Source organism: Garra rufa, chromosome 2 (genome assembly GCF_049309525.1).
Source record: "Garra rufa chromosome 2, GarRuf1.0, whole genome shotgun sequence".
Taxonomy (NCBI): Eukaryota; Metazoa; Chordata; class Actinopteri; order Cypriniformes; family Cyprinidae; genus Garra; species Garra rufa.
In genome coordinates, this window is record NC_133362.1 from 37,906,726 (window position 1) to 37,978,814 (window position 72,089).

At 37.3% G+C, this 72,089-nt stretch overlaps 2 protein-coding genes and 1 non-coding gene across 3 annotated transcripts; 1 reads left to right on the top strand and 2 right to left on the bottom strand.

The window, feature by feature from the left end:
• Positions 1-39,938: 39,938 nt before the first annotated feature.
• Positions 39,939-40,032, bottom strand: trnai-uau (transfer RNA isoleucine (anticodon UAU)). Its single transcript has 2 exons — positions 39,995-40,032; positions 39,939-39,974 (listed from the first exon to the last, which is right to left on the bottom strand). It is a non-coding gene; the product is annotated as a tRNA-Ile (tRNA).
• Positions 40,033-47,143: 7,111 nt separating this feature from the next.
• haao (3-hydroxyanthranilate 3,4-dioxygenase) lies at positions 47,144-55,928 on the top strand. The gene is made up of 10 exons (XM_073835179.1): positions 47,144-47,324; positions 47,425-47,503; positions 51,150-51,233; positions 51,353-51,459; positions 51,703-51,792; positions 52,921-52,964; positions 53,555-53,700; positions 55,175-55,243; positions 55,364-55,446; positions 55,633-55,928. Exons 1-10 carry the CDS (start codon positions 47,236-47,238, stop codon positions 55,706-55,708), a joined length of 867 nt encoding a protein of 288 aa, XP_073691280.1. The 5' UTR covers positions 47,144-47,235; the 3' UTR covers positions 55,709-55,928.
• Positions 55,929-59,707: 3,779 nt separating this feature from the next.
• Positions 59,708-68,656, bottom strand: LOC141326532 (transmembrane protein 229B-like). Its single transcript, XM_073835271.1, has 2 exons — positions 68,526-68,656; positions 59,708-60,492 (listed from the first exon to the last, which is right to left on the bottom strand). The coding sequence occupies exons 1-2, from the start codon at positions 68,572-68,574 to the stop codon at positions 60,020-60,022; spliced, it is 522 nt and encodes a 173-aa protein (XP_073691372.1). The 5' UTR covers positions 68,575-68,656; the 3' UTR covers positions 59,708-60,019.
• Between the last annotated feature and the right edge of the window lie 3,433 nt (positions 68,657-72,089).

A 72,089-nucleotide genomic window follows, 5' to 3' on the forward strand; every position in this document is an offset into this window, starting at 1 on the left:
TAGGACTGCAACCTCCGCACGAAGCACAGCGGCATGTGTGTCTGAATGGACAAAAAGTGAAAAGGACGCCTCTGTACCTGGGCGGACGCCTGGCGAACTGAATCGCATAGCCGAGACGTACCGTCCGAATCAACTACTGTGAGGGGCTGGGAGGCTGAAGCCAGGGGAATCAAGGGAACGTTGACCGACGTGACCGCGGTGGGGCAGCCTGCGGGAGAAAAAGGGAAGGGGACTGATCCCAGAAGGATGAACGTCCTGGAGAAAAGTCTGACTGCCATAAGCAGCGCTTACCTTCTTCCCTGGTTCCCGCGCTGGCGATATCCGGCTCCGAGTCCAGTTCCGAGGAGTGGAAGTGCTGCTTGAGAAAGGAACTCGGGGGCGAGGCCCCAGAGGTGAGGAAACTAGCTCCTTTTTTTTTTTTTTTTTTTTAAAGAGCAATCTCCATCACCTCTGGGCTGCCCGTGTCAGGGACGCTTCGCAGCTTTCCTGCAGTTGTTTTTGGCCGGTCCCTGAGAGGCGGGCGGCGCTGCTCTCCCACGGCCAGCTCGTCGTCGGGCCGCCAGTCTGGCATCATGAGTCTCGGCGGGGGACGGAGCTGTTTCTTGGGGGACGCAGGAGGGCACCTTCGGCGACGAGCAGGCGGAGGTTGAGGCCCTGGTGGCGGATTGGTAGCTTTGCGGCGGGGCGAGATGTGTAAGATGGCCTCTGTCTGCTTCTGAACTGTCGAGAACCGCTGAGCAGTCCTCGACAGTGTCGCCGAATAGGCCGCTCTGGGAGATAGGAGCATCGAGAAAGCGTGCTTTGTCGACATCTGCCATCTGGCCAGAGTCAGCCATAGGTGTCGCTCCTGGACCACAGCTGTGGACATCACCTGACCAAGGGAACGTGCCGCGACCTTCGTCCAGCAAACTCGGTGGTGGCACGGAGCTCCTGCATCACACCTTGGTCAGGACCACTCTTGTGCAGCTGTTTTAACGCCTTGGCTTGCAACACCTGAAGTGCCGCCATGGCGTGCAAGGCAGTGGCAGCCTGTCCAGCGGCACGGTACACCCTGCCCGCGAGTGCGGACGAGCGCTCACACGCCCCGGACGGGAGACGTGGATGATCCCGCCAGGTGTCAGCGCCGCGCGGGCATAAGTGCACCGCAACGCTCGACCTGGGGAATCGCCGCATACCCCCTGACTGCCCCGCCATCAAGGGTGGTGAGGGGAGAGGAGCTGTTTTTTTTTTTTTTTCCAGACGGGACAGCGACCGCGGAGGGGCGCTGAGCCGCTGAGACGTCCGCCTCACCCCCTGACTCTCCCTCTGACGCAGCGTCAGACATCTCATCTTCCTGAGGAGTACCAAAGGAGACACTCAGCCCGGCGTGCGGGGAAGCGCACTGCTCTGGGAACTCAACGGGGCTACGCTGAGGTGCAGAAGGTCGCAGGGCTTTGGATGCCGGCGGCGCATTCTGCACTCTTTTTTTTTTTAATAACTGTGACGTCACCCTCGCGTCTGCGACGGTGGCCGAAAAACATTGACAGCTCAACGACCTGCCGCGGGAGGACGACGAGGGGAGCCTGCTTGTGAACGAGCGGTGGGACTCGCAATGAACGCACGAACCATCTATGAACGCTGCTTCAGTACGCTCTCAGCCCACGCATGCGAGGCAGCGTTCATGTCCGTTCAGCGAAGTGAGGAAACTGCCGCACCCAGAAGCGCACGGCCGGAAAGGCATCTCAAAGGAATGTCTTTCACAGCCGTGAGAAATTCACCACTGTGCACTCAGATGAGGCTGCTCGCTGGTATGCAGAGGCTTCTTAAAGCCGTGAAAACGGCAGCCCGCAGGATCCCACTGGTGGCTGCCAAAATACTCTTTTAGAAATGCTCTTTTAGATCGGCAGCATGCCAGCGGGGGAGAGAGTGGGAACTCATCGCAGGAATTCAATCTGTTGTTCGGCTCGAACACAGAGAGGCTCTGAAGCGAAAATCTGAATGAGTGGTTGCAAGCCACCCTCTTATATACCCGTATGTATGGGGGAATGGCTTGGCATGCAAATACCACTCGCCAATGTTCATTGGCCTTTTGAATAAGGCTCAGAGATGATTGGTCTCTCAGGCGAGTTCCCATATGTAACGTCGTAGTGAAACGACTGAAGGGGAACCCAGTTGAACGGCTCAAACTGATACCAGTTAAACTTAATTCCACTAATTGCACAGAAATGTATGTTTAAAGAAAAGCTGGCAATTTCTTCATTCTCATGTCATTCGAAATCAGTATTATTTTTTATCTTCTGAAATGTAAGAAGTTATGTACTGAAAATCTAAGCTCTTAAATTTCATTCACATTTGAGAAAATTTTAACTTGGTGCTTCAAAAGGGTTCAAAAAACACCTTTGGATCTGATGTGTTATGACATCAACTGTCACTTTGTCACATCTGATGCAAAGCATCCAAGATGTAGGTGACTTTTTTCTGCAGAATAGTTGAGTTATTAGCTGACATGGTCGTAATGGTGCGATAATGTTGTAAATAATAGTCAGTTTCTTGCACAGACTAATCATTTTGCTTCATAAGACTCCAATATAGACTATATTGCCAAAAGTATTGGGACGCCCCATTTTAATAAACAGGTTTGACTACTTTAGTAATTTCCATGAGACAAATCTTAATGTTAAGCATATATTCATATTCTAGGGTATTGTATAATTTTATTTTTGTAGTAACAGTTTGGACAGAACCCTTTTCTATTCTAACATGACAGTGCATCTGTGTATAAAGCAAGGTTCAAAAAGAAATGATTGATTCAGTCAGTGTGGAAGAACTTGACTGTTCTGCATAAAGTAAAGTCCTAATCCCAGTTGAACATCTCTGGTGTGACTGTAAATGCAGACCTTGAGCCAAAAACTCATCACCAATTACCAATGACGTGTACATATGGGTACAGTCATTTTAGACATTTCCAAATCAACAACAGAAATGTAAATGCAATTTTTAAATACAAGAATTATGTTTCCATCTTTGTTGCCACAGTTTTGGAAGTACCTTTTTCTGTTCTAAAGAAGGGGTTTTCCAGTACTTTTGTACATATAGTGAATGTACAAGTCATTGGTGTTTGGTGATGAGTTTTTGGCTCAAGGTCTGCATTTAAAAGTCACACCAGAGGTGTTCAGCTGGGATTACGACTTGGTTTTACCAGATCAGTCAAGTTCTTCCACACTGACTGAATTAATAGTTTCTTTTTTAACCTTGCTTTGTACACAGAGGCATTGTCATGTTAGAATAGAAAAGGGTTCCGTCCCTGTTGCTATTAAATTGGAAGCACACAATACCCTAGAATATAATTATATGCTAAAACATTAAGATTTGTACTCATGAAAATGACTAAAGTAGTCAAACCTGTTCATTAGAAGGTGTCCCAATACTTTTGGCAATATACTGTAGTGTATCAACGGGAGCCACAGGTATTAATTTGTTCTCTCCAGTGCCGGTAGATATTGACTTGCATTTTATGAATCAACAAGGGTTACGTTTTCAACCAAATCTTCTTTACTGTTCTACTCAAGAAAAAAGTCACTCATATCCTGGATGACCTGTGAGTGCGTAAATTAATAGCAAATATTTATTTTTGGGTGAACTATGCCTTTAAGATTTCAAAACTACAATATAACAGACAGGACGACTATGGAAGCCCATTTCTACCATTGAATAAAAATAAAGGTTATTGCGACTTTTAAACTCTTAATTCTAGCATTTTTCTCAGGATTGCGTGATACAAACTTGCAAATCTGACTTCATTTGTCAGAATTGTGAGTTTATATCTTATATCTTATATAAACTCGCAATTGCGAGTTACAAAGTCAGAATTATGAGATATAAATTTGCAATTCTGACTTAATTTATCAGAATTGTGAGTTTATATCTTATATCTTGAGTTTATATGACAAAATTCTCAAAACTGAGAAAAAGGACAGAATTGTGTGATATGAACTCGCAATTATGAGTTTTTAAAGTACAATTTTGAAGAGTAGAGAAGACTGATATGTTCTCAGAACTGCGAGTTTATATTTCACGGATCTGGCTTAACTATTTAACTATTATTTCTCATTGCGAGTTTATATATTATATCTTGAGTTTATAGTACAAAATTATCTGAACTGTAAGAAAAAAAGTCAAAATTGCGTGATATAACGCATTATAAACTCACAACTAGTAGGTTATATCACAAAAGTTTGACTTTTTTTTTTTTCTCACAGTTTAGAGAATTTTATAATATAAACTTGAGATATAAAATATAAACTCTAAATTCTAAGAAAAAAAGTCAGAATTGCAAATTTATATCATGCAATTGTGAGTTGTTAAGTAAGAATTGTGAGATATAAACATGCAATTCTGAAAACTAAAATTGCACTTTATAACTCACAATTGTGAGTTATAAAGTCAGAATTGTGAGATAAAAACTCTAAAAAGCAATTCTGACTTTTTTCTCACAATTGTGAGTTATAAAGTGCAATTTTAGTTTTAAGAATTGCAGGTTTATATCTCACAATTCTTACTTAACAACTCACAATTGCATGATATAAATTTGCAATTCTGACTTTTTTTCTTAGAATTTAGAGTTTATATTTTATATCTCAAGTTTATATTATAAAATTCTCTGAACTGTGAGAAAAAAAAAGTCAAAATGTTGTGATATAACCTACTAGTTGTGAGTTATAAAGTCAGAATTGGGAGATAAAAGCTCTAAAAAGCAATTTTTCTCACAATTGTGTGTGTCAGAATTGTGATTTTATTTCTCAGAATTGCGAGTTTATATCACAAATTTGACTTCATTTAAATTTATATCACACAACTCTGACTTCATTCTTTAGAATTGCAAGTTTATAACTCTTTATAACTCACAATTGCGAGTTTATGTCTCAATTCTGAGAAAAAATTCAATTGTGAGACAAAAAGTCATACCTTTTTATTTTTTTATCAGTGGCGGAAATGAGCTTCTATAGAACAACTGTCTGTTGTAATCAACTTAAGTTTTGCACTTTTCGAAGCATAAAGCTTTATATTTTGTCAAATTCGTGCTGAAATGTAAAAAATACAAAATAATATCCAGTATTAATGCAGTTTGCCATAGTAGACAACACAGTCCGCACTCATTTTCAATAAATGAAAACAGAGCATCTTTAACATTTTGCAAAATGTCTCCTTTCGTGTCCCACAGAAGAAATAAAGTCATATGGGTTTGGACTGACGTGAGAGTGAGTAAACAATGGCAGATTTTCATTTCAACTAACTTGCACGTCTTCTATTGGCTTTCTTTTTTGCTTCCCTTCTCATTCGTACTTTCTTGTTTTATGTCTTCCATAAGCCTTCTCTCATAGGAACTATTGTTTTTAGAGACCCATTAGCTTCCCGCTGTGGATGGGGCTCTTCAATGTTTTCCAGCTGTACATATTTTGAGAGTGTGTGTGTGTGACTGCATTTAGAGCTGCTACATTCTCGCATTGCGTCTGCCTTCAACTCCTCTGATTCATCAAAACATCTCAGAGAGGCCTATGCGCTCTATATGCAGGGGACGTGTGTGCGAATGTGAGCCTGAGCAAACTGTAAACACATAAATCCACCCATATAAAGGAAATAGAGGAATTATTAAGCACATGCACAAACACGCACACACATAAACTTACCCCTGGAGTAACCTGTAATTCCCATAAATGAGGGTGTGGGTTCAATGCTTTAGGTCTCCAAGTTTAGATTCGGGCAGCACACGAGCCAAACTGCCTGAGTCATCTAATCAAAAGCCTTTTCTCTGTAAATCACATAATAATTCTTCTGAATGCCCTCTTTGGCTCTTTTATAAACAACACATTATACCATTTCAAACACAGCTGAAACATTTTATTCCAGCTGAAATCTATTACTGCATCCACTGAAAGATTTCCTGAGGATGTATATACAGCACACATGAACAATGAAACGAACACAACATCTGCACGCCAAGAATTACAATCCAGATTTCATGTTGAAATGTGTAACGTAATACAAACAGTTGATGTGATGAGACCACTTTTTTATGGCAACTGTGGAACAAAAAAGACATCCATTTAAACAGACAGACATGGGAGGGATTCTGACTGCAGAATTATGAAGAACGAAGAGTATGAATGAAGAAATATCAATGTTATCATGGACTTCATACACTGTTCTTGTTTTTTCTGCAGATAATGCAGGTATGTTCCCTCCTTCATTTTTTTTCGCTCGCCGATCGTGCGTATCTCTTCTCATGGCTCGTTTGCAGGAACAAGTTCATCCGTCACATCATCAGCTGACCAAACTAACTCCTAAAACATCCTCTGGAGTGCAATCCATTAGCTTTTGAGTTGCATGCTTTCTGCATGGTTTCCGGTTCAAACAGTGTAGAAATGACCCATAGGGTAAAAAAAAAAAAATTAGACCCAAATGTGATTAAAAGTAGAACTAATCATAAGAAGACCAAACTGTTTTAGAGTTTCAATAGACATGTCAACAGATTTGCCAAGACAGCAAAATCTGCAAAGTTAGAGACTTCAGTATGAACTACAGTTAACAACATTAGTCAACACATTCAAATAAGTGTACTCTTTTTAATATTATTTTATCTGCAGATAGGTTTTAAAAACATATTTTCAAGATTTGAAGATTTATTTTAGTTTGCAGCCAGCAATCTCTTTGCAACTCTTTTACTTTACACACCTAAAGGAACTTGATTTTTACTCAATTGGAGTGCAACAACATCTTCTATTACATAAGACTTGAAGAACAACAAAGTGCATATTCAATGCAATTATGGGCATGTCTTTTGGGATATCGTATGGACAACACTTCAAAATATCATATTTTGTGTACCACAGAAGAAGTCATACTTTCAAATTGTCTAATTTGTTTTTATTTCTCTGAAGGTACTTTTTAGGAGTAACTTCTGATACAAAGTTGATGCTTAAGCCTATTTCTGTCACTGAATAAAATTTATTTTAAAAAGTAACTGTGTCTTTTTGTCTCACAATTCTCTTTTTTCCCTCTCAATTCTGACTTTTTTTTTCTGGAATTGTGTGATACAAACTCGCAATTCTGACTTTTTTTTCTCAGAATTGTGGGATATAAACTTGCAATTGTGAGTTACAAAGTCAGATCTGGGAGATACAAACTTTCAATTCTGAGAAATTAGTTATAAAGTCAGTATTGCATGATATATAAACGCAATTCTCACTTTTTTATCAAAATTGCAAGTTCTTAAGTTAGACTTGTGAGATATAAACTCGTAATTGTAAGTAAAACAAATAAGAATTCCAAGAAATTCTGAGAAATTCCAAGAAATTCTAAGAAATTCCAAGCAAAATTCAAAATTAAATTGCAAGTTTGTATCATGCAATTCAAAAAAAAAAAAGTCAGAATTGCGAGTTTGTGTTATGCAATTCCGAGTAAAAAGTCAAAATTAAATTGCGAGGTTTGTATTATGCAATTCTGAGAAAAAAAATCTGAATTAAATTGCGAGTTTGTATCATGCAATTCCGTGGAAAAAAGTCAGAATTGCGAGGTTGTATTATGCAATTCTGAGAAAAAAAAAGTCAGAATTGTGAGTTTGTATTATGCAGTTCTGAGGAAAAAAGTCAGAAATGCACGTTTGTATTATGCAATTCTGAGAAAAAAAAAAGTCAGAATTGTGAGTTTGTATTATGCAATTCTGAGAAAAAAAAAGTCAGAATTGTGAGTTTGTATTATGCAATTCTGAGAAAAAAAAGTCAAAATTGCAAGTTTGTATTATGCAGTTCTGAGGAAAAAAGTCAGAAATGCACGTTTGTATTATGCAATCCTGAGAAAAAAAAGTCAGAATTGTGAGTTTGTATTATGCAATTCTGAGAAAAAAAGTCAGAATTGTGAGTTTGTATTATGCAATTCTGAGGAAAAAAAAAGTCAAAATTGCGAGATTGTATTATGCAGTTCTGAGGAAAAAAGTCAGAAATGCAAGTTTGTATTATGCAATTCTGAGAAAAAAGTCAGAATTGTGAGTTTGTATTATGCAATTCTGAGAAAAAAAGTCAGAATTGTGAGTTTGTATTATGCAATTCTGAGGGAAAAAAAAGTCAAAATTGCGAGATTGTATTATGCAGTTCTGAGGAAAAAAGTCAGAAATGCAAGTTTGTATTATGCAATTCTGAGAAAAAAGTCAGAATTGTGAGTTTGTATTATGCAATTCTGAGAAAAAAAGTCAGAATTGTGAGTTTGTATTATGCAATTCTGAGGGAAAAAAAAGTCAAAATTGCGAGATTGTATTATGCAGTTCTGAGGAAAAAAGTCAGAAATGCACGTTTGTATTATGCAATTCTGAGAAAAAAAAAAGTCAGAATTGTGAGTTTGTATTATGCAATTCTGAGAAAAAAAAAGTCAGAATTGTGAGTTTGTATTATGCAGTTCTGAGGAAAAACTCAAAATTAAATTGCGAGTTTGTATTATGCAGTCCTGAGGAAAAAAGTCAGAAATGCAAGTTTGTATTATGCAATTCTGAGAAAAAAAAAGTCAAAATTGCGAGATTGTATTATGCAGTTCTGAGGAAAAACTCAAAATTAAATTGCGAGTTTGTATTATGCAGTCCTGAGGAAAAAAGTCAGAAATGCAAGTTTGTATTATGCAATTCTGAGAAAAAAAAAGTCAAAATTGCGAGATTGTATTATGCAGTTCTGAGGAAAAACTCAAAATTAAATTGCGAGTTTGTATTATGCAGTCCTGAGGAAAAAAGTCAGAAATGCAAGTTTGTATTATGCAATCCTGAGAAAAAAAAGTCAGAATTGTGAGTTTGTATTATGCAATTCTGAGAAAAAAAGTCAGAATTGTGAGTTTGTATTATGCAATTCTGAGGAAAAAAAAAGTCAAAATTGCGAGATTGTATTATGCAGTTCTGAGGAAAAAAGTCAGAAATGCAAGTTTGTATTATGCAATTCTGAGAAAAAAGTCAGAATTGTGAGTTTGTATTATGCAATTCTGAGAAAAAAAGTCAGAATTGTGAGTTTGTATTATGCAATTCTGAGGGAAAAAAAAGTCAAAATTGCGAGATTGTATTATGCAGTTCTGAGGAAAAAAGTCAGAAATGCAAGTTTGTATTATGCAATTCTGAGAAAAAAGTCAGAATTGTGAGTTTGTATTATGCAATTCTGAGAAAAAAAGTCAGAATTGTGAGTTTGTATTATGCAATTCTGAGGGAAAAAAAAGTCAAAATTGCGAGATTGTATTATGCAGTTCTGAGGAAAAAAGTCAGAAATGCACGTTTGTATTATGCAATTCTGAGAAAAAAAAAAGTCAGAATTGTGAGTTTGTATTATGCAATTCTGAGAAAAAAAAAGTCAGAATTGTGAGTTTGTATTATGCAGTTCTGAGGAAAAACTCAAAATTAAATTGCGAGTTTGTATTATGCAGTCCTGAGGAAAAAAGTCAGAAATGCAAGTTTGTATTATGCAATTCTGAGAAAAAAAAAGTCAAAATTGCGAGATTGTATTATGCAGTTCTGAGGAAAAACTCAAAATTAAATTGCGAGTTTGTATTATGCAGTCCTGAGGAAAAAAGTCAGAAATGCAAGTTTGTATTATGCAATTCTGAGAAAAAAAAAGTCAAAATTGCGAGATTGTATTATGCAGTTCTGAGGAAAAACTCAAAATTAAATTGCGAGTTTGTATTATGCAGTCCTGAGGAAAAAAGTCAGAAATGCAAGTTTGTATTATGCAATTCTGAGAAAAAAGTCAGAATTGTGAGTTTGTATTATGCAGTTCTGAGAAAAAAAAGTCAGAATTGTGAGTTTGTATTATGCAGTCCTGAGGAAAAAAGTCAGAAATGCAAGTTTGTATTATGCAATTCTGAGAAAAAAAAAGTCAAAATTGCGAGATTGTATTATGCAGTTCTGAGGAAAAACTCAAAATTAAATTGCGAGTTTGTATTATGCAGTCCTGAGGAAAAAAGTCAGAAATGCAAGTTTGTATTATGCAATTCTGAGAAAAAAAAGTCAAAATTGCGAGATTGTATTATGCAGTTCTGAGGAAAAACTCAAAATTAAATTGCGAGTTTGTATTATGCAGTCCTGAGGAAAAAAGTCAGAAATGCAAGTTTGTATTATGCAATTCTGAGAAAAAAGTCAGAATTGTGAGTTTGTATTATGCAGTTCTGAGAAAAAAAAGTCAGAATTGTGAGTTTGTATTATGCTGTTCTGAGGAAAAAATATAAACTTGCAATTCTGAGAAAAAAGTCAGAATTGCAAGTTTGTATTATCCAATTCTGAGAAAAAAGTCCAAATTAAATTGCGAGATTGTATTATGCAGTTCTGAGGAAAAACTCAAAATTAAATTGCGAGTTTGTATTATGCAATTCTGAGAAAAAAAGTCAGAATTGTGAGATAAAATCTGTATTTTTTATTCAGTGGTGGAAATGGGACAAAAAAACAAAAACAATTCTTCTGAGCAATGTAAAATCAACATCTAAGCAATTAAAAAATGTCATTTGAGGATTTAAAGAAGGTTGGTAGCACATAATTTGAATGCTTATGCATGTAAACACATCATCAGCTTCTGTTTCTGGTCTGTGGGTGGCAGTGTCAATGGACATGCCAAAGTGGACAACTGAAATGTAGATCGATGTTAAAGAAGAAGCAACATGAACAAGGTTTTGCTGGTTACTGGAATAGTACTGGGTTTATGTCATGCAAGTTACTGTCTTAATCCTGAAAAGCCCTGAGGGAACATCAGACGTGCCCAGGCACAAAAACACCAACCAGGAATAAGAAACATATTGAGAAAAGCACACATTCAGAATGTGTGAGAGAGACTGCATCTGTCATATTTTTTTCATTTAATTCTTCCCCGTCGCGTCAAAATTTTCCCTTGCTTCTTTTGAAGCAGGACCACTAAGTTATACCCTACACATCCTCTCTTGACTTTAGCAAATACCCCACAGTGGAAAAGAACACTACATTTACAGTAACTGTTTGCAAACCTGAGCACAGGCCTTCATTCGGCTAAGGAGGATATGAAAAAGATGCCCTTTTTAACTGACAAGTGTCTGGGGAAACCGCTAAGTCCAAAATGACAAAACGACATCTAAGGCAAGTCCTTGTGATCTCGTCTAGGCCTGTGTCTAAGTTGTTACTTGGACCATCGCTCACACAGGATCTCATCCGCGGGTCAGAGACGGAGCCGTGTGGAACAGGGCCGGATCCCTCCAGGGGCTGCCAAGGTTCCACTCAGGCATCCCTGTTCATTTGTCATCCTTTTTATCTGGCTGTTATTCCCTAATGGATAGCAGATGCCCTGGACCACGGCCATGGTAACTGAATTTGCAATATCCACAGAAAAAAAAACGAAGGATTGTAATTACATAATGCAGAATGTCACGGTGAAGAGGACTGCGTGTTTGTCTATGGAGAGCTCTTTTCCGTAAGTAGGCCAGTCACATGCTCCCATCCATGATCTATAACCAGGAACATGCAGACACACCCACGCACTCTTTGCTAACCGTCAGATAGGCCAACATAAACATCTCCAAAATTACTTTCGAAATGTTCTCATGATGCTCTTTCTTGGACGCACACACACAGGCAATAACCTGCTAATCGGAAATAGCAATTACAATGAGCGATTCGTCATTCGATATCTTGGCCTCGCAGCTCACGCGCAGATGTGCACTAGAACTTACTGGCTAAGAAAAGAAGTCCAAAAGTACCTAATTTGTCCAAAGCAATTACGAAGACCTTGGGCTTTTTTCACGACGTGAAAGGGAGGGAGAGCAGTGAGGGAGAGCAACAGATGGGGGGTGTTACCATCTTATTGGCTCGCCGCTATTACAGTGTTGACGGACCCGCAGTCCGAGGCCAAATGAAGCCCGTCTCCTAGGTTACAAGCATTGTTGTTTGTACAGTTTGTTCTCTGATGTCATCCCGCAGCTCCAGCCAGGCCTGTAAGCCTCATCAGTGGTTCACTAACCACTCGCACACCCATACGTTGGATAACTATCCCATATGAATTTCCACAAGCACGAATACTTGAACCCTCCATTACCTTTACACAGCAAACGTGCTTTGTGGGTCAGCCCCAGAAACGCAAGGGCAATTGAATACCTCCAACACACCCTGAGGCGCTCACCTCCCGCTGATCTTGGGGATGTGACATCAATTACAGGAGCCTGACATCAGCTGCTCCGGCCTCGGTAAAATAGTAGGGGCCTCTGCACCGTGGCTGACCTTTTACGGCACACTTGGCTGACGGTTTGCATTACAGAAGTACGTGTTCTGCTAGAAGGTAGGAGGGGAATGACTCAGTTGAGCAAGGAAGTTAACAATATCGCAAATATGCAAAATTCACATGAATAAACAGATGTCAAATTTGCAAGTTTTACCACTGAAATTTTAGTTCTTCACACTAATTTTCGATATCACAAGCAAAACTAAATCTAATGCAAGTAAAAAGTTTATAGAGTGCAACAGTCGGGTTCCAGAAGTAAAAGAGCCATTCATTTTCTTCATAGAAAAACTTTTAATGATAACCTTTAAAGACAGACCTACTTTTGTTTATTTGTTGTTATTTGATTATATGCTGTACAGAAAAATTTGTATCTTTGATGAAGGTATAGTTTATATCACGCAGTTCTGATTTATAACTAACAACTGCAAGTTTCTCACAATTTTGAGAAAAAAAAGTCTGAATTGTGAGTTTATGTCTCACAATCAAGTCAGAATTGCAAGGAAAAAAAGTCAGAATTGCAGGATACAAACTCGCATTTGTGAGTTTATGTCTAGCAATTCTGACTTTATATCTAGCAACTGTGAGTTTATATCACACAATTCTGAGAAAAAAAGTCACAATTGTGAGTTTATATCTTATATCAAGTCAGAATTGCAGAAAAAAGTCAGAATTGTGAGATGCAAACCTCGCATTTGCAAGTTTGCTGAGAAAAATCCTGAGAAAAAAGTCAAATTGTGAGTTTATATCTCACAATTCTGAATTTATAACTTGCTATTGCAAGTTTTTATTTCACAATTGTGAGAAAAAACGTCAAAATTGCGAGATACAAACTCGCATTTGTGAGTTTCTCGTAATTGTAAGTTCATATCTGGCAATTCTGAATTTATACGTTTGTATCTCACAATTCTGACTATAATTCGTAATTGTGAGTTTGTATCTCATAATCTCATAATACAATCAGTTTGTATCACGCAATTCTGAGAAAAAAATGTCAGAATTGTGAGATTAAAAGTCGCGATAAGCTTTTTTTTTTTTTTTTTATTAAGTGGTGGAGACAGGCTTCCATATTAATGTGATGTAGAGAAGGGAGAAGGACAAACTTTACTACCTATGCCCCTGGAACTACTGTTTAATGGTTGTCTTTCGCAATGTTGTCTAACCCTACCACACGCTGGTGGGCAGAGTTAGTGTAAATAGCCTCTGCCAACAGGACACTGCGTTTTTGAAATCCCTATGGGAAAAATGAGTGGCAAAAATATTTCCGAAACCAGCACAGCTAAAAAAAGGGGCAGGCACTGTTGCGCTCTATTGTACCTAATTGCTTATTGAATACTGAAGTATACAGTCACTAACAAAACAACAAAGATAAGATACTATCTAAAGTAGTCTAAAAAATAAAGCTGACATAACCTTCATTATATGAATATACATTATACAGTGATTCTAATTAAAGCTACAAAAGAGATTCAGTCAGATTAAATTGTCAACTTCATAACATCCCAACAATGTCCTATACAGTAAATCATCCAGTCCAGCCTAGCAACCACAAAGGCAAGAAGTTGCAGGTTGGAGTCTCAGGTCCAGCAGAGATTGTAGGTGGGGGGAGTGAATAACCAGCACTCTCTCCACCCTCAATACCACGACTGAGGTAAGTCCCTTGAGCAAGGCACCGTACCCCCAACTGCTCCCCGGGCGCCGCAGCAATGGCTGCCCACTGCTCCGGGTGTGTGTTCATGGTGTGTGTGTGTGTGTGTGTGTTCACTACTGTGTGTGTGTGTGTGTGTGTGTGTGTGTGTGTGTGTGTGTGTGTGTGCACTTGGATGGGTTAAATGCAGAGCACAAATTCCTAGTATGGGTCATCATACTTGGCCTCACTTCACCTCCTTTCCTTTCCTATCAATCACCCCTGCGATATTTCAATTCCAGACATTTACTGTATGCTGAGTCACAATGTGCTGGTTTATTATGCACTTCAGATTTAAGCATTTAAACTGAGCAGATGTTTAATGACGCATAATTTCACTGCTTTATAAAAATATGCATAGTGAATGCCAGGCAATAAAGCACATTAATAAAAGTATTATGTGTACAGCAATTAGCCCCAACACTGAGGTTAACAAAGGGAACTATTTCTGCTTTTGGAATGCATATGCACCTGCAAATGTACTGATGTGCACATTTCCATTTTAATAGGAGCCCTGGCCCCTAATAATGAAGGCCTTTAAATTTATATTCTGCATTCGTATGCTCCAAAGATTGACAAGCACACAAATGAAGTTTTCAGAGCTTTGTGTGAGTGAGTTTTATTGTCTATATGAAGACTGCATGTATTTCATGGCCTCGGCCCTCCCCTTTTGTCTGAACTGTAAAACAGTGGCCTCTAATGGAGTAGGGGGCCCCAGACCCTTGTAGACCCTCTGGAGATCGTGACTCGGACTCCATCAATCAGAGGGGAGACGGGAATTCTCACCTTATAACTCAAGGCTAGACAGAACATTCTGCCGGCCCTCTCTTCCTGTAATGTAGTGTTTTTTCAGACTGCCATGCTGTGCATACAAACTCTGAATATATTGATTCTTCAGCTAAAGTGACACGCTTAGAGAGTCAATGAGTGAAAAGCGTGAAAAACGATAGTTGGGAGTTCTGTCAACGCGGTTGTTGTTGACAAGAAGTAAATAATAAACCTGTCTTACTCGTTCAGCAGTCTTTGTAAAAAGTGACATAGCATTGTTCATGTTCACCTAAGGTGGGAAAAATACTGTTTTTTTAACAGGACTTAACGGCCTGGAACCTTTCAGTTTTCTACCAACGCCTGACATTTCATTCGATAACATTAGGCAGTTTTGATTTATAGCTGAGGTCAAAAGTTTACATACCCCTTTCAGATTCTGCAAAATGTTAAATATTTTACCAAAATAAGAGGGATCATACAAAATGCATGTTGTTGTTTATTTAGTACGGACCTGAATAAGATATTTAACATAAACAATGTTTACATATAGTCCACAAAAGAGCGTAATTTCAAAATGATGCAAAGAACCAGGGGGTGAAAACTTTTGAACAGAATGGAGAAGTGTACATTTTTCTCATTTTGCCTAAGTATCTTTTTCTTCATAGGCTACAGAAGATATTTACATGTTTCCCAGAAGACAAAATTTACCCTAACCTCATATTCCAAAAGTTTTCACCCCCCAGTTTTTAATGCATTGCGTTTCCTTCTTAAGCATCAGTGAGCGTTTGAACCTTCTGTAATAGTTGCATATGAGTCCCTCAGTTGTCCTCAGTGTGAAAAGATGGATCTCATACAGTCATTGTTGGAAAGGGTTCAAATACACAAAAATGCTGGAAGACCAAAGAATTTGTGGGACCTGAAGGATTTTTCTGAAGAACAGCAGGCAGTTTAATTGTCCAGGACAAACAAGAGACTCATGAACAACTATCACTAAACAAAAGAAACACAGCTGTGGATCATTCAGGTAACAACACGGTATTAAGATCAAGGGGATGCAAACTTTTGTATGGGGTCATTTTTATAAATTCAACTATGATTTTCAACTATTTAGTATTATTTTAAACGCTTTTATGTGAAATATCTTATTCAGGTCAGTACTAAATAAACAATAACATGCATTTTGCTATGATTCTCTTATTTTAGTAAAATAATTAACATTTTGCAGCTTCTGAAAATGGGATGTATACTTTTTACCTCAACTGTATACGTTTAATGTGCTAACATTTACCCAATGCATACTGTAGCAATGCCTTGCAACCACCTACGCTTTTTTCAGAATATCTAGTTTATTTTATCTTATGCTACAGTAAATAACTCTTTTGATTTATGACTTTCATACTGTAACATGGCATGTACTGTCACGTATTGATATTTAATGTCTTGTAAGATCATGTATCAGATCTTATTCATCCAGTATTTGCCTTTGTGTGTTTGTACAACATACACCAGCCTGATTTTGGATTTCATCCAGTACCTGTAGGGAGTTTAGCAAATCTATACGAGGTCCCATTGATGTCTTAAGCCTACCAATCAATGGGTTCGCTGGTGATAAAGAGAAAACAAAAGTCGAGTTAAAGAAAGAAAAGAAAAGAGACTTGTTTCTCTGGAGCGGGAAGTGGCTCTACAAACTTCCAGCTGGACTGACTTCCTCCGTCTCTTACCGTATCGCATTGGCAACTCTTTAAAGTCATTGTAAAAGGGCTGCGCTAAGAACACAATACACAAAACACTACCCAGCGAGTCAAACTTCCCATGGCACCGAGGCTGTCTGTGCCCTGATAAGAGGCCTGAAAAGAATGGATAAGTTTGGCAGTCCTGTGTGGCCCGGCCCTTTAGCAAGGGGTGGATGACTGGTTAAACCGATTCCTAGAGGCCTAGTTACCTTTCAATTAGCCTCTGATTTGACACCTGGTAATGTGGAACTAAATAACTTTCCTAGCCCCAGATAATGACTTCAATACCAGCGCTACCAGTTAGGACAGTGATGGAAAAACCCTGCCACCGTTGCTGCCCTCCAGGGTTGAAATGGCCCACCTCTGTTTTAGAAAACTCTTGTCCTCTGGGGATACTGGGAAGGTACCAATTACAGACACCCAAAAGCCCTCTCCCCTGCCCTGTGATCTCGTCTTTCTTCTTGGCCGTAGTCCACCACTCCCTCCATCTCATCCATCTCCAGCTCCACCATAGCAATAGGAGGAGATCCAATTACACCTTCATCTGATAATGGTAAACATTGGCTTTTCTTTTAATGTCCAGTAAGGCAAAGCACGGCTCTGCTTATGTAAACGGTGAGTCTGCTTTTTAGCTTTTAGATTGGCCATGTTGCGCTTGTCATTGTAAGTAAATTAAAGCCCCAGCAGATTGTTGAGTTGATCTGATTTGTGGAAATGCATGTGGCATTTATGTCACAGTTAGAAACCAATGACATCATTGTACAACTACGTTGTAGTTATGATTATATTAAAACGTCTAGTACAAATGGTTGCTTCAATGTAGTTTAAATGTAGAACAGCTATTGAAAAAATACATTCATTCTAATTCATTCACAATGAAAACCCCATGTATACACCAGGGGCTATCATTTATGCTCTGGAAATCTTGGGTTAGATTTGTGCGTATGATAGTTTTGAGAGAGTAAGCACTACCTTGGGACAATACTGGGAATTCTATGGCAGATCATTTGCATTTACGATCCAGTGCATCCAACGCATGTCGTAATGCAGAGGCTGTTTCTTGGAGTTATGTGTGGAATTAAAGGGGGGAAAACCAAAGACAGAAGCCCTAAATCAGATAGCAAGCCACTGAAAGTTCATCCTGCTGGGGAATTTTCCTGTGGTAAGAAAGCATTCATTAAAGCAGGTATATTATTGCCTACTTTCATGTAATTGAGGTTTTGATACAGGGATAAGCATCTTCAGAAGCATAGCCTCTCATCTACAAGAGACTTCTGACCCACCCACAGAGCTCATACCCACCTGAAGCTTCAATCCCCCACTCCCCTTCATTTGCAACCTCATAAAATACAAACTCCACAGAGCTACACCCACTTCCTTAACATTCCTGAAAGATTTTCCATACAAAGTATAGTAAACAAACCCTGCCGGTGAATGTTATTTCCTTTCCATAGTAAATCATGGTGGGTGAGGTAGATTCTGTGGAAGTCTGAAAGCTATTTACTGGTTACATCGCAGATGAGAACAAAGGGGATGATGCACAATTCAAAATAAACCTTCTAAAAATGGCTTTTCGTCTTGATGTGTAAATTAGCAATGTGTGCACTCTTTCTCTGTGCTACTTGGATCCACATATCCTTTATTTGTCAGCAGAATTCCTCTGGATGATGCAAAAGAAGCGGTACTTTACTCACTCCAAACCTAACCCTAAAACCAACTGGTTAGAAGATCCAATGGTGATCCAGGAAATCCTACTTGGCACAAACACTGTAAGGAAATATTCCCACAACATAACACTACATGCTTTTCAGCATGGGAATTCTTTAGATCCTGACTCATTGAGAAAGAAGACCAGGGAGGTGTTGGAAAAGCACACAATCCCAGACTCTCATGCAGGTGTGTGTGAACCAGGAGCCAGGGGTGAGTGACAGGGGCGCTGTGAGTGTCTGTGAATACAAGTGAGGTGTTAAGCTGAGCCTATAGCTGCGGCTGAGGACAAGACAGATGTGAGGAACGATAAGGATGGGAGTGGAATTTTCCACCGCAGCGTAACTGATGGAGGAAACTGGAAGGGCAGGGCTTGCTGCTGGCACACAGCTGTTTGTTCTTAAAGAGCTGCATTTTGCAATTGTATCCCATTTCCTGGTGGCATGCTGGAAGATTCATAGATATACACCATGCCCTCCATGGTTCTCAGTCTGAAAAAGCTTTGAAATCTTCAAAGCAAAAGAATTAAATCCTACATGCATGGTGCCATTTAACAACAGTACTGCAAAAATTAAGATTAAGAACTAAAATAAGGCACACAAGTCCATTTACAAACACTGCAACTGGTCAGACAAACAGATGGTTGCACACCAAACTCACTCCATTGGTTGAGCCAATGTTGGTGTTAAACTTGTGTCAAAAGAATAGAGCAGTTTTTAATAGTTTATACCATGATACAACCCAGAAGATTTGTATTGCTTCAAAGTAGTGCTGCATACACTCTTTTTTATTGCTTCAAAGTAGTGTTGCTTACACTGCATACACTTTAGATTAATAGTTGGAGAACTTTCAGAACTACTAATTCTTAAACTGAACAACTAAACCATTTTTTAAATCGCTGTTAACAGAAACCAGAGACGCTGAAGATGAACCGCAAAGAGGAGAAAACATGTAGAAGGCAGAGCAAAAACACTTCACCATGGGCGAAATATTGGAAGAAAACAGCACTCATGACCAATTTGTGCGTATTTTACGAGGTGGCTAATTCGTACGAATTTGTTACCCTGCTGCCTTAAAATTTTAAGTTCAGTCAACTCAAATAAGTTTAGTCAACTTGAAATGTTACATTGTCTAAGTGACAACTTAGATATTTGAGTTGACTTAACAAACAAATTGGTTAGTTAAACTTAAAACCTGAGCAATTTGCCTAGCTGCCCTAAAATTTTAAATTAAATTAACCCAAATATCTAAGTTGTTACTTGCACAACTTAACATTTCAAGTTGACTAAACTTTTTTGAGTTAACTGAACTTACAATTTTAAGGCAGCCAGGTAACAAATTATTTTAAGTTGACTCAACAAATTGTTTTTGACAGTGTTGTACAATTTGTCAGTAATGGGTAGGTTTAGGGGCGGGGTTAGGGGTAGGTCGAATTGGGGAACGCATAAAATATGTATGATTTCGCAAAAAATTCATTCAAGTAAGGTCATATGAATTCATACAAATTATCTACCTCGTAAAATATGTACAAATTGCCATGACATTGGGTTAGAAGAAAATCCTAAATACTAATATTTTATATGACTGTATCTCTAATGGGAACTACCTCTCTTTAGAAGAGTATAGATGTTATTTTCTTTTCAGCTTACCTCTGTATAATGCATATTAATATGGTATTTAAAAGCGCAGCACTGCTGTGTTTACAGCATTAATCAAGGAAACACTATATTGCTGGTGTTCCATAAGCGCCACCTGCTGTCAGAGCGTGAATTCTCTCAGCATTCTCATTCATTCTGTCCGCTGGTTTAGTTTCATTCAGGTGTTTTATGAAGGATAATTTCACAAAGATAAGGTTAAACCATTCTGTTTTTGCTCTAGATTTTGAAATTATGCAATCTAATTTACATTAAAAAACTGCTATTGTTACATGTAGCATGTTTGTTTGGATCATGATTAAAATGCAGTGGTTTATGCATTTGGATTCATAAGAAGGCACGTACAGTCAGGGGAAAAATAATAATAATAATAAAAATATAATATAAAAAATTTATATATAAATATAATATATAAAATAGATACCGATAAGTACATATCACTGCAGTTTCCAACAGAAATTAACGCTAGAGCTGGTAAAACAGCAAGCACTTGTAACTGTTTTCATAGACAGTTATGATTACAGCTCCATATGTTTCATTTTCCGGCTGTAACAAGCTTATTTGGTTGCTCAATGGGCACAGAATTGGACTTAGGATGCAAAATCCTTGGGTATGAATCCTGTCAAAACATTTTATAAGAAACGTTTGAGTTCGTAATGAAATCTTAGACTTTTGACTGCATATGTTGGTATCTGAGCTGAGTTTAAGATATGGTTAAGATGTAAACTTTAAAACTCTAGAGGAGACACTTGTGAGATTACTGTCGTCTTTTACTAAGATACATTTAAGAAGCAATACTGTCTCACTTTGCTCTCCATTTAACCTCAGAATTTCATGGGAAAGCAAGTTATTTACTGTTGCATGTTGGCACAGTTTTTATTTGCACTTGTTAAGCACATTTTAGAGAACAAGAAACCGGTGATCTTGCCTGGAATGACTTTTAATAAGCACAATAAAGTTCTCTTGAACCAGGTGGATCACATCCCTCACGTCTTCATCGTAATCTAATGGAGACGAGTGTCAGTGATTGCTTTTCACAGCCTTTCTCATTTAACCAAGCATGAAAGATTTTTTTTTTTTTTTTTTTTTTTTTGTAGCCCTTTGTGCTTTTTCTTTTAACAAAATTGCATTCAGAAGAAAGCTATGGCACAGATTTCTTGTGCCTGGAGGTAGCCATGAACCGCCTCAGATTGAACGGCCCAGCCCAGAACGGCAGAGTCTTACATGCAGCACATTTCCCGCAGGCATACTTGCTCAATTCACCTCTATCTAACAGACACACACATGCACGCACACACTCACAAACACAAACATGAGAGAACTCAGCCTGTCCCAGCAAGCAGAGCAGTTGTGCTTTGTTTCAACACTGGAATGCACGATTGAGAAAGCGTTTCACCGCAAAAGCCTCCCAGCCATCCCTACTAGTAATCAGATCCAGTCTGACAACCCCACTCCACATCTGTGTACTGTAACACACACATTTATCTCTCAAGTAAACTCTATAGAATTATTCTTATTGTGCTACTGTATAATTTGATGTATGTAAACAGGAAACTAAATGAATGCAGAAATCAATATTTTTCAAATAAAGCATTAGTACTCATTAAATTGGATTAAGTTTTGAGGAAGTGATTTGGGAATTGTGGTGGGGATTTTGATCCACCCCAGTGACTCAAATCTTTTGAATTTGTTCACTAAAAAGAGATTTTTAGATTACACTCTTAAAAATAAAGATTCTTTATTGGCATCAATGGTTCCATGAAGAACCTTAAGCATCCATAGAACCTTTCAAATGCAGAAAAGGTTCTTTATAGTCAAAAATGATTCTTTAGATTTTCAAAATGTTCTTCAAAATGGTTCTTTGACGAATCAAAAATGGTTCTTCTATGGCATCACTGCAAAAACACCCCTTTGGAGCTTTTATTTTTAAGAGTATAATTCAGTGATTCCTTCAGTTAGTCATTTTGCAGGTCACATTGTTACACCAGTTGGTGGCGACAGGTGAGTATCTTTTTATGTGGTAAAGACATTTAAATCTTTAATTCAACCTAACTCAATGGTCATTCACAGCCCAAATAAGTATTAATATCCTTTACTAAAATTTGTGTGCCTACAAATCTATTAAAAGATTTGCATCAATGGTTCCATGAAGAACCTTGAACATTCATGGAATCTTTCAAATGCAGAAAAGGTTCTTTATAGTCAAAACAGGTTCTTTAGATATTTAAAATGTTTTTCAAAATGGTTCTTTGAAGAACTTTGAAGAACCAAAAATGGTTCTTCTATGGCATCACTGGAGCTTTTATTTTTAAGAGTGTAATTTGGGAATTGTTGTGGGGATTTTGATCCATCCCAGTGACTCAAATCTTTTGAATTTGTTCAATAAAAGAGAGATTTTTAGATTACACTAAATCTTTATTGGCATCAATGGTTCAATGAAGAACCTTAAAAATCCATGGAATCTTTCAAATACAGAAAAGGTTCTTTATAGTCAAAAATGATTCTTTAGATTTTCAAAATGTTCTTCAAAATGGTTCTTGGACGAACCAAAAAATGGTTCTTCTATGGCATCATTGCAAAAACACCCCTTTGGAGCTTTTATTTTTGAGAGTGTAATTCGGTGATTCCTTCAGTTAGTTATTTTGCAGGTCACATTGTTACACCAGTAGGTGGCGACAGGTGAGTATCTTTTTATGTGGTAAAGACATTTAAATCTTTAAATCAACTTAACTCAATGGTCATTCACAGCCCAAATAAGTCTTAATATCCTTTACTAAAATTTGTGTGCCTACAAATCTACTTAAAGATTTGCACCAATGGTTCCATGAAGAACCTTGAACATCCATGGAACCTTTCAAATGCAGAAAAGGTTCTTTATAGTCAAAAAAGATTCTTTAGATATTTAAAATGTTCTTCAAAATGGTTCTTTGAAGAACTTATCAAAAAAATCAGAAAATCAGAAAAATCAAAAATCAAAAATGGTTCTTCTATGGCATCACTGGAGCTTTTATTTTTAAGAGTGTAATTCAGTGATTCCTTTAGTTAGCCATTTTGCAGGTCACATTGTTACACCAGTAGGTGGCGACAGGTGAGTATTTTGACATTTGAATCTTTAATTCAACTTAACTTAATTTTCATTCACAGCCAAAACAAGTCTTACTATCCTCTACACGTTTTAAGCATCACAAGTCTTTTCCCAACTAGAGAAAACAAAACAGACCTTCAGTTTTTTCTCTCTCTTTCTCTCTCACTTTCTCTCTCTGCTATGAAAGACTTGCTGATTCATTGGGTTAATTCACAAATGAAATGCCACATTTTCTTCTGCTATAGACAAAAAAAAAAAAAACAATCACAAGCCTAAAAAAAAGGCTACAGTAAGCACAATATGAGTCAGTGCATGGAAAGAAAATAGACATGGTTCGCTTAACTTATTTGTTTAAATACAGCAAAAAAATCACAAACAAAACACCATTTGGGATTACGTTCATCCAGCCTTTTCAGTACCAACAATCAAACTAAGCGCATTTCTTTCTCCTCCTCTCTGCAGCTCTCATATCAATCTGAGTCCCATGAGACCTTTTTGCTTTACATGAGATTACATTACTATAACTAGCTTTCATCAACTCTTCATCTTTCTCCTCATTTACACCATTCTCAGCACGAAGTAAAATCAGACTTAAATTCTAGGCTCTCCCACAGGAAGCTCTGACTCTGTAACTGACTTGCTTGCTTTCAGTAACTTTCTGGATCGTTCTTCCCCAGGCAAAACTGCATAACCTAAAGGTGTTTTAAATAATTATATGCATTTTACATCTGTCAAAGCAAAAGCAGCTGGCAAATATTAAACGACACATAAAAAGACTAAACATTCCTAAAAAAAAGACAGACTCTCGCATGTATGGCGCGTCAATACTGCATATTGTAGATACGTTTCTATTTGTGGTTGTTTTTAGCTGGCTATGGTTTCGGAAATGAATATCAAATGTGGCTCTGTTTGAATAAATCAAAACAGTCTAGTGGGTTATGGTTTTGTTACCTCTTCGTTTCCACAAAACACTGAATGCATTTAAACTGTGTCCATTCACCACTTCACAGAAAGTCAAAGCTCTGTGGCTCTCTTGGGCTCTGCTCTCCACTGAAGCATAACATTTTGTCAAAGAGGTAAACGACTTGAAATGAAATAAGATAGGTCACTGTGTGCCGAACCTGGGATTCCAAAGAAATGTCAGTACTTCTTAAGCTGTGGTTGTTTCTTAAACCACTCTGGGGTGCATTTCCCAAAAACACTGGTCGCAAGTTCCACTGAACTTGTTGGTAATGACGGAACTTGAGACCATGGTTGCTTTTGGGAAATGCACCCCAGATCAGTTTGATTTGCAGTGTATGCTCATATAGTTGTGTGTATATGCATTGGCAGGTGTAGATCCATGTGTTTAGAGTGGCTCTGCCAAAGAAAGGCACAGGAGTCTCGCTTGCCTAGATTAAACAGGATCAAATGCTGTACAAACCAACCAGTTGAGCCAAAGCAAGAGTCAACCTTGCACCCAAGCTGTAGCACAATGAGTAGTGGCATGTGTTGGTTTTGCTGCTCTGAAGACAACACATTGGTAGTGGTTCCCTCAGCTACAAGAAAAACCACAAGGACAGAAACATTAAGCTTTCGGGTGCAAAGGTTACCATCATGGCTTCCCTTAACAAGATGTGGCTACAGACTGGCTTGTGTTAACAGACTGAGCTGCGTGTGTACATGGACAAAGGAATGTGAGAGATGGGGCCAGAGGTGCGAGCTGCCCCTATAAAGCTCTCTGCTAATCTTGGCCGCGAGTACTGAGTACACAGAGCTCGAGACAGACAACGCTGGAGCAGTTTGAAGAGATGGGGGCGCACACTGACGCATCTTCCCTGCATCACTAAGCAATGTGTACATGTTACACTGAGTTTCAGTCATCCCTTCTGCTTTTAAATGATCCGTCTACCTTTCCACTGATAGGCCAGTTCACTTTGAGAAAGAATGAAAATAAGAATCCATTTGGGGTTTTTCCTACCTGATCTCATGACAAAAACGTACCTGTGGGAATACGTACCACTAAGTGCATGTCACTGCAATTTCCAACAGAAATGTCCACTAGAGGCGGTAAAACAGTAAGCACTTGTAATCATTTTTGTACACAGTTATGATTACAGCTCCATGTTTCACTTTCAGAAAGTAACAAGCTCGCTCGGTAGCTCAGCCGGCACGGAATTGAACACAGGATGTGGAATCCTTTGGTACAAATCCTGTGAAAAACATGACTGACAAAGAGCTGAAAGACGGGAGATTGAAAAACAAGCTAAACGGCATGTTTGCAATACGTACTTATTGGTATGTATTTCACATCTTGTGAAAACGTTCCCACAGGTACACTGTAACCGATTTTTGTAATTTGAACAGTATTTTACTGTAATATCTACAGTAAGATACTGTAAAATGTATATACAGTATTTTACTGTAAACTGCAAAGGATTATGGGAAAATATATGATCACTACTGTAATTCTCCACTACTGTAAATCCGTTTACAGTAGTGAACTTGCCCGCGAAAAATTGACCAATGGCAAGGGAGATTTTTTTTTCTCCTGTTGAGAGGAAGTGGCGGTAAAAAGGACAAAAGAGAAATGTTGCATCAATAACTCGACAAAAAGGTTAGTATATTATTTCTGTTTTATGAAAAACTGAACAATTTTAATTTGTTTTCACTTGTTAACAGCAAACTAACAATATTCATCGTGTTTTTCATGTCGGTAGCCTTTTTTTTCTGACTGACGGCCGGGGCGCCGCCATAACGGTGAAAACATGGACTGGTGAGTAAATTAAGGTGACCTATATTAGTCGAAATAAACTTTATTTAAACTGAGAAACACGTTTGTATATTCGGCTGCCCTTTAATGCAAGTTAGTTGTTCGTCTGACGAGCCCTTACTCAAGCTTAACAGCAAACTGAGGTGAAATACTGAGGTAAAGTGCGTTAAGCAACACCACTGTTTCTGTGGAGATTTTAAACTGTATTTTCAAGCCCTTCTTTTGTTTGTTATTTTCAAGTTTCTGGTCTGGATGTCGTCTGTAACGTCGGAGCGCGGAGGTGTATTTTGGATCTTCTTCTGTGAATGACTGCCATAGTATCGACGATAACATGAACTGGTAAGCTAATAATGTCAGTAAGCCGAAGTTGACAAACTTAACGTTAGTCACAGAGCAGCATAATATCTTTTAAACGCTGCCTCTTTATAGCTAGCAAGGTAATTCTCTTCAAATGATGTTAAAGTAAGAAATGTGTGTATGAATGTCGTATGTAACTTTATAGACGGTCCCTTCAGTGACAGACGTGACATAAACAGCGCGCTAACATGAAACACTGAGGTAAAACTGAACACCGCGGTTAACTGCATCTTTTGTGTTTTATTTTCAAGTTTGTGGTCTCGTGGTCATGTCGTCTGCATCGGAGGTGTATCAGAGTCTTTTCTGGTGATTGCCGTCGTCGCGGTGCAAACAACAGGTGAGCTTCCCCTTTCATCAATTTAACTAAGTTAATGTTAACGTTACTAAATTAGCCAAATTAGCCACAGGCTGCTGTTCTCCACTGACTTGCAGAACAGGTTAACTTTTTAAAGAGAGTAACGAGCTAGCAATATATTAATATAGCAAGTTTTGCTAATAAATATGATAAATGCTTATTTTATTAAAAATGTAAATTTTATTACTGTACAGTAGTTGTCTTTTCTGATCATAAACTATAGTAACACTAAAAGGGTGTTGTGACACTGTCTGTTACAGGAGATTTCTCCAAGCACTAACTGGATGCTGACCATCAGGGGCAGAATCATCATACAGCCAGCTGTCCATTTTACAGACATGCAGAATAAGGTAACCTAAAACATATTTTGTTTTACATTGCATTTACATTCATGCATTTTTCAGATGCTTTTATCCTAAGCAAGTTATATTGTATTTAAAGTACACATTTGTAAGGTATTTATTTCCTGGGAATGTTTTTTATTACCATCAAGATTGAGTTTGCATGCGCATTAAAATTATTTCTATTAAACCAGCATTTAAACAGCAAAATGCAGCTGCTTCAGGTATCTTTAACTTACTGTAACCTTTAAATTCATAATAGCAATCTTACCATCTGTCAAATTTAGATTATTGTTACTGTAAAGCAACAAATATAGATTTTTAATCATAGTAGGCCTATTATATGCACAGACTTTCTAGGAAACACACACCTGTTTAGAATGTTTATATGAACAGATTGGTTAGCATTTAGCATGGTCTGTGGCAGACTTTACTAAGTGTCAGGGCAACAAAATTCAATAAACAAGAATGTAATATTAAGTGATTTAAATCAAGAAGAAAATATTGTCTTTTTGCTCCATTTAGTAAAAACGGTTCTTAACAAAGCCATGTTGTGCATCTCTGCACACAGCAGTGTTTCATTACTGAATGAATTTACCTTTTTTAAACACCTAGAATCAGTGACTTACTGACTCATTCATAAAATTCTTTATAAAAAATTTCAAGAAAAAGTTTCTTCAGTTTTTTTTCTTACTACTGCGTTCGTATGTAGTATATCATTTTTTTTTAAATGCATACAGCACCAAGTTTGACAGTTGAGGCAAATTCTTTAAACACTGTTTTTCTTGTGCTTGCAGGTTCGTTCAGACAGTCAACCTTTGTGGCAGCAAATGCATTGACAGTCACAGATCAGATGGACTTCTGGAAAGAGGGTGCAAACAGCAAGCATCAGCCTGAATCCCATTCTGCCGTTTCTCATCAGAGAGCTTGTCAACTTTGACTCAAAATTACTAAAATTTAACACAACACAAACACATTTTTACTGTATGATTTTATTTTATTTACACTACCAGACAAAGCTTTTGAACAGTAAGATTTTAAATGTTTTTAAAGAAGTTCTCTTCTGCTCACTAAGCCTGCATTCATTTGATCCAAAGTACAGCAAAAACAATACACTTTTGAGCCATTTTTATTATTTAAAATAACTGTTTTCTTTTTGAATATATTTTAAAATGTAATTTATTGCTGTGATCAAAGCTTAATTTTTAGCATCATTACTGCAGTCACATGATCCTTCAGAAATCATTCTAATAATCAGATTTTCTGCTCAAAAACTATTATGATGTTGCTGAAATTATTATAATGCTAAAAACAGTGGAGTACATTTTTTTTCAGGTTTCTTTGATGAATAGAAAGTTCAGATAAACAGCATTTATCTGAAATAGAAATAGTTTGTAACATTATGAATGTCTTTATCACTTTTGATCAATTTAAATCATCCTTGCTAAATAATATCTTTCTATTCAAAGAATCCTGAAAAATCTAAAAATTAAATAAAATGTTTATCAGCATACTAGAACGATTTCTGAAGGATCATGTGATACTGAAGACGAGTAATGATGCTGAAAATTCAGCTTTGATCAAAGGAATAAATTAAATTTGGATCAAATTAATGCAGGCTTGGTGTGCAGAAGAGAATTCTTTAAAAAAATCTTAGTGTTCAAAAACTTATGACTGGTAGTGTACTTACTTATTTTTGCTTTTCAGTGTGTGTATGTTTGCCATGATACAAAGTCTCTGTACTTTTAAAAAGAAAATGTTCAACAATTAAAAAGAATATTATCAGAACTAATGCTTATGAGTTATTGTGATTTTTATGGGGTTGGGGTGGTAAAAATCTTGAATTACAGTGCTGTAGGTTAATTGGATTGTTTTTACAGGTAAAAAATGTTTAAAATAAATGAAAATAAACTCTATAGTACTGATACTGTGATTGAAAATACAGTAAAAATACTGTAATTGAAGATACAGTAAAAACACTGTAAATGAAATTACAGTAAAAATACTGTAAATGAAATTACAGTAAATACCTTTTAGTACTGTAAATGCACTTACAGTAATAATACTGTAAACATTTTTACAGTAACTTACTGGCATCCAGCTGCCAGTAAGTTACTGTAAAATTTACAGCAAACTTTTTACAGTGTACGTTTTCGTCATGAGACCTGGTTGGGTTTTTCAGACTGTCGGCTTTGTTGAACCCTTCGGAGAACCTCTTGGTACCTCAAACTCAAGGTGCCTCAACTATCCTTTTGCATACTCAGGGTACATCAATACAATTTAAATGCTCTTAAAGGAGAAGTTCACTTCCAGAACAAAAATGTACAGATAATTTACTCACCCCTTGAATGTCATCCAAGACATTCCTGTCTTTTTTTTTTTTTTTTTTTTTCAGTCGTAAAGAAATTGACCAATCTTTCCACTAGATAAGACTCTTCTTCCTTGGCTGGGATCATTTAGAGCCCTTTGAAGTTGCATTTATTTTGAAAGTTCAAACTCGCGGGCAACATAGAAGTCCACTACATGGAGAACATTCCTGAAATGTCATCCTCAATAAACATAATTTCTTTATGACTGAAGAAAGAAAGACATGAACATCTTGGATGACAAGGAGGTGAGTAAATTATTGCATCTCCTACAGAAACTACATCGTACAAGGGGCTTTAAGGCACTTAAACTTGTTGAGTACACATATTTGAGTCACCTTCATATTGGTATCTTGAGGTTCTTCAAAGAGTTCCACCATGTGTGGTGATCTATTGCAGTGTTTCCTGGAGGCAAGCTAACAGTACAAATTTTTGTTGTCCACCTTATCTAACCCATCCATATTATGCCTTGGCATCTCTACTAATGAGTTAGCAAATTGAACTAGGTGTGTTTGATTAGAAAGAGTTTGAAAATATGTACTGTTGGTATGACCTCAGGAACAGGGTTAAAGGGTTAGTTGACCCAAAAAGCAAAATTCTGTCATTAATTACTCACCCTCAAGTTGTTCCAAACCTGTAAGATCTTCATTTATCTTCAGAACACAAATTAAGATATTTTGGATGAAATCCAAGAGCTTTCTGTCCCTGTTGACACTAACACAGACAGCAACAGAACTGACACATTCAAGGCCCAGAAAAGGTAGAAAGGAAATCGTTAAAACAGTGGTTCAACCGCAATTTTATGAAGCTACAAGTATACTTTTTGTGTGCAAAGAAAACAAAAATAACAACTTTATTCAGCAATGTCTTCTCTTCTGTCAATCTTTAACATTCAACATTCACATGATTCGTGGTAAAATTATTTTTGTAGATTCATAACATTACGATTGAACCACTGATGTTACGTGGACTATTTTATCAATGTCCTTGCTACCTTTTTGGGCCTTGAATGTGAACCTGTCTGCACTCTTAAAAAGTAAGGTTCTTTATTGGCATCAATGGTTCTATGAAGAACCTTGAAAATCCAGGTTTCAGATTACAGGTTTCGAACAACATGAGGGTGAGTAATTAATGACAGAATTTTCATTTTTGGGTTAACTAACCCTTTAAGAAACACAGATCTAAGTAACCCCAAATGGTATGTCATGTAATTTTATTTTCTACAGTGTAGTAGCATCATGCACAGTGAGACCAATAATAAAATGAACTAACATGGCTATATTTTAATATAGATATTTGAGAGCCTCAAAGCAAACTTGGCCCATATTCCCGAAATGAAAGCGCCACAGGGCAGGTCGCACCTGAACAAACATTTACTGTACTATAGTCTCTGTTTGCCTATGTTTGTATAAGTTATATGGATAACCTTTATACTTTTTCAAAAGTTTTTTTCTCTGTTTTGCCAATTCAACCGCTCCCTTCGGGATGTGCAGGTTCTTATTGGGCTTATAATTAATAGCTTCTCATGGGGATCAAATGCAATCGTTTGAACAGCCAAACTCCATGCTGTATAATTAAAAAAGTCACAAGTCCCCTCACTCAACAGCTTGCTAGTGTGGCCCTATTGCGGTGCTTTGCTGTCTGAATGACAGGGCCCTTGTGAAGTCGTCCAAGTTGTTTGCTCAGCCCAAGCAAAGAGTTCTGGAATGGCAGCAATAACAAGCCTGGATGTCTGGAGGGAATGATGTCAACCCCCTAGTTCTGGATCAGAGCCTGGCACGGATCGAGGGACTGAGGGGAGGGGGGCAGCCTCACCCACTGTCAAAATTACATACAGTTCGCTTGCTTCCCTGCAATGTTACAGCATAAGTGAACTGAATGGGCCATTCATGCCGTTTCCCTTTAGTACACCATTAAAACACAACATGGTTTATGTTTGAAAAATAGACACTGATGAAAATGCAGCAGGCTGCATGCAAGCTAATATGAAGGGTTTCATAACATTCAGAGGAAACGACGTACAGTTGTATTACTAGATTCTGACAGTGATGTGAGTACTAACATAGATTTGCATGGACTGACATATCCAACGTGACAACAGACAACCAATCAAAAGCAAAACGCAAGATGTTTAACTAAAAGTAGTTCAGAACTAGTGGAAAAATAAACATCCCAACCACAAATCACTTCTACTGAAGCTTTTGTTCAGTGGATTACAAGATATGATGCAGTGAAGGATGCCGCACATGCCACAGCAGGACTTTTTCTAAAGGATTTGTCTTATTCTCCAAGTCTTTGGTCTAAAAATGGAGTTTGCTCTGAAAATCGCCTTTCATTGCCAGGAACTCCCTAAGGACGTCTTTGAACTGAGGGGTACTGTCATCACCTCCTAGGAGATCAGGCATACTGGCCTTGACATATCCACAGGGAGAGATAACCAGGACTCTGAAAGATCCAACCTGCTCAACCCCCTGTCGGCCTAACTTTAAGTAGTATCGGAGGCATACATTCGCTGTAGACGACTGTCTACTCCTACCCTTTTCTTCTTAGAAACACCACTGCTCAGTGGCTTTAAAAAACAGATGAAGGCATGGTACATAATACTGTGAGTCACGCTGGCAGGTTCTTCCAGTATTATAATACTGTTGAAATACTACAGGATGTTGTGGTGCACTTGCAAAGACGACTGTAAAAAGATAGATATGGAGTAGGCATGTTTGTAAATTAGTAATATTGTGATGAGATATGTTGGCCATTCTACAGAATTGGTGCAAACTGCTGTTCCATAACTAAAAAAAAATAATTTAAAAAGCATTTAAGTATTCAAATAGATGTTTATGAAGATAATTTTATTATCTATTGAAACTCACAATAATATTTAAAATATCAGTAAGCTTGATTTTAAGTTTTTTTGTTGTTTTTAAAAAAATATCTTTTAGATTTTTTTAAGTGAAGTTTTTAGAAAAAATTGTATTATTATATTTTCTTTATAAATTATAACACTGCTGAAAAATGTGTCTTGCATTGTCATGTCCCTGCCGAAACAGTGTATGTTTTAGTCAATTGGCCGAGACTGATTTCAACTACACCCCACATTACAGTTTGATAAAGTGTGATTTTATATACAGTACAGACCAAAAGTTTGGACACACCTTCTCATTCAGGTGTGTCCAAACTTTTGGTCTGTACTGTAGATATGAATTCAACTGAAAAAATATCTTTCAGGTGGTCAAATAGCAAATAGTGGAGCTCTGCAGCCACCTACTGGTGAAAGTTATTTGTAGTTGTTGTTTTTTTTTTTTACTTTTAAAACTGGATTTTCCAAAAGATGGCAAAAATCTTACACTAAACCATGTGAAATTATCCAAGTTATCCCCATGAATTAAAGTTAGAAATGTGGGTCTTTTATAAAGTGAATTTTACATAAAAAGCAGTTTTTGTATAGAACCCATTTAAAAAAATATATTTATTAATTAATTTATATATATTTAAAATATATCACTAACCCACTGAAAATTGCACAAATGTAGAGTAAAAACTTTAATAAACAGAAAAATATACAGTACAGACCAAAAGTTTGGACACACCTTCTCATTCATTTGAATGAGAAGGTGTGTCCAGACTTTTGGTCTGTACTGTATATTCAAACTAATGATCACCTTTTCGGCTTTTACAAGGAAAAATTGATTAAAAACACAACAAAACTCATAAATTACACTTGAAATATTGTTAAAATTGTAACATTAATTCACTTCTGAAAACTTTTTACACTGCAAAAAAAGGCTTATCTTACTTAGTTTGACTAGAAACAAGACCAAAATACTATCTAAAAATTCCCAAATTAAGATGCATTTACTAGATAAGCAAAATGACATAAGATATTTAGTCTGTTTTAAGCACAATGCACTTTAATTTAGTTTTTCTATGGAAACAAGTAAAATTATCTGCTAGTGGGGCAAGTAAAATGTTCTTGAAACTAGAGTATTTTACTTACCCAGCTGGCAGATGATTTTACATATTTTAAGCAAACTGCACTTAATTGTTTCCTCTCCCTGGAAACAAGACTAAATATCTTATGTAAGTTTGCTTATAGTAAATGCATCTTAATTCAAGAATTTATAGAAATTTGGACTAGAACCAAGACAAAAATACTAAGTAAGAAAAGCCTTTTTTGCAGTGCATCAAAATAGAAAATAAGGAAGATGTAAGTAAAATCGTAATAGGTCAATATAACCCTTCTCATTAAATTATAGATTACTGTTTCGGTAGCAATTTGGGGAGAGGACAAATATTCCAAAACTTTCTGAAAAGACAATATGAGAATTAAACAATTACTAGAAATGTGTACCTTGCATATTATATAATTTGCATACATATAAATATGGAAAAAAATAAAAAAATCAAGATGTTTCCAGATCTGACTTTGCACCAAATTTGTAGAATGGCCCATATGTGACCAACAGTTTGTTTGGCAACAAACGTAAGAAAAGACTTTACAAAAGCTCACATTCTGCTTTAGATAAAGAGAACGGTTCTGGCAAGGATGTTCTCTGGGAAAAAAAAAAATAATAATAATGATAATATTTTGGACCACCACATGGACACTTCCCAAATGTTGGGCGCCCTGAATTTCCATAAATCAAACAGCACCTCCAATGAGCATTCGATATTCATGACATGTATCTGGATGGGCAGTAGGTCCAGTGGATGTGGTCGGGAGGCATTCGTTTTTATAAGCTGACACGGGATGGGGTAGAAAGAGGAAGGAGGATACAATCTTTGGTCTGGCTGATAAAATAAAGGAAACTGCACAAGCAGACTATTTTATTGATAAATGGAGCTGAATCTAAGCATGCATGTGCCAGTCATAAACAATCCCCAACAAAAAAGAGAGCATATGGGCATGAGGAAATTCAGATCATTAGCATAATTTTCAAATGACACTAACACAGAAGCTAGGGCTATTTCTGCAATGGAATATAAAGATCAGCTATAAAAAGTAAAAAAAATCTATCTTTGCAATGCCTTCATAAAGGCATTTGGAAGATTTATAAAGCATAGCGAGCTCTGAAAATCTTCTGAACTTGGGGGAGTGTGAATGGGGTTCATTTGGAGTTCTGTAAATCAAGTCAGATTTCCAGTGGAGAGGAGAAATATGTCAAGGGAACTGGCAGTGGAACAGTCTGTTGGAGACATGTTTAATAAGACTAAAGAGATGTAGGGGGGACAGGAGCCGATACCAGACCAGACCCTCAAGAGCTCACTTGACTCATCCATCTTCAACAAATATTTAGTTACTGCTCAAGATCTGTGGACAGCCATCATCATTTTTCTGTGAAAGAAATCAATTCTTCTCACAATCCACCCAGTTTCATTCCCTGATCTCCTGTAGCACTTTTAGTGCTTGAAAAAACAAGCATACTTCAAGACTGTGGAAAGCAAGAAGTTGCAGTCCTGATATTTTCTAGGAAAAACTAAGCATTTAAAAGCAAAGAAGATGAAGTGTGAAGAAAAAGAGAGACTGAACAAACAAGCACTAAATAATTCCGGTTGTAAATGCTGTCAAACCACTGCAAGATAAAAACTGTATTCATGAGAAAAGTAATGTAACCTGATCTGTTGTCTTACATGCCAAATAAGGTGACATCACTTCCCCTTGGCAGCCTTACAAACACTTAATAATCAACCTGCCTGGAGGAAAACGGCGTGTGGAAAAAAACAGCCACAGTAATGATAATAATTATGTCTTCTACTATAATGAGCATTGCCTGAGGCTCGCAGTACATAGCACTGAACCAATGACCTGTCACAATTCACAGCTCATGCCTAACCAGAGACATATGTGAGATTTAACCCAAGATACATTCCTCTGCCCTTAGCCCTACGGAGGTGAGATTTATTTAAGTAACTGGTACATTTGAGACCTTTCAAAACACATAAGCTCATAAAGGATTTACAAAGAGTTATGGTTATGGAACTGTCATTAGGTTCATGGAGAATAGATTATGGCTATCATTTGCAGAGATGCAGCGAATAACATAAAATACAAATGCACATGACCAATTTGGGTCATGTATAGTATCTAGTTCTGATTCTGGCTGAATTCTTCACATAGATTTCCTAAAAACAGTATATATGTGGATGCACAGTATGTTCCGCTGCTTGAAGATTTCATAATAATATTTTCAATTATAACTGATTACTACAGTGCACTTAAGGCAAGAGAAGGCATTAAAAGCATTAAAACCCTGCCCTGGAAAAGTCTGTGCTCAAGCATGCAAAACTGTCAAAAAAAAAAAAAAAAAAAAAAAAAACAGCAAAGAACATTTGAGTAATAATAATAATAATAAAAAAATTCAAAAGAATCCAAATCAGCGACAAAATGTCTGCATAAATTAATTAATTAATAAATAAGTAAATATTTATGTTTTGGCTGATGACCTAAAAATGCCTAATATAACTATTTTATGTAAATGAATTGAAATGTCAACAAATCTCGCCATTATAATGTACTCTTTTTTATATCTCATAATTCTGACTTTATAACCGCAACTGCAAGTTTATATCTCACAATTTCGGAGAATAAAAGTCAGAATTGCGAGTTTATATCACACAATTCAAACTTTATTTCCCAGAACTGCAACTTTATATCATGCAATTCTGACTTTATAACTCGCAATCGCAAGTTTAGGCTACATCATGCAATTCTGAGAAAAAAAAGTCAGAATTGCGACTTTATATCTCATAATTCTGACTTTATAACCCGCAATTGCAAGTTTATATCTCACAATTCTGACTTCATTTCACAGAATTGCAATGTTATAACTCACTATGGCGCTCGTTATAACTTTAGGCTATACCTTTACAGACTTTATAACCCACAATTGTGTGTTTATATCTCACAATTCTAAGATTAAAAGCCAGAATTGCAACTTTATATCTCGTAATTCTGACTTTATAACCCGCAATTGCAAGTTTATATCTCACAATTCGGAGAATAAAAGTCAGAATTGCGAATTTATATCACGCAATTCTGATTTTATAACTCGCAATCGCAAGTTTAGACTATATCATGCAAAAAAAAAAAAAAAAAAACAGAATTGTGAGTTTATATCTGCAATGAATTTATAACCCACAATTGTGTGTTTATATCTCACAATTCTAAGATTAAAAGTCAGAATTGCAACCTTATATCTCATAATTCTGACTTTATAACACGCAATTGCATGTTTATATCTCACAATTTGGAGAATAAAAATCAGAATTGCGAGTTTATATCACACAATTCTGACTTTATTTCTCAGAATTGCAACTTTATATCTCATAATTCTGACTTTATAACCCGCAATTGCAAGTTTATATCACTCAATTCTGACTTCATTTCACAGAATTGCAATGTTATAACTCGCTATGTGCTTGTTATAACTTTAGGCTATACCTTTACAGACTTTATAACCCGCAATTGTATGTTTATATCTCACAATTCTAAGATTAAAAGTCAGAATTACGAGTTTATATCCTGTAATTCCGACTTTGTAACCTGCAATTGCAAGTTTATATCTCACAATAATAGAATTATTATCAGAATATCAGAATTGTGAGATGTAAACTCACAATTGCACGAAAAAATCTGAATTGTGAGATAAACGCTGCAATTACCTTTTTTATTTTTTATTCGTGGAAACGGGCTTCCACATTGTGCACCTCCTGTATAGTATAAAAAAGCACAACATAACAAAATTAAAAGTACACAATGTTACTTACTTAATGCAATACACTTTTAAACTGCATATCAACAACTCCTCACAAAAGCTACCATGTTAGGCAGGTGTTTGACAATTTAAATTTGTGGTCAAAGCACGAAAATGTATAGGAAAAACATTCCTTGCAATGTTTGGACAGTCGAACGCATTGTGGTGATGATTGTGTGTTTAGCCTCGTCACTCTTTCTGGTGTACACTTCCATGAAAAACACACCGCAAGTGCAGACAAATCACACCGATGACAGTTTCAGCTGACGTCCCACTGACAGAGGGCATGTATGAGCAAAGAACTGTTTTCTCACAAAAACGCCTCGAGTGTCCTACGTAGCCTAGCGTGTCTATGACCTAGATAACTGAGGTAATTCTTCTTTTTCCTCGATGAAGTTCAGCATTTGAGTAAATAACCAAAGTTGCAGTTTATCATGAGTGTCATGGAAATCAAATCATCTGTGCTTTATTACGACATTAAATATAACTTGGTTAAGACTTAACAGCCTGTAAAAATGCAGCTGAATGACCTTTAACGATGAATGATCCCTCTTTCTTGTGTAAAATGTTCTGTTACGGCACTTCCTGATAAACTGCGGCGCTAAAGCCCATGGAAACCAGTGAATTGCGGCCACGGCTCATTCCAGAGAGGAAGGTCATCGCACTGGACGAGCCACGTCTTAATGTGGTCTCTCCTCCGAAATGCTACTTCTTTCCCTGACTTGACCTTATTTTCAGCTGATCTAATGCTAATCGCCTCTAGGCCTCCAGTGCTGCTTAGCGGGCCGCTAAACAAAGGGAGGCTAAATCCCTCAGCAGGCTATGTCATTATGTATCAGCAAGGGTCTGTCCTTTTCAAGTTAACTGTATGAAGTTTAGTCATTTAACTCACAGCGATAGCAAATCTGAGGCGAGTGAGTGTGTGTACGGGTGATCAGGAACGGGGGTTAGTTAAGGATCGCAAACTGATGGTCAGCTGTCTGCCGCTGTCTCTCCAGACTAGATCTGCTGACTCATTCGCTCACAGAGTGTTTTATCGGATTCAAAGCGGTAAACCCGCCAGGCTCTTGGCTTATTCACTGGCACCAGTTGTGTTTGAATCACATTGTCTATTTCTGTTATCAAAAATGAACTAATCAGAATTCAATATTCAAGACCAGCCAACTGTGAGTAAGAATCTTCCCACAGACAGCATCAGATTTGGCCTGGATCCCAGATTTTGGTATAATAACATGTTGCTGATTCTTCCAACATAAATGTTATAGTCAGGCCAGAGGTCTTATCCGTACTGTCAAGATCAAGTGTGGAATGAAACCAGCCTGACACATCTGATGTTTGGTTTGTCTTGAAAACATTTTAGCCTGAAGGGCCGTGTCATTATGACCGTGATGCGTAGACAAAGGTAGTGAAAAAGATATGAGGGTAATGATTCTGACTAGCAGCATAAAGTCACCTGGTGTTAACATCTGTTTATAATGCTTTTTGACCATTTCTGAATGTGGCGGACAACGTTTACACCTGTATTTAGTGCTGACCAACTGTGACCGGATCAACTGAGATGTAAATACTATGTGGAAACCACTGGAAAAAAATGTTTTCTTACTTAGATTTGTTCTCTTGTTTCCAGCCAAAATATCTAAAAATTCTTAAATCCAGATTTTCTAGACGAGTAAAAATTATTGTCTTGTTTTCAGAAGAAACAAGTCAAAATTAAGTGCGTTTTTGCTTAAAACAACCAAAATAATCTGCCAGTGGGGTAAGAAAAAAAATATCGTTTTTTGTTGCTTGTTCTAAGCAAAAACTCACTTCATTTGGTGTTTTTTTTTTCTTCTGAAAACTCGAAAAATCCTTCTTGATTTAAGAATTTTGAGATATTTTGGCTGGAAACAAGACAAAAAAAGTAAGAAAAGCATTTTTTTTTTTTTTTTTCCAGTGAGGGCCTAATGAATGATGTGATGTGATGAGAAAAATTAGTTTTGATGAAGCTTACCAAGTGAAATGTTTGGACATTGTCACAGAAGTTATCTTTGGTTTTAAATGTTTTAATTTAAATGTTGTAATTGATTGTATTGTATACAAGTTGCAATAGTTATATGCGTGAAGGTGGTTAATTTTTCAAACTTTTGTTGAATAGACTGCACATACTAAACGTGATCCTGGACCACAAAACTTAAGTAGCACTGGTATATTAGTACCAATTGTACGGGACAAAATGATCGTTTTTTAAAGATCATTTTCCATGAAGATATTTTCTAAATTTCCTGCTGTAAATATGTCAAAATGTAATTTTTTATTGGTAATATATGCATTGCTAAGAACAATTTGGACAACTTTAAAGGCAACTTTCTCAATATTTAGATTTTTTTGCCCCTCAGACTGCAGATTTTCAAATAGTTGTTTGAAAAATATGATCCTGTCCTAACAAACCATAATTGACCCTTATGACTGGTTTTGTGGTCCAGGGTCACAAATGTGCTTCAAAATTAAATAAAACACAACAGAATAAAACATTTAATAAAAGTTTCACCTTCTTGAATCTAAACTTTTTTTTTTTAAATTGTAAATTTTTTTGATAAACTTAAAAGAAAGTGTTTAGTAAAATGTCCGGACAGTGGATTTCCAAGATGAAATGTTGTTTTAACATCCAAGGAAAAAAGTGAACATGAGAAAAACGAACTACATGAACTGGAAGCAAAAGTGATATTTCATAAAATTCATAAACAACACTGCCACCAACTGAGAGGTGCGTGTAAGTGCCGTATGTTCATTAACAAGACACATAAAGGCTTTTAAACGATCTTAGACTGCTGCCTGCTGTTTAGACGGAGGTACTACAATCAATTCGACTGAAAGCCAGAAAGTCAGAAAACAAGCTGTCAAACATATAAAGACGTTAGCTACACTAGAATGTACTAATTTTAAGAATATACTTAAATCAGTAATTGGCAATTGAACACATATTTAAATAATTTAAATAAGTAATTATATATTACATTATTTAACGTCATTAAGTAATTACATACTCATTGTCGAACTCCCCTTTAACACACTAATAATTTACTGTTTAAAAAAAAGACACTGGTGAAATATTTCAACAGTAATGACAAAATGGTACATACTCAAGTTATTTTTTGCCATAACACAAAAACACTGCTCCAGGTGAGGCTCGAACTCACAACCTCGGCATTGCTCTGCAATGTACTGCTGTATAAGTACCGCGCGCTAACCGATTGCGCCACTGGAGCTTCGCTCACATTGGCTGCAATCAGATATATGATCTCAAGGTCTGCCAGCCATACACTACAACACAACATAGCAGACGCTTCTAAATACTTTTTTCCCCACTGCGACTTGAATATTTATTGATTGTTTGATTGGCGGGAATTATATTCTAATTGTGCCACTGAATTTAATGACGCTGTTGTTTTACGTCTTACGTGTTTTATCTTGCTGTGTTAGTGAAGTTAGTGAAAACAGCACACAGATGCACTAGCAACGTTACGCTATATCGATTTAGTAGCATAGTTAAAACAATTTACATCGATTTTGCAAGTGTTATAAGCATTACATACAATGTCGAATGCTATTAATGCTGCATGTGCTCTCAGAATTTTGTACTGTTTCACGCTACTGACTAGCAAATGAGCTAACAGCAAACTGTCAACAACATGAAAAAAATAACAAAATAACACTATTATAATATGAAACAAGCTGCGTTTCCTAAATTGTACAGTTGTAATAGATAAATGTATGCTACAAACCTAAAAGGCTCCTAAACAATAGTGAATACTAGGTTTTTACGGTGCACCTCTTTTACCCTGTCCCAACCACTATAGATGCAAATTTGCTCACTTACCATACTACTTAAATATTACTTGGCTAGTAACTCATGGACACGTTTTACAAAAATATGACCCAATATGTGTGTGGTACAGTACCGTATGATATTATAGGCAGAAATTCTTATAAATACTCTATAGCTCCCTCTATAGGTTATTTCTTCCTGTGACACGTTTCTCACCAGTGTTTGGAACCAGTGCTACAGCTAACTGGGTAAAATTGGAGTGATTCAAGGGTATATAAATGACAAACTAGGTTTGATCTCAAGGTTACCAACATATCAGTGTCAACATGCACTTCCCATCTTCAGGTCACATCCCTGCCTGAAATCGGAAATTTTCATACAGCCCTGTTTACTTTTTGAATAATCTGGTAAACCCAACAATTATAGGCTACGTGTCTACACTCTTTGTTCCCTGTCTGAAAAATGTCTTGTGGGATTGGTTGAATGGCCTAAATACATTTTACAGGTTGTACCATGAAGGTCTTGTAGCATTATAAATTGCATTGGTCCAGATCTACAGTATGGCCCACATACTGCAATGGTAAAAACATCACATTTCCCCAGAGAAAGAGATACTCACTACACTATCAACCAATTTTAAAAGAATATCTGGTTACACTTTTTATTTTAAGATATCCTTGTGTACATTCCAGTACTGCATAATATTAATTACCTGCATGTATTTACTATAGGATTAGGGTTACTTGTATGTAATTATGCATAATTAATTGTTATTCTAAAAGTAAGTACATGTAACAAGGAAACCATAAAGGATACTGAATATTTTTAAATACATTTAAAAGATAAAATGACACACAATTAAAAACACAACCACTGCTGAAACCCCAACTCTTTAGTTTTACTTTTTAAAATCTGTGAAGGTAGGTATGATAGTGTTTCATATATAAAAGTGAAAGAAGCAGTCAGTAAATAATAGGGGAGATGAGCTGTCAGGGTGATGGTGCATTGCAAATAAGCTTCAGTGATGAAATAACATGACAACAGAAATAACTCCAGTAGGCTGAGGGTTCATTTCAGTTTAAGCTATTTTTCAGGAGGCTTTCCAGTTTTGACACATACTCCCTATGTCGCTTCTCCTCTTCCACCAGACACCCTGCGTTCTGAAACTGCACCTATTGTTCTGCTCTGAATAAATGTCCCATTTATCTCGGGTGCATATTTATTTTTGTGCTCTTCTTAAAAAGAAGCTCTCTTTCCATTTGAACTGGCTTCTTCCACAGTTTGTCTAATATAAACATCTCTTTTTGTGTTACCGCAGCCTCTCTATTTTCGTTTCGTTTGTTGCTTTTTTGTATTCGTATATTCTCAGGCTTCAGGAGGGATCCTAATAATTCTGAAAGTATTTAGAGCAGTGCATAAACACTGAGTTAAAGTAGTACATTTGAATAAATTGTGACAATTTGAAAAGTAGCATGCGTAGGCTAGCTTTGAAACCCTATTGCAATTGTTAGAATGGCCAAGGATCAGCAATCTCATTGTGAAACTGATTGGGCAGACCAAACCGTAAGTCGTAGAGACTTGAAACTTGGAGGGATGGTAGTACTCACACCATCTAAAACGTCACCAAGGCTCGGCCCAATCGGCCTTACGGGGGCGATACAGCGATCAAAAGTACAAAATCGATCATAACATATACCTCTGATTCATCCGTCACCCTGGCGAAATCTTCAAGTATTTAGCATTTTTTGAAAAACCTACTTTTGCAAACTTGTCCTAGGTTTTTCACCCGATCGTAACCTAACCAATGCATGAAGATTATCCCGAGAGTGAATATCAATAATTATCAAAAAAAACTTTAGACACTTTATTGCAAAGGGACACCGAAATGTTCAAAAGGGGCATGGCCACCTTTACTAAAACGGCTATAACTTTTGAACAGAATAAGATATCTTCACCAAACTCACAATGCGTTTGTAAGAACTCAATCTGAGGTCACATGAAAAAAGTTGCGGAGCTTGGCAACTTGGTGGCGCTATAAAAGGGAAAAAATCATAAAAACGGCCATAACTACGCAACCATTTGTCCTATTGACATGAAAATTGGTAAGCACAGTCTTGGTCCAAAGTGCCACAAGTGTCTATAAGAACATTTGCGTATCTAAAAAAACATGGCCGCCATAGGCCAATGAACTTTGAGCACCTATTAAACAAGATTAACGGAGGCTGATCAGAATGAAACTCAGTGGACCTATTTGACTCATGGCCCTATATAGGTCTGTGAGAAATTTGAAAGAAATCGGCCACTGGGAGGTGATATCACATTTTTCAAGGGTGTAAATGATTGTATATTGCACGTTTTTTCACACATACACAAGATATTTGTATCATACGATAGACCTCCTCGTTCCGAACAACTTTGCCACTAGAAACCACTGCTGTCAATCAAACCATTAGTTAAATGCTTGAGAAGATATGAAAAACCTACTTTTAAAAACTAGTCCTAGATTTTTTGCTTAATCTGAAAAAAAAAAACATTGCAGTAGAATTCTCTGTACTCTTTAGGTCAATAGTTATCAAAAAAGGTTGACATTTACCCTTTGGGAAGCTATAACAGGGTTGTTTAGAAAAGGGGTCTGTCCAAAAATACCCAAAGCCTATAAACCCTAAACGAAAACTCAAAACTTCACAAAGCCTGGTGAGCACATGCTACAGGTGATTTCAAACAAGCATGCAAAGTTTTAGGAAGATCGGACCACAGCTGCCACTATAACCGTCATAAATGATAAAAAAAAAACAAAAAAACATCATATTTCAAGGGTAAATACCTGTATTTGTCAAAAATGATTTATAAATCATTGATTTGGGTGGTTACAGGCTTGCTGAATAATTTGTAATGTTTTTTTTTTGTTTGTTTGTTTTTACAGATGAACCCTGGTAAACACTGATTGCAGCTATATTTGTATGTGTATCACATTTCTCAACAGCCCAATATCCATCAGCCATTTAGAGTCCCCACGTAACCTAAAGAAACGCCCACTTGAGGCAAAAGAAGAAGTGGTTATTCTTTCAGTTTACAAAAAGGTCATAATGACAAGGCCATTGAACCTGTGTTCAACAACTAAACTACAATCTACTACAAAACTACAAAGTGCTCAGATTCACATGAGATGCATACATTAAAGTGAAACTTACAAATGTATCAAAGTATATAAATAAAAAAATAAATCAATAAATGCATAAATTGTGCTATAAAGCTTCATTTGTTTGTGTTGCTCTTGTCAGAAATCCTTTCTTGTGGTTTTCACAATATTGCTTTGTGCATGTACTTCCAGTTTAACCTCTCTTATCCAACATCTACGCTTGGCATTTCTGGTTTTACATATCTGTTTGCTTCTAGCAAGGCACATGTGCAGTTTGATACAGGATGACTAACAAACTCTAGCATATGATTTATGATAAATGAGGAATTAAGTATCGGAGTGTATCACGGATAAGTTCCTTTTTGTATTTGCCGCTATACATTTATCCTCAGTCTGGTAAGTTTTAAAACTTGTTTGTACAATATTACAACATTTGAACACATTTCTATATTTATAAGGTTTGCTTATTAATAAAATTATGGATTTCAGTGGAAATTTACAGAACTAATGTGACGCTTCGAATTATGAAATTTCTTAGTCGTCAAACACAGGAAGGAACAGAAAGAAAGATTTGTCAACTGAATAATTAATCATTAATTAAAGCATTCATTTGTGGTACTGGTATTCACAAATGTTACCACAATGTATTTTATTGATTTAGAAACAGAGTTGGAATCTGGATAATACAACATGAGTATGTGAGGTTATGTGAGGTTACTGAGGGAGATAGTTTCACTTTCAGTTTTTTATATTGAATGCGTCTCTTGGGTAATGGTAACTGGTTTATTATTTTTATGACATTTTTATAGTAAGGAAATTGTTTTAAACAGCTCATTAAACTCCATCAAGACGAGCTACAGGATGAAATAGTGCAGGAGTTACTAACATCATCAGGATGCTGCAGCCATATATAGATTCAATTGCTTGCTACGTTCACACAAATGTCCAGCCATCAAAAATGGCTTTTTCTCTCTCTTTTTTTTTCTTTTTTTTTCTTTTTTGCTCTCATGGTCCAAACAAGAAGTACAAAAACTTTCTGCAAAACATCTACAGTTGATGTCAAAAAGTTTTCATCCCCCTTTCAGAATTAATTATTTTACCAAAATAAGAGGGATCTTACAAAATGCATGTTATTGTTTATTTAGTACTGACCTGAAAAAGATATTTCACATAAAATATGCTTACATATAGTCCACGAGAGAAAATAATAGTTGGAGTTTACATACACTTGATTCTTAATACTGTGTTGTTGTTTTTTTTTTTTTTTTTTTTGAGTGATAGTTGTTTATGAGTCCCTTGTTTGTCCTGAACAGTTAAACTCCTTACTGTTTGTCAGAAAAAAACCTTCAGGTCCCGCAAATTCTTTGGCTTTTCAGCATTTTTGTGTATTTGAACCCTTTCCAACAATGACTGCATGTTTTTGAGATCCATATTTTCACACTGAGGACAACTGAGGGAATAAAAGGTTCAAACACTCACTGATGTTCCAGAAGGAAAAACCAGGGGGTGGGGTGGGGGGGGGGGGTAACTTATTTTGTCTTCTGGGAAACATGTAACTATCTTCTGTAGCTTCTGAAGGGCAGTACTAAATGAAAAAGCATGATATTTAGGCTAAATAAGAAAAATGTACACATCTCCATTCTGTTCAAAAGTTTTCACCCCTCATCTCATCATCTTAATGCATAGTCTTTCCTTCTGAAGCATCAGTGAGCGTTTGGACCTTCTATAATAGTTCCATATGAGTCCCTCAATTGTCCTCAGTGTGAAAAGATCGTTCTGAAAATTGTTGGAAAGGGTTCAAATACACAAAAGTGATGAGACCTAAAGGATTTTTCTGAAGAACAGTGGGCAGTTTAACTGTTCAGAACAAACAAGGGACTCACGAACAACTATCACAACCAGCTGTGGATCATTCAGGCAACAACACAGTATTAAGAATTATTATTACTATTATTTTCTCTTGTGGACTATATGTAAACATGTTTTATGTGAAATATTTTATTCAGGTCAGTACTAAATAAACATTAACATGCATTTCCCTCTTATTTTGATCAAATAATTAACATTTTGCCGATTTTGAAAGGGGAGTGTAAACTTTTGAACTTTTGACTGTAAGGCCATTCATTCATTTAATTTTGTTCATGGTTTTGAGGATAAATGAATCTCATTAATTCTCACTAATTTAAACAGCTTTTGAGAAAGGAAAGTGAGAAAATGAATTTACATCAAAATGATGTTGTTTGACTGGAACCTTTATTCATGTAATATCTAAAATGTTCGAATACTGGTATTTAAATATTAAATATTTGATGAATATATGGTGAATGTTTTACATAAATAAACTGGTTTAGCATTATAAATGACATAAAGAGGTAATGAATTGAGAAACCAAAATCCCCTTGATATTTAGACACTAGGGATGCACCGAATGTTCTGCAACCGAAATTATTCGGCCGAAAATAGCGAGAAAAAAAAAAAAAAGAAAGCTAGGCCAATAAGCGAAAAGGCTAAATAAATGATACCGAACAATGACGTGATGCAATCAAATAGAGGCACGCACTTTTGCAGCAAACATGTCTGCAGTGTGGAAGCATTTTAAACTGTCCGAGAAAGATGCAAAATGTTGTCTAATACACGCAGCAAGACAGAACTGTAAAAAGCAAATATTAGCCATTTAATTTATGCAATGGTGGAAAAAAAAGGCAAAATGCATGGGGGAAAAACACAAAAAACCATGTTCGGTAATCAGCTTTCAGCCTTCGGCCCAGTGTGTAATTTTGTTCGGCTTCGGCCAAGAATTTTTATTTCGATGCATCCCTATTTGACACATAAGAGGTCATTGTACTATAAAAACATCTTGTAAGTTTCAGAACTTAAACCTTCCGTGTTAGTCTAAAAACAACTTATATTGAAGCCAGCCTGCCAAAATGGGTTAAAAACAGGTCAGAAAATAGCCTATTACTTCAAAATGATTGTTTTTTAATATAAAAATCTTGATAGTATTATATGAGGACCTCAGAGGACCTACCAAATAAAAAAAGGCAGTTCATGGCCCTTTAAATGTGCATTTAGTTTTAGTTTATTGCATGATAGTAGTGGGCATCTTAGGCCCAAAATCAAAACTTTATTTTATTATTTAGTTTATCTCAGGGCTTCAGTGTGTTTAGGCTAATATGGACTGGTGAAGCAGGTCGTTAACCTGCTGGACCATCAAGTTTTAAATGCAAATGCAGAACATATTCCACACAAAACACTGTAAATCAGTGGTGCCTATACTGAAATGCAGGTTTACGCTGCGCTGTCAGCACTGATAGGTTACTGCTGCGTAAACATGGATTTCAACCTCACAAGGTCACATATTGTACGCACAAGCACCGCCCCTATTATTCAATAACTTAAAGGTAGTCTGTCACAAATTCCCTGATGGAATAAACCAGAACTCAGAAAGTTGTTGCTTACTAAGATTATTGCAAGCATCTTGCTGTATTCTGACATTAGAGAAAAATGACCAACCAGTCTCTTCATGTGAACATTGACAAGTGGATTGCTGAGAATGAGAGTTCATTCCTACCACCTGTGTGCAACAAATTAATGTAAGTGTACTGAAATGATCGTTCATAAACAAACCAAAATATGTCATTATATATTCAAACTGACCAAAAATAAGCCTTGTCTTTACATTGTGTGTTATAGGTTCTTTTATCAACTGAATATTATGTATGTTGGTGGTCCAAATGTAAGGAAGGATTATCACATTGAGGAAGGGGAAGAGGTGAGGTGCTATTCATGTACCAAACGAGATAATATTACAAATATGACATGTTCGTTTAAAACTAGCTGACTTGCTTTTTTGTTTTGATTAACTGCACTGCATTCTGGGAATCAGACCCAGAAGGCTAACAGGTGATAAGAACAGAATTAGCCATGAGCTTTATAAAGGTTAGTGCTTGAGACTCAGCAGCTGTGGGATTAGATTTTCCAGGAAAAGGAGCGGAAAAGGACAAGAGGACAAAACTAATAATTAAAGATGATCTGATATTGACAATGTGATTTTCTACACCTCCGGTGAAGCTCTCCGCATGTTAATTATTGCTTAGGATTTACACCACATGCTGAAATTGTGGTCCATGGACTGCAGCAGTTTTGCCAATACACTTTGTATTTTTAATGGGGACAAAGTCTTTGTGATGATGCAATTCCCTGCTGTTTTTTGAGAACATGTTTGTATTTGAGAGTCGCTCACACTTTATTGTGTTTCATGATTTTATAGTGTTTGGCTACAACACTCAGTGAACTACCAGTTTCATTTAGCTGCATTAAAGCTTTAAAATAGCCTGCCTTTACAACATAATTTGCATGACGGTGGACTTTGACAACTTATTTGCCAAGAAAAGCAAACGTTGCAACTTGAGAGATAATGCAACCAATAAAGTAAAATACTATACACAACTTCTAACATTAAAAGGCTGATTATAATGTCACTATGTGTAATATTATATTATATTATAGTTATAATACAGTTGCACGTTATTTTGCTAACATTCAGCATTTTCGTAACTCCACCCATACGTTGTTTCGCCAAAGCCCCGCCCTCCAGTGACATGTAAGCTAATCCAATGTCAGCACACAAAATGATTTACAAGCAGAAAGTGTTTTTGGTTGGCTAGTTCTAAGGGAATAAAAAACAGTACATATATACAGTGCTATGCAAAAGTATTCATACCCAATTTGTTTCATGTTTGTTATGTTGCAGCTTTATGTTAAACTGCTTTAAACAGTTTTTCCCCCACATCAATCTACGCTCCATACACCATAATGACAAAGCAACAAAGCAAAAAATAGGTTTGAAACAACTTTTTTATTAAATTTATTAGAAATTAAAAAAAAAAAAAAAACTGAAATGATTCCATTGCATAAGTATTCATTCATTCTGGGACACTTGAAATTTAGTTTAGGAGCATCCATATTGTTGTAGATGTTACCACACTTTGAGTGAAGTTAACCTGTGGCACATTCAATTAAATAGGTATGATTTGGAAAGGCACATACGTCTTAATAAAAGGTCTAATGCATATCAGAGCAAACACCAAGCCCTGAGGTCAAAAGAGCTGCCTGTAGAGCTCAGAGACAGGATTTAAAAACAATTCTGGTTCACTGAAGGTTCACAGAAGCATATAGCCTCCATTATCCAAAATAGAAGAAGTTTAGAATAACTAGGACCCTCCTGGTCAAATTGAGCAATTGATGAAGAAGGGCTTTGGTTAGACTGGTGACGAAAAAGGTGATGGTCACTCTAGTGGAGCTCCGTGATCAATATGTGGAGATGGGAGAAACTTACAGAAGGACGAACATCACTGCAACACTCCACCGATCTGGGCTTTATGGCGGTGTGGCCAAATTCAATCCTCTGCTCAGTGAAGAAATATAAAAACACATGGAATTTGCAACAGAGCATCTAAAGGACCCTCAGACTGTGAGAAACAAAATTCTCTAGTCTGATGAACCTCAATTCCAAGCATCATGTTTGCAGGAAACCAAGCACTGCTCATCATCTGCAGAGTACCATCCCAAAAAAGTGTGCTGGTAGCAGCCTCTTGCTGTGGAGCTGTTTTTCAGAGTCAGGGACTGAGGAACTCGTCAGAGAAGAAGGAAAGCTCAACACAGCAAAATATTGAGATAGTCTTATTGAAAACCCAGTCCAGAGCATTCAGAACCTAAGACTGGTCAGAAGGTCCATCTTCCAACAGGACAATGACCCTAAGCACACAGCAAGAGTGGCTTATAGACAACTCTGTGAATGTCCGAGAGTGACCCAGCCACAGCCTAGGCTTAAACCCAATCAAACATTTCTGGAGAAACCTGAAAATGTCTGCCAGCCCCCATCTAAGCTGACAGAGCTTGAGAGGTGAAGAGGTGAGGAGAAGAATGGCAGATAATTTCCAAATGCTGATGTGCAAAGCTTGTTGCATCAAATCGAAAAAGACTTGAGGCTGTAAAGGTGCTTCAACTAAGTACCACGTTAAGGATATGAATACTTATGCAATGTACTTATTTCAGTTTTTTAATTTGAATAAATTTGCAAAGTTGCAAAAAGCATTATGGTGTATGGGGTGGAGATTGATGTGGGGAAAACAAAGTATTTTAAAGCAGTTTAACATAAGGCCGCAACATAACACAATTTGAGGGGGTATGAATACTTTTGCAAGGCACTATATATCTTTTGTCCCTCATTTTCATCTAAGCTCTGGTCTGTACTTCTGTGAACAATTTTGAAACTTTAAATTGCAGCCTTTCTCATGTCTCCTGGGTAAGAAGTTGCATTTCTTATTTGTAAGTCACTTTGGATAAAAGCATCTGCTAAATGAAAAAATTTAAATGTGTAATGACACCTATTTTAGTGGCAGAAATACAGACAGAGATTTTCTACATTGGATTAAAAAATCTCACCCTGGACCACAAAACCAGCCATAAGGGTCTTTTTTAAAATAAATAAGCTTTTCATTGATGTATGGTGTGTTAGGATAGGACACTATTTGGCCGAGATACAACTATTTGTGCAAAATATTGAGAAAATGGCAAGTTGTCCAAATGAAGTTCTTAGCAATGCATTTTACTAATCAAAAATTAAGTTTTGATATATTTAGGGTAGTAAATTTACAAAATATCTTCGTGAAACATAATCTTTACTTCATATCCTAATGATTTTTGGCATAATAGAAAAATTCATAATTTTGATCCATACAATGTATTTTTGGCTATTGCTACAAATATACCTGAGCAACTTTAGACTGATTTTGTGGTCCAAGGTCACAAATAATTTACTAAAGCATCTTTACAATGACAATTTTCTAAATGAAACAACAGCATGAAGTTATTTGAATTAACAATTGCTGTGCGGCTCACAATAACGCCGCTTTAAAAAAAAACCTACTTTGTTTTAGTTTAGTGAGCCAGTCAGGACTCTGTTCATTGGTTAATGTTTTAATCTTGGTCACTAGGGGTCAGTGCAAACCATCCGAATCGCGGCTATATTTGCTCTAGATATTCCACACATGATTACCCCTTAAGTTTGAGGCACAATGTGTTACATAAGTTTTCCGTTGAGCGTCATTTAAGGTTTGTGAAGGTTTAACAGCAAAGCTGTTAAATCAGATACAGTTCACAGAGTTGAATAATATAGATTTTCTCTGGAAGAGAAGCACTTGCTCCCCATCTAGCATGAAGTTTCATTCCAAGGCTATAAATGAAATCACACTTGCAGAAAAATGAGTTTCTGACACAACAGCAGGTCGCAGTTACAAGGCTGATGATTTCAAACAAAGGCAAACAAGTAAAGCTAAAAGATTTGTTATCCACAGTTCGCAGAATGCTAATATTCCTTTCACTGACTTCCTGTTTTGTTTGCCTTTGTGCCACAGCTCTTTTACCAGGTGAGGGGAGACATGGTTTTGAAAGTGATTGAGAACGGCAAGCATAAAGACATACACATTCGTGAAGGAGAGGTGAGAATCATCCAGATTTTTCTCAGTGTGTCCTGGCTCTATTCATGTCACAAAAGCCGTTTTAGTCTCTAAAGCTATTTTATATTCTTCAAAAGCCTCGTTTTTCCTGCTATTCTCAGATGTTCCTGCTTCCAGCGCGGATTCCCCATTCTCCTCAGAGATACGCAAACACAGTAGGGCTGGTGGTGGAGAGGAGGAGGCTTCGCTCAGAGACAGATGGCCTCAGGTACCATGGGATACTTCTCCCAGACACATCCATCCTACATAATGTCTCTCTTTCCATTAACCATACTCTCAAGTCAGCTCCAACACGCACTGGGATCAATTACTTGTGACCTCATCATACACTTACCTGTTGATGGTACTGTATCTTTACCTAGACCACAATGCCAGACGCCACTAGATTGTGGAATGAAAGATAAAAGATGTGTGTTAGAGATAAAAGATAGTTTCATTTCCGTTACTCTAGGTACTTTGTGGATAATAGTACAGATGTCCTGTTTGAACGTTGGTTCTACTGTGAGAACCTGGGAACCCAACTTGTTCCAGTCATCAAAGAGTAAGTCACCATGTTTAACTATCTATCTATATATCTATAGTTGAACAGCTGAAGTCATAAGTTTACATACACCTTGCAGAAACTGCAAAATGTTAATTATTTTACCAGAATAATATGAATCATACAGAATGCATGTTATTTTTTTTATTTAATACTGACCTGAATATGATATTTCACATAAAAGACATTTAAAATAGTTGAAATTAAAAAAATGACCCTGTTCAAAAGTTTACATACGCTTTATTCTTAATACTGTGTTGTTTCCTGAATGATCCACAGCTGTTTTTTTAGTGATAGTTGTTCATGGGTCCCTTGTTTGTGCTGCCTGCTGTTCTTTAGAAAAATCCATTAGGTCCCACAAATTATTTGGTTTTTCAGCATTTTTGTGTATTTGAACCCTTTCCAACAATGACTGTATGATTTTGAGATCCACCTTTTCACACTGAGGACAACTGAGGGACTCATATGCAACTAATACAGAAGTTTCAAACGCTCACTGATGCTTCAGAAGAAAATACAATGCATTAAGAGCCGGGGGTGAAAACTTTTGAACAGAATTGAAATGTGTAAATGTCTCTGATTTTGCCTGAATATATTTTTTTTTCATGTAGTACTGCCATTCAGAGGCTACAGAAGATACTTACATGTTTCCTAGAAGGAAAAAAAAAAAAAAAAACTAAATTTACCCTGATCTTAAAAATCCACAGAATTTGTGGGGCCTGAAGGATTTTTCTGAAGAATAGGCAGTTTAACAGTTCCGGACAAACAAGAGACTCAATGAACAACTATCACTGAACATAAAAACACAGCTGTGGATCATTCAGGTAACACAGTATTATTAAGAATCAGGTGTATGTAAACTTTTGAACAGGGTCATTTTTATAAATTCAGGTCAGTACATAAATAAAAAATAACATGCATTTTATATAAGCACTATTATTTTTGTAAAATTCTGCAAGGTGTATGTAAACGTTTGACTTCAACTGTATATATACATATATATATATATATATATATATATATATATATATATATATTCCCTGGGGTATCTCAGTTCCCTTCAGTCCTCTCAATTGTGTGTGCATATGCATGTAAGCACAAATAATGAGTTGCATTTGTATATGTCAGGTTTATGGATTCCAAACAGAATAAAACAGGAAAGCCTGATCCAGGTAAACACAGCTGTTCACATTTCTGATGTTGCTGTTCATTGGGATTCAAGCATGATGAAACAAAATGTTGAGGGGTCTTCTTTACAAATGTTTTGTTCTTCTCTATAGCTGACGGTTTTGTGTAATAATACGTGACGTCAGTATCAAGCCTCATTCACATGGTACCTTAAAGGAACATTTCACCCAAAATGGAAATGTCTGGAAAACGTAGTTTCTTCATCAAAACAGATTTGGATAAATTTAGCGTTATCTATCACTTGCTCACCAGTGGATCCTCTATAGTGAATGGGTGCCGTCAGAATGAGACTTTAAATTTAAGGCACGTGGATTATTGCGATGTTTTTATCAGCTGCTTGGACTCTCATTCTGATGGCACCCATGCACTGCAAAGGATCCATTGGTGAGCAAATGATATATAATGCAACATTTATCCAAATTTGATATGATGAAGAAACAAACTCATCTATATCTTGGGTGGCAAATTGCCATTAATGTCATTAATCTGCCCTTGAACCTCATATTAAGTGTCTGTTGTAATTGTTCTTGTATTTAATAATTCTATTCATCCAGTAACTGTTTAATTTTTGCAGCTGATCCCATCAAGCCAACCCCATACCCACTCAACAATATGAAGGTGATGGCTCCGTTCTGCTTCAGAGACTGGGTGGAAAAGCAGAAGCCTGCCCTGGCTGATGGCCAGCCGGTGGATATGTTTGGAGCACAGTTTGAGACTGAGGTAAGGAGAAGAAGCCTAGCTAAACCAATCAGTCCTACTTCCTGCAGGAGTCTGTCAGAGGAGATCCTGGTCATTAATCAGAGATCCGACTGTGAGAAGTTTCCCATCAGCAAGGTATTGGCGTATGCATAAGGTGGAGGAAGACAGGGCCTGTCTGTCAAATGGACTCAACCATTACAAAAACAGGAAATGTAACTTCTGCAACTTGAACTTCAGTACTTTCTTACTAGTTTCAGACATCTGTGTCCTGTCAACTTTTGCCTAACTCAAGCAACAATAGTGGGACAGCACGGTACTGAGAAATGTGTGTTAAATTGTCCATGCTTTAACTATTGAGAAAGTCTTTTTAGATACAGTTGAAGTCAAATTTTTACACCAGAATCTGCAAAATGTTAAGTATTTTACTAAAATAAGAGGAATCTTATTTTAAAATATCTTATTTTTTATTTAGTACTAACCGGAATAAGATATTTCACATAAAAGACGTTTACATATAGTCCACAAGAGATAATAATTGCTGAATTTATAAAAATGACACTGTTTAAAATTGATTCTTAATACTGTTATTACCTGAATGATCCACAGCTGGGTTTTTTTGTTTAGTGATAGTTGCTCATGAGTCCCTTGTTTGTCCTGAACAGTTAAACTGCCCGCTGTTCTTCAGAAAAATCCTTTGATGTCCCAGAAATTCTGTGGTTTTTCAGCATTTTTGTGTATTTGAACCCTTTCCAGCAATGACTAAATGATTGCAAGATTGATCTTTTCACACTGAGGACAACTGGGGGACTCATATGCAACTATTACAGAAAGTTCAAACACTCACTGATGCTTTAGAAGGAAAAAAACTCTGGGGCGTGAAAACTTTTGAATTTGAAGATCAGGGTAATTTCCACTTATTTTGTCTTCTGTGAAACATGTAAGTATCTTTTGTAGCTTCTGAATGGCAGTACTAAACAAAAAATATATGATATTTAGGCAAAATAAGAAAAATGTATCACATCTTCAATCGGTTCAAAAGTTTTCACCCCTGGCTCTTAATGCATTGTTTTTCCTTCTGATGCATCAGTGACCATTTGAACCTTCTGTAAAAGTTACATATGAGTCCCTCAGTTGTCCTCAGTTCGAAAAGAAGTATCTCAAAATCATACAGTCATTGTTGGAAAGGGTTCAATACATGAAAATGCAAAGAATTTGTGGGACCTGGAGGATTTTTCTGAAGAACAGCGAGCAGTTTAACTGTTTAAGGACTATTTTCTCTTGTGGACTACATGTAAACGTCTTTTATGTGAAGTATCTTATTCAGGTCAGTACTAAATAAAAAATAACATGCATTTTGTACAATCCCTCTAATTTTGGTAAAATAATTAACATTTTGCAGATTCTGCAAGGTGTATGTAAACTTTTGACCCTTAACTGTGGATAGATGAAGCCGTGGCAATAATACATATGCTGACTTAGATCTTCTACCTTCTAGACATTTCTTTTTGGTCCTGGGACATCTGAAACCTCTAGAAGAAAAACTGATGGCTGGATCTGGCAACTGGTAACACATTCATCTATCTATAATACTGCTATCCTATTCTCCATTCAGTTTATGCTCCCTCTTCATGTTTATTTCAGTCTTAAACTTTCCTTTTCCTACTTCTTGTTGTATTTTATTTAGGAGGGGTCCTCCATCATCGTCATGAATAGCAAAGAGTACAAGCTATCTATAGGGGACTGTCTTCTTATTTTTGGAGAGACAGAGTGAGTGTGCTATTCATTTGTACCTGAATGAGCATTAGTGTTAACCGTCTAATAAGTGGTAAGTGACAGAACTGTTTGTGAGGGATGGGAAATCTCAGTGACAGAAAACCATTTGAGCAAGTATTTATGTCAGTGTGAATGATGATAACTGTTAACACCATTGTGTTTGTGTGTGGGCTTCTTTAGGTACCAGTGGAAACGATCACATGATTGTGTCGCTTTGTATGTTGCCCAAGACCCAGACAGGAAGAGACCCTACTGAGAGACATATATACACATGAACACTTCTTTAGGACCAAATGTATCAACGTCGTATTCATTATGTTCACAATAATTGTTATATTCATGCATTATTTGACAAAACATTTGTTCCAAGTACTAGGCCTTAAATAATAAAGAAAACTAAGCTTTTAAGTCTCTTTAAACACTCTATATGTGAAAGTGCAAGTCGATTAAACAACACTTAAAAAGACTCTTAAATACTATTAATGTAATTGTAAGTCTTCATTATGCTTAGTATTGTTTAATTTAAGTGAATTTATTTAACACCTATGAATTTAATACATAATATGCTTCCTATTCCACCAATCTAATATTAATTTTGTGAATGCAGGTATTGCATTTTGGTATCAAAAATGTAAAATGGTATGCTACCGTCAAATGTTGGTACCTGACAACAATGTGCTGCTATTCAGTTGTGTTTTCTAAAGGTTAAAAGCTAAGGTAGTGTTAAGTCACATGTGGTTAAAGCTAGCTGGTATATTTGGCAGCTATCCAGCACACTTGGCCACACTGTGATAGAAATGGAGGTAAACATGTGAGATGCGGTTCACTGCCCTCAATTCATTGAAAAGCAGAGGTGCAGAAGTGAAATATGGCATAACAAACAGAGCAAACGGAAAAGGTGAACCTGCATTTTTATTTCAATGCTTGTGTAAAGTTGATCATTTGCTGCCTAAGGTAACAATGATGAGAAACCAGAGCTAGTTTCAAACCAAAGCCAGAATTTTGATATTGTGCCAACTATTCTTGCCAGTAGTGGCAGTTATTGTACATATAATCTGCTTTTCTATTGTTATAATTGTATTGTTATATGCAATCTACCTTTTCCTTAGCTTCATCTTTGCTTCAATATAGTGCAACCATGCAGTCCACTTTTTTTTTATCAGCCTTGGTTTTGGAAGTATTTTTTTCCTCATGGAGTTTCCCCAACAGGATTTTCAAAAGAGTAAGCCATGAACCAAAGCAACCAGCTAGAAGGTGAATAAAAGCATCATAAGAGACAATCCCATGAAGCTTTGCAAATGATTTAGGTACATTAAAAATGACTTATTTCTAAACATGCATAATATACACGAATATTTAAGTAGTTTCAGAGTGTAGGCAGTGTCTTTCACAGTGTTTCACAGGAGTGGGTGGAATTAGTTTGAATCGATTCTCTGAATGGCAGAAAATCATGGGTTTTTCCATTCATAGTTTTTCTATGTAAACACACACTAGACTAACGTGTATGACTGCTACCCTCGCGGCTTGTGTCTTTTGCAGCATCTTGCACATAACCGCCAAAGAAAAAGTAGAAGGCAAGCCTGCAACCTTTAGCCAAAAAAGTGTAACAGATAAAGCTAATGCTTCCAGTTTGGGAAAGGAGAACAAGCCGTTTTCTTTGAATAGATGTCAATGGAGGGAGAGGCTTCACACTGAATAAACAGCTTTTTAGAGGATACTTTTGGGTTTACACCGAGAAAAAAAAAAAAAACGGCGTTTTATAAGAGAAGTCACTGACTTTTTGCGACAGGTGGGATTCAGCTTACAGCACTTTTCATTCATTCCCATGGTATCCATAAACGGTGATTGACAGTGCATTCCAAACGGGATATATCACCCTCCGAAGGGCACTTTGGAGTGAAAACAATCATGGCCATATTGATGTGTCGTTCCAAACCGAAGTGCTCAAAACTAGCCACTTCAAAGGGCCCTTCGGAATGAAGGATTTTGAAGGGTACAGCTGATGGACTGTTCGGGCTCCCATGATCCTTTGCGCAAATTCTTTGCATGATGGCGGCGCCTCCGTATGGGCACGGGATGATGACGTAAAAGGGCACTTGAAGAAACAGCTGTTTGGTCCCCTACTCCCTTCAACCCTTCGAAGCTCTCACTCTGGAGGGTAAACCCTTTGAAGTGATTAGGGCATAGGGATGAGCCCTTCTGAATGGAACGCAGAGTGAGTGTCACACAACTCTGAACTGAAATATCACCAGTAATGTCAAGGCTGTAATGTGATTGGTTATCAAGGCACACATGATCCAAGTTGACCATTACACTTTCTCCAATAGTAAGTAATACAGACCCTTTCATCAGTTAAAATAAGTTAAATAATTTCAACTTTAATTACAAGCAGTGCCACTCATTAATGTCAGTTTCCCAGCAGTGGACCAATCAGAAGACCCCGGAGGCGGTGCAAGCTTTGCAAGCTTTTGTTTACAGTAGAAAGTTGGCATGGCAACTGTTGTATTTGACAGCAACATGGCGGAGGACACATTCTGCGCTGCGTTAAAAATAAATAAATAAATAAATAAAAATTATGTGTGTTAAGTATGAGTGCTGTGTCACTTTTTGGCTGGCTGCAGTATAGGTCATAAACCCCGCCCTCTCCATGCAATCTAATTGGACGTGAGCCAAACTAAGTAATTGAAATCATGATTGAAATATTTTTTTTTTCCAAAGATGGTTTTCATTGTGTGAGGTAGTTCTTATAATGCTGATTCATGTTCAAATGTTTGTTTTTCTAATAAGTTCGCTTTTAGGTAGTTATTTGATGCTATAAAAATGGGGTGTGGTGTCATGATTGTGATCTTGCGATTGGGTCTGCGAAGTTTGGGCGGGACTTTGATACCGCGGCTCCACCTCACGACACTACTGCGCAGACTCTGGCTCCAAACGAATCTCTACTGCGCAGACTCTGGCTCCAAACGAATCTCTACTGCGCAGACTCTGGCTCCAAATGACGACATTTCCCCCAAGATGGCAGCGGCCATATTGAGATGCTTTGGCTTCACTTTTCTATAGTGGAATGTTCCATCTTTCTTTTACAGTCTATGGTTTAGATGGAGGACGTGCTTGGAGCGGACGAAAGGGGAATCTACTTATACATATCTATGGGTACAGCAAGGAGCATGATGTTATTGTTTACATGGTCATCAAGGATACGCAGAGAGAATGTGGGCAGCCACGCCATCGTTTTCAAAAGTCTCTGTTTTGGTCCGTTTACACTGAAACGCAACCTCAGTCTACAGCATTTTTAAAAGTCTCCGTTTTCGAGTGTCGAAAATGCCAGAGTAGAGAAACCTTAGAAACAAAGACACAATTAGTCAGCTCCTTACACAGGAATATTTAAAAGAAAAAAACAAACAAGCAATGAAATTGTATTTACAGGAGTGGGTGGGATTAGCTTGCTTCGATTTTCTGAATGGTGGAGATATCTATGCAGTATCAAGGGTAATGTAGTTTTTTTAAGCAGTAATCATTTTTTAGAATGCAAGACTAACATGACTAACAAGACACATGCTAGACTAACGTGTATGATCATTGCGTTCATGGCTTGCGTCTTTTGCAGCAACTCAGACATGAGCACTGCGTTTTTAAGACGCCGTGTTAAGTTAAAAGAATTTCAGCTTTTACTCAGGCCACTCATCAATGTCAGTTCCACAACAGTGGACCAAAGCTAAAGGTTGGGTGCAACAATACAGTTAGCCCACAGTTCAATACATTTTTAACCACAATTTTCTGTTTGGTTCTGGCTTGGCACAACAGAGCACATCCCAAATCATGTCTGAGGATTGTTTGGAGGATTTTGTTTTGTAAACAAGACACAGCCTCATGAAGAGTTAAAGATGAAGCGGTACTAGATTTGACTGCAGCTGCATCACAAACGGTAAGTAAATGGTTTCATAATGCTTTGTCTGGAAAGACAACGTTTTATTTTGATCATGTTGTGAAAACACTCACAAGTAATAGTGAGGGGGCGCTGATACTGTTTTCTTATGCAAAGACGTTAGCCAATCATAACAGTAGCCAATTACTGACAAGCCTTACGGTCATTGCACACTGAGTCCGAAATTTTCGTCCGTATTTTTTGCACGTAAAAAAATAAATAGAACCTAAGGTTATGTCATTCACGTTTGCACACTGCCTCCGAAATTTTCAGCAGTCATAAAAAATTCGGAAATTGTTTTAGACAGAGTGTCAGAATGAGAGTTGAAAATAGTTTTTTCACATATTTATTTGCTTTTTTGTGCCAAAAACTTTATTAACATTATAAGTAAACTTCAATGAACATATTAAAATAATAATTAAAAAAAAATCCATGTCATGACCCCTTTAATAAGTTATCATTAATGACCAATTTTCCTTTGGAGAAAATTAATGGGTTTTTCATTTCTGAAACCTGACTCTATTAGCACTGTAGCATTTATTATGCAAACTTAACACTCTATCCCAATACAAAGTCAAAGACTGTTAACATTTTCTGTTAAACAGTTTACATGTGCACTGAGACATTATCTGTTTATATTGGCTACTTATCTAGCCGTATCTTCAAAGTGTTCCTGATAACGTGTTTTTCAGCTATAAGTGCCGCCAACGCCCAGGGAACAGCATATTCGAGTGTCACCAGACCTCTGAAGTTATACCTAAATTCTGAATAGTCCCAAGGACAGGCCCCGAACAGCCTGAGCAGAAACCCCCAGCTAAACTCCCAGAGATAGATGAAGAGAGTGTAGACAGTCAGCCTGACTGGTAGGGGGCAGTGTTTCTGCTGCAGCCTCACACTTAGACCCTCCATGGAGAAGATGGCAGAGCTGTAAATAAGGAGCGCCCATAGGCTTGTGTGGCCTGCGAGTCTGTGGTCACGGGTGTAATACCAATCCCAGGCTGCTGTGAACGCAACCTCACAGAGGCACCCGTGCAAGGCGTAAATGTACAGCCGGGCGAGAGGTGAGAGGGGTGAGGGTGTGATCTGCTCAGAGACGTCAGTGTTGGGACCAGTGTCTGCAACAACAGAAGCAGGTTTTGTTAGCACAAGCGTACCTACTTGTCTTTAGAGTTGCTTTATTGATTGCACTTTGTATGATTAACTAGTAAGTCAATGGTTGATACGATACAGGTTTGGAGAATGTGCAAAACAATCCAGACAGGCATTACGTGTTCATTATTTGGATGTGAAAGACATATTAGCGAAGCACACTAGGATCTGTAATCTTCCTAATTATTACCTTCAGTAACTTAGTGCTTCAGTAACTAGTGTTCATTTTTATTATATTATAAAAAACACACTGTTTCGAAATCTAGTGCTGCTTATATAAGCAGCATTTTAAGACAACATAACTGTGCTATCAATACTAAAAAGTAAGTGATAGATACCTAGTTTTGGCTAGGGGTGGAAATACTGTATTTAGGGACCTGCACAATCTAATACGATTTCAATTCTGGAAATTACAGTCCGATTCTAAAATGTGTTTTGATCTACATTTTCTTTCCATAATAATTTATGAGTTTACAGAGTTTGAATAGCAAATAATTCATTTCTGCATTTTTATGCAATTACTTATATGTGGAAGGGCATTTCCATCATGGGAAAAGAACGAACGAATGAATGAATGAAGGTCATTGCAAACCTTTTCCTGACAAGTCTGATTTTATCTCACATTTCTGACTTTTTTCGCAATTGCGAGTTTATATGTTTGAATTTTCTCAGAACTGCGAGATATAAACTCTCAACTGCAATAAACTCAGAACTGACTTATAAAGTCCAGTTCTGAAAAAAATCTCACAATTCTGACCTAATCATTTACAATTGCGTGTTATCAATTCAAAAATGCAAGATACAAACTTTTAGTTGATATCTCACAATTTTGACTTCTCAGAATTGTGAGTTTATTGAATAAAAGTAACATTTGTGAGATAAAAAGTTGCAATTAACTTTTTTTAATTTTTATCACATTGCAGAAAAAAAGGCTTCCATAATAATTCATTTATATAGTAGTTTACAAAGTTTGAATATCAAATTTATTTCTGCTAAATTTTTATCAAATTAAATACATATAGAAGGCCATTTCCAACATGGTGAAAAAAAAAATAAAAAAATAAACTGACAAGTCTGATTTTATCTCACATTTCTGACCTTTTTTCCCCCCTCAAAATTACGAGTTTATATCCCACAATCTTGACATTTTTGTCAGAACCATGAGATATAAACTCTTAATAAACTCTTAAATTTTTATAAAATTACTTACATATAGAAGGCCATTTACACCATGGGGAATTTTTTTTTTTTTTTTTTTTTCTGACAAGTCAGATTTTATCTCACATTTCTGACTTTCTTTTTTGCAATATCAAGTTTATATCCTACAATCTTGACCTTTTTCTTAGAACCATGAAATATAAACTCGTAATATTTCTCGTAATATTTCTTAAATGTGACTTTTCAGAATTGAGAGTTTAGTGATTAAAAGGTAACAATTTTGAGATAAAAAGTCGCAATTACCATTTTTATTTATTATCACATGGTGGAAACAGCCGTATTTATTCTGTATTTACAAATTTATATAGTAGTTTACAGAGTTTGAATATCAAATTTATTTCTGCATTTTCATAAAATTACTTATATATGGAAGGCCATTTCCACCATGGCAAAATAAAATAAAATAAAATAAAATAAATCAAAATAAAATAAATCATGCCATTTCCACCATGGAAAAATAAAATAAAATGCAAACTTTTTCCTGAAAAGTCTGATTTTATCTCACATTTCTGACCATTTTTTTTTACAATGACGATTTTATATCCCACAATATTGACATTTTTCTCAGAACCATGAGATATAAACTCTTAATTGTGGATTTTAAAGTCTAGTTCTGAAGAAAAAAGTCTTACAAATCTGACTTAACTCAAAATTGCGTGTTATCAATTCAAAATTATAAGACACAAACTTTTAGTTTATATCTCAGACTTCTCAGAATTGTGAGTTTAGTGATTAAAAAGTAACAATTGTGAGATAAAAAGTCACAATTACCATTTTGATTTATTATCACATGGTGGAAACAGCCGTATTTATTCCGTATTTACAAATTTATATAGTAGTTTACAGAGTTTGAATATCAAATTTATTTCTGCATTTTCATAAAATTACTTATATATGGAAGGCCATTTCCACCATGGCAAAATAAAATAAAATAAAATAAAATAAAATAAAATAAAATAAAATAAAATAAAATAAAATAAAATAAAATAAAATAAAATAAAATAAAATAAAATAAAATAAAATAAAATAAAATAAAATAAAATAAAATAAATCATGCCATTTCCACCATGGAAAAATAAAATAAAATGCAAACTTTTTCCTGAAAAGTCTGATTTTATCTCACATTTCTGACCATTTTTTTTACAATGACGATTTTATATCCCACAATATTGACATTTTTCTCAGAACCATGAGATATAAACTCTTAATTGTGGATTTTAAAGTCTAGTTCTGAAGAAAAAAGTCTTACAAATCTGACTTAACTCACAATTGCGTGTTATCAATTCAAAATTATAAGACACAAACTTTTAGTTTCTATCTCAGACTTCTCAGAATTGAGAGTTTAGTGATTAAAAAGTAACAATTGTGAGATAAAAAGTCGCAATTACCATTTTTATTTATCATCACGTGGTGGAAACAGGCTTCTGTACTTATTAATTTATATAGTAGTTTAAAGAGTTTGAATATCAAATTTATTTCTGCATTTTTATAAAATTACTTACATATGGAAGGCCATTTCCACCATAGGGAAAAATAAATAAATAAATAAAATAAATAAAATAAATGAATTAAATAAATAAATATATAATACTAATAATAAAGGTAATTGCAAACCTTCTCCTGATAAGTCTGATTTTATCTCACATTTCTGAAGAGTTTATATTGTGCAATCTTGATTTCTTTTCTCAGAATTGTGAGATATTTAGTGTATTGAATGGTTAACAAATAATGCCTTCATAGAGCATTTGAAAAGGAAAACACTGAAATACTGGCAGATGCAACCGCACATTGTCAAGCAAAGCATTTCTCACGACCCATATCCTGTACAATAATGCCCACAAATGACCTTCAATCATGAAACCTTATGCAAATTGATATACCTGTTGGATGGTTTTGTGTGTGCTTGCTCTGTAAGCAGATTATGGCTGTCTCTACCTAAGCTCAGAATCAATTCTGAAGTTTTCTGATTGATTTAGAATCGTTGATGTGCAAATCTTGATGTATTTGAGAATCTGTATTTTCTTACACCCCTAGTGTTAGCCATTTTATGAAGCAACACTGTATATATGCTGTATTTATGAAGCAAAGACAAACCAAGTATGCACTGCATCAAACTTCAATTGAAGTGAGACAAAGGCAAAGGCCAGTTATAAGTATTTAGGTTTACATTACTGTAAACTATATTAATATAAACTATTATACCTAATATATGCCATGAATGTCAAAAGTGCAATGCTTTTTTGTGGCATTCAGTTTCAGAGCTGATTTACATATTAAAGCAGAGTTTTTAAAGTGTTCCCATTTTAATTATTCACTGTTACTCCCTTAGAAGTCAACTGCCTGTACGTATAGTCTGTTCATAGCAAGACTAGAAGCTCACTTGACTATAAATGTCATGTGCTTCAGTTCACTTCAGTATTCTTACAGATTAAAAAGTTGATGTACTTTTTTTAATACGCTATCTCTTGTAACCTCTTCATCTAGAATCAACCATCATCTTAATGACATAAAAATAAACTCTGAGATCAACTGCTCACTGGAGTTGATGTGTAAAACGCATGTTAAGAGGAAAGCTTTTCTGATATGGAGTGAACTTGAAGAGTTAAACCATAGTGCAGATAAAGCGTGAGATAAGTTGCACACAAATAGGTCACTCTGAGCTACAGACATCAAAATGACACATGAAAGGCGGATAAAGATCTTTCAGCTTTCATTCTTAGCTTGCTGTGAGAGAGCATTTTGACCAAGTAGTTTATGTGTCAATTCGCTTCTGACGTTATATGTGAAGTTCACCTCCCTGCTGAAAAAAAAAGCTTACTTAAACCAGGTTTGCTGGCTTTAGCTGGTAACGTCAAACCAGCGTTGAACACTATTTGAGTGTTGTTAATAAAATCAGTACATGGCCAGATCAGAAATATTTGAATTTGATATTTTTATATGAGTTGAATACATTTTATTATAGTTTATGTTACTGTTGCTATTATTAACCCTTCGCACAACGTGTAGCTAGTGTTTTACTGTCATCGACTCCTCCGAGGAGTCAAGCGAGTCTCCTCAAAGTATTGGATGAGAAAAAAAAAATAGCAATATGAAAATAATACAACACCAATATTACATATTACAACATTAAAAAGTGTATAAATCACTTGTTTTTCTTAACAAACATTGTACAACAGCGACACCAGCAGGTAAAGTTAAAGCGAGAGTCCACGTCTTTATCGCCTCCCCTGAGCCCATTGAGTTTTAACAGATTTGATGGGGGGTAACTGAGAATGAATTGGGGAAAGTCACGTGAGGAGGCAATGCCTCCATCGCAATATGATTGGATATGACTGGTTATGATCGGCTGTGATTGGTTCATACAATAAATCCCGCCTCTTGTGTTTGTGCACATTCTGCATTCGCGAATCAGTCTGAATAAACAATATAATGGCGGTGATGGGAAGACTAATTAAAAAGGGGGAAAAAAAGTACATAAAAATATAACTAAAAATGGCACGAAAACAGTTTTTAGTGAGTAATCAGCTTGGTGAAATTTAAAGTAAATCTAAAGTAAGTCTCTGTACCAATATTTACCGAGCTTTGATGACTGATGATATGAAACATTCAATAATAGTTAAAAGCTAACCATTAAAATTAATAGCTAACCATCAGTTCACAAATGAAATATATTGTTTAAATTGTTACTGCCTTGAGTTATTATTTTGGAATAAATGTAAAATGCTTAAAAACACTAATTTGATGAGATTCATACTTGGCTTTAGGGGAAGACGCTGCAGGCAAAAGTTTTAAGATTTTGGGCTTTTTGCTTTTTCATAAAGTGTTTTTTCAGACTAGTGGAAAGAAAACATCCAAAAGACACTGTTAATTGTTTCTTTCATAGTACTTTATCTATTTGTGTCAACAGATTTCAATTACAATGCATCTTGAAGGTTTTTACAGAGGGATTTGTTCATATATGATTTGCCTGATTTTATACATTTTATCCCCCCCCCCCCCAAACTGTAAAAAATATAGTTTCCTGTCTGTTCCAAGTTTTTTCTGAATGACGTAATGGAATGAGATACTCCGAATTCCCTCTGTAGAAATGTTTGACTAGTAATGTATGCAAATAAGTGCATATTTAACTAAATATACCTAATTTGCATATTTAGACATGTTAGAAAACTTGTAATACAAAACGTTTGCAATTATTAATGTAACCAATCAACTGGGTAAGTAAGGTGATAACTATTAGTTCATTTGTTTACCCTATTCACCTGCAGTGTCTCACCTTAATAAACAGAATATTGATTACATTACACAATATTATATAAAGTGGTGTGAAAAAGTGTTGCCCTCCTTCCTGATGGCCCTGTGTGAAAAAGTGTTTGTTGTACTTTTTAGAAGGTATGTGTCCCATTACATCTGGCATAAAAGTAACACAGCATTTCAGAAAAAGAACATCACACCAACAGTAAAATATAGTGGTGGTGGTGTGATGGTCTGGGGCTGTTTTGCTGCTTCTGGACCTGGAAGACTTGCTGTGATAAATGGAACCATGAATTCTGCTGTCTACCAAAAAATCCTGAAGGACAATGTCCGGCCATCTGTTTGTGACCTCAAGCTGAAGCGAACTTGGGTTCTGCAGCAGGACAGTGATCCAACACACACCAGCAAATCCACCTCTGAATGGCTGAAGAAAAACAAAATGAAGACTTTGGAGTGGCCTAATCAAAATCCTGACCTGAATCCTATTGAGATGCTGTGGCATGACCTTAAAAAGGTGGTTCATGCTCAAAAACCCTCCAATGTAGCTGAATTACAACAATTCTGCCAAGATGAGTGGGCCGAAATTCCTGCACAGCGCTGTAACAGACTCATTGCAAGTTATCGCAAACGCTTGATTGCAGTTGTTGCTGCTAAGGGTGGCCCAACCAGTTATTAAGTTTAGGGGGCAAACACTTTTTCACACAGGGCCATGTGGATTTGGATTTAGTTTTCCCTTCATAATAAAAAAAAAACTTCTTTCAAAAACAGCAGGTTTTTGTTTACTTGTGTTTTTAATCTTTGATTAATATTTGAATTTGTTTGATGATCTGAAACATTAAAGTGTGACAAACATGCAAAAAAAAAAAAAAAAAAAAAATCAGGAAGGGGGTCAACACTTTACACCACTGTATATATATTCTTTTTCTATGAGAAAATGTGACATGAATTTCAGAATACCACTGGTGTATAGGTATTTGGTTACATTTATGTCACAATTGCAAGTTTATATCTCTTTTTTTCTCAGAATTGCAAGATATAAACGCACAATTCCAAAAAAAAAGTCAGAATTTACATTTACATTTGTGAAAAGAGTCAGAATTGCGAGATATCAACTCACAATAAAAAAAGTCATAATTGTAAGATACAAAGTCACATTTGCAAAATTAGAATTGTGAGATACAGTATAAACTGGTGGTGGATGAGGAGATACCCCTGACACTGTAAAGCGCTTTGAGTGTCTAGAAAAGCGCTATATAAATGTAACAAATTATTATTATTATTATTATTAAATTTGCATTTGCAAGAAATAAAAAAATCAGAATTGTGTGACAAACTTGCAATTGTGAATTTATATGTCAATTCTGAATTGGGAGTTTGTATCTCAAAATTCTGAGAAAAAAGTCAGAATTGTGAGATAAAAAGTCATGAATGGGACACGGGACATGAATTTACATTTGATAAAAAAAAAAAGAAAGAAAGAAAAGAAATGCCTCCTCATTTCAGAATACCACCGCACACCACTGGTGTATAGGTATTTGGTTATGTTTCAATTTCTTCTGCCTCTGGCTCAAACATAAACGGCTCTATCACAGCACTTGCTACTACTACTACGTTGTGCTGAATTTAGCCAATCACAGCAGTGGCTGTTACTTCCGTTTCTGAAAAAGGTAAAGCCCCTTGATATTGAGCTTTTTACACAGAGAGTGAAAATGAAGACGATTTTACAAATACTGGACTTAACAGACTTAACAATTTTTATAAAGTCACCTCAAGAAACATAATATAATAACCTGAAATTTGCATTTCGTGACCCCTTTACTATTTGTTGCATACAGGAGTTTGAACAGGAACAATAGATTCCTACGGACCTATTCAGACCTGGCATCCATCGGCAGTATGTTTGAAAAACGTGCTATATATGATATAAAATAGAAATAACAACCCTTTTTACTTATCTATTATGTAAAAAAAAAAAATGTAAAAGCACTGCAGAATTGAGTGAACATTGGGTTACGCTAGATTGGTGGCTCTTTGATAAATTGCTTTCTTCCTATTTTGTAAGTAATGCATAAATGTAAATGTAATAATATGTCATGTTGCCAGCACAAAGGTAAACAGTGTGCCTATCATCTGCTGTAACAATGAAAATCTGTTTGTCGGTTGGTGCCACTTATTGTACAGGAATAATTTGGGTTTTATAGCCTGTTTCCATCATTCGGAATGCATTATTTTTCTTGTGATTTATGTTGCATTTTCATTTCACATTTCGTGCAAATAGACTCTTAGGCTCTCCAATGGTATTTTACTTCCAAGTGATACTTCTCTGAAATGAATTACGTCTAACTTCTTGTTTCGATGCATTAGCTAGGCCCAGTTTAATACACAAGTTTACTCCGCCATTAGAAATCATCACAAGAGAAGCGCTATCATCCATTCGGTTATCATCCATGATATGCATGATTTCCACATATCTACTATAGACAACTTAAAGAAATTGTTCATTAAAAACAATAAACCACCTAAAACTCACCATCACTCTTAGGGCCCTGCCTTCTCATCAGTAACTTTCTAGACTCCATCTCCAGTTCTCCCAGCTTAACAGCACACAACAGCTTTTGAGGCTATACCATTTCCTGATACTGCCTAAGTTCTCTAGTCCTGAGAGCACAATGGCTAAATATTAAGCCAGCGCTATCAGTGACATCCCCACACGGGCTGTACAGAAATAAAGAGTCTAAAGGGCGGGAACCCTAAGCATACTACCTCTTATATGGGATCATAAGAGATGCAAACAGATATACTGGCATATGGCTTACTGGGGGTGCTGTGATAGGCCTGCTCATCAGTGTTCATTTAAGCAAATTTTGGAGCTGTTATCACTCATGGAAAAGAGGTTCCCTTCCGGGAACGAGACGCCGCGTCATGGAACGCTATGGGGAACGCCATTGGCGGGCCGCACTCTGAATCATGTCTACAACCAATGAATGACGGGGGTGACGTCACAGGCGCGGTGACGTCACCGACCAGGAAGTATAAAGCACGTGCGTTTGAAGCCGGCGGCAGCTTTTGTCATTCAGCGAGAGCGCTCTATGTCTGTGTCTGTCTCGAAGCCATTCTGCTGTTTTTTCGTGCCCAGTTTGGTACACTTTTATTTGAGTAGATATGGCTTCAAAGCAACCTTTAAAAAAGAGTTTTGTGGCGGTGCAGCGCCCACATAGGCGGTGTGTTCCTCCCTGCCAACGTTTCATTGTTGGTGGGGATACACACAGCCTATGTGTGGTTTGCTTGGGGGCGGAGCACGCACAGTCAGCCCTCGAAAAGGCTGGCTGTCCGCACTGTGAACGTTTGCCAGTGCGGGTGCTTCGCTCCCGGAAAGCCCTCTTTGAGGAGGGGGCTTTCACCAGCGTTCCCCGCGGGTCTGGCCCCGCTTCCGCCGAGGCGGAGCGGCAGCTGCACTCGTGGGGTTCGCAGCTCGATCTGCTGGAGGGTATGGAGACGGGTGAACCCCTATCTCCGCCCTCACTCAGCGGATCGAGCGATCTCCTCCTGGATGTGGAAGCCCGCACTGCGGTTTCTTCCCCCCGGGAGGGGATCCCAGAGCTTCTCTTGTCTTCCTCCGAGGAGGTTGACTTTGAGAGCCTGGATGTGCAACCACCACCGCCACCCCGATCGCCTCACTACGAGGAGCTGATGGAGGTGCTGACAAACGCGGTCGCCAAGCTTCACATCTCTTGGCCCGCTGAACAAAGTCAAACTTATGAGCCGCAGCGAAGCCGATTGGATGATCGCTTCCTGCGGACAAAGTCAGCACCTCCTAAGCGGAGTCTTCCCTTCTTCCCCGATTTACACAAAGAGCTTTCTAAATCGTGGGAGAAGCCGTACTCTTTCCGCCTCTTTAACCCCTCTGAAAATTACGGAAACGTGGGGGGTGCGGAGGAGCACGGATATAGGACGATGCCACGGGTTGAACAGACGCTTGCGGGCTATCTGTCACCCGGCTCGGCGTCGTCCTTGAAGGCTCCGCCCTTGCCCACTAAGCCTTTGAAAGTTACATCTAGCTTAATGGGCAAGGCGTACACGGCAGCAGGTCAGGCTGGTACATGCCTACACACGATGGCAATCCTCCAAGCGTACCAAGCCGACCTGCTAAAGGAGTTTAATGATGGCGAGGAAGTCAACATCACAGAGATGCGTAGAACCGCAGATCTCGCTCTCCGCGCCACCAAGGAGACCGCCCGAGCTGTGGGGCGGTCTATGGCAGCCCTGGTGGCCGCGGAGAGGCATCTCTGGCTGACCCTGTCCGAAGTCAAAGAAAAGGACAGGGTCACGCTCCTGGACGCCCCCCTGGATTCAGCCGGCCTCTTTGGTGCTTCGGTCGACACAGTTGTCGCCAGGCACCAGGAGGCCCGCAAACAGGCGGCGGCGTTCAGGACATTTCTTCCTCGCCGGGTTTACTCCTCTGAGGCTGCTAGATGGGAGCAGCCTCAGCCGTGTACCAGCTCCTCCCACCGTGAGGCACAAAAACAGAGCGTTGCCGCCCGTGCTCCTCCGGCCAGGCCTAGAGGGCGGGGTCAGCAACGCTCTAAGCCGAAGGCCTCGAAGAAGAAGCCCGACCTGAGGGTCGTCCTTCAATCTAAGAGGTCTTCGGCCAAACGGCCCTGACGGTTGTGGTTCAGGGCCGTTGAGGGCAGCCCCTCACGAGCAGGTTTGCACCGTACCCTCAGGTGCGGGTTTCAAACCCCCTCGTGGCCCTCAGGAGATGAGTCAGCTAACCCTGCCAGTGTTACAGGGCGCGGCGCTCTCCCGCGAACATTCTCTAGCTGTTCCGCCTGGAAACGTAGCGGCCCTGGAGAGTTCGCAGCCCCCGCGGGGGTCTACAGAGGAGCTAGTTCAGGAACTCCCTGCCAGTTCTCTGCTACAGACTTCCGAATTAGTTCCTCAGAGAAATCCAGACACCAGCCTCGAGAGGCTGGTACCCTTAGTAAACTTTCTGGCAGCGTGGAAGCTACTGCCAAATGTTACAACGTGGGTCCTGCGTACTGTAGAGAAGGGTTACGCTATTCAGTTCGGCGGCAAGCCGCCGCCCTTCAGCGGGGTATTTCCAACTTTAGTAAGCCCCGAGCAGGGTCTGGTAATGGAACAAGAGGTAGATACTCTTCTGAGGAAGGAGGCCATCGAGGTGGTCCCTCCTCAAGACAGGGAATCCGGGTTCTACAGCCGTTACTTCATTGTTCCGAAGAAGGATGGGGGGCTTCGGCCCATCTTAGATCTCAGACTGCTAAATCGCTCAGTCAGAAAACTGAAGTTCAAAATGCTCACTGTCAGGCAGGTCGTGTCACAAATCCAGTCCGAGGACTGGTTTGTCACGATAGATCTAAAAGACGCTTACTTTCACGTCTCCATCCTTCTTCAACACAGGAAGTTTCTCAGGTTCGCTTTCAGGGGCAAAGCGTACCAATACAGAGTACTTCCTTTCGGCCTAGCTCTCTCACCCCGGACTTTCACGAAGTGTGTGGATGCTGCGCTGGCTCCACTGCGACTCCAGGGCATCCGCATACTCAACTACATAGACGACTGGCTTATTCTGGCCAGTTCGGAACAGTTAGCGGTTTGGCATCGAGGTGCTGTTCTCGCTCACATACAAAAGCTGGGGTTGAGACTCAACGCCAAGAAGAGCGTCCTCTCTCCATTACAGAGGACTACTTATCTAGGCGTGGTGTGGGATTCATCCACGATGCGGGCACAATTGTCACCTGCTCGGATCGGTTCCATACTTACTGCAGTAAATGCGGTCAAGCTAGGCCAGTCACTCACTGTCAAACAGTTCCAAGTACTGTTAGGTCTTATGGCAGCCGCATCCAACGTGATACCTTTTGGACTGCTGCATATGAGACCACTGCAGTGGTGGCTCAAAACCAAGGGGTTTTCCCCGAGGGGAAATCCATTCCGCAAGATCAAGGTCACGCGGCGCTGCCTACGTGCCTTGGCCATGTGGAAGAAACCTTGGTTTCTCTCTCAGGGTCCGGTTCTGGGGGCACCCTGCCGCCGCGTCACGCTAGCGACAGATGCGTCCCTTACCGGATGGGGAGCGGTC

What these genes read in the sequence shown, in the direction of transcription:
- haao (XM_073835179.1), top strand. Translation starts at nt 47,236, where the DNA reads ATGACCAACCAGTCTCTTCATGTGAACATTGACAAGTGGATTGCTGAG. An exon ending in AACAGGAAAGCCTGATCCAG is followed by an intron (nt 52,965 to 53,554) that starts GTAAACACAGCT and finishes TAATTTTTGCAG; the next exon opens with CTGATCCCATCAAGCCAACC. An exon ending in GAGCACAGTTTGAGACTGAG is followed by an intron (nt 53,701 to 55,174) that starts GTAAGGAGAAGA and finishes TCTACCTTCTAG; the next exon opens with ACATTTCTTTTTGGTCCTGG.
- LOC141326532 (XM_073835271.1), bottom strand. Translation starts at nt 68,574, where the DNA reads ATGGAGTCTAGAAAGTTACTGATGAGAAGGCAGGGCCCTAAGAGTGAT. An exon ending in GCAGGGCCCTAAGAGTGATG is followed by an intron (nt 60,493 to 68,525) that starts GTGAGTTTTAGG and finishes CTGTTGTTGCAG; the next exon opens with ACACTGGTCCCAACACTGAC.